The sequence below is a fragment of the Schistocerca serialis genome, chromosome 2, assembly GCF_023864345.2.
Source record: "Schistocerca serialis cubense isolate TAMUIC-IGC-003099 chromosome 2, iqSchSeri2.2, whole genome shotgun sequence".
In the NCBI taxonomy this organism is placed as follows: Eukaryota; Metazoa; Arthropoda; class Insecta; order Orthoptera; family Acrididae; genus Schistocerca; species Schistocerca serialis.
Window position 1 is genome coordinate 658,623,159 of NC_064639.1, and position 72,089 is coordinate 658,695,247.

Sequence of the window (72,089 nt, forward strand, 5' to 3'; positions counted from 1 at the left end):
ATTAAGCACTCTACTTATTTTCAAACGGTACGAAAAGTAAGGAAATTTCCTTTCGGTATTTGATTTTGTTGTTGAAGTGTGCCCTGCAAAACGTTGAGTCTGTGGGTCCCCGCATATTTCTTGGAGAATAGCCACAATTTTTAATGACAACTCTGCCCTACGCTCCGTTGTCGTGATGCAGTTTTCTTCGAAGTCTCCGGTTATGTGATCTAGTTCCATCAGCCTGATAACTTATTTTAGCTCCTGTAGCTCCGAGGTAGATAACTACCAGTCTGGTTAACGATACTACAACTGCACTGAGAACTATGAAACTACTATCGCCTGTGTGGATCTACAAAACGGTTTTGTAACAAAAAATTTGCAAAGTCGACCGTACTTATAGTCCCGTTCTAAGTAGTGGCTTCACATTTAGGGCGTACGAGGACGCTGATAATGTGGGTCACTGTCTTACAGAATGTTGTTGTTGTGGTCTTCAGTCCTGAGACTGGTTTGATGCAGCTCTCCATGCTACTCTATCCTGTGCAAGCTTCTTCATCTCCCAGTACCTACTGCAACCTACATCCTTCTGAATCTGCTTAGTGTATTCATCTCTTGGTCTCCCTCTACGATTTTTACCCTCCACGCTGCCCTCCAGTACTAAATTGGTGATCCCTTAATGCCTCAGAACATGTCCTACCAACCGATCCCTTCTTCTGGTCAAGCTGTGCCACAAACGTCTCTTCTCCCCAATCCTATTCAGTACTTCCTGATTAGTTATGTGATCTACCCATCTAATCTTCAGCATACTTCTGTAGCACTACATTTCGAAAGCTTCTATTCTCACCTTGTCCAAACTATTTATCGTCCATGTTTCACTTCCATACATGGCTACACTCCATACAAATACTGTCAGAAACGACTTCCTGACACTTAAATCTATACTCGATGTTAATAAATTTCTCTCCTTCAGAAACGCTTTCCTTACCATTGCCAGTCTACATTTTATATCCTCTCTACTTCGACCATCATCAGTTATTTTGCTCCCCAAATAGCAATACTGCTTTACTACTTTAAGCGTATCATTTCCTAATCTAATTCCCTCAGCATCACCCGACTTAATTCGACTACATTCCATTATCCTCGTTTTGCTTTTGTTGATGTTCATCTTATATCCTCCTTTCAAGACACTGTTTATTCCATTCAACTGCTCTTCCAAGACCTTTGCTGTCTCTGACAGAATTACAATGTCATCGGCGAACCTCAAAGTTTTTATTTCTTCTCCATGGATTTTAATACCTACTCCGAATTTTTCTTTTGTTTCCTTTACTGCTTGCTCAATATACAGATTGAACAACATCGGGAGAGGCTACAACCCTGTCTTACTCCCTTCCCTACCACTGCTTCCCTTTCATGTCCCTCGACTCTTATAACTGCCATCTGGTTTCTGTACAAATTGTAAATAGACTTTCGCTCCCTGTATTTTACCCCTGCCACCTTCATAATTTGAAAGAGAGTATTCCAGTCAACATTGTCAAAAGCTTTCTCTAAGTCTACAAATGCTAGAAACGTAGGTTTGCCTTTCCGTAATTTTTCTTCTAAGATAAGTCGTAAGGTCAGTATTGCTTCACGTGTTCCAGTGTTTCTGCGGAATCCAAACTGATCTTCCCCGAGGTTGGCTTCTACTAGTTTTTCCATTCGTCTGTAAAGAATTCGTGTTATTATTTTGCAGCTGTGACTTATTAAACTGATAGTTGGGTAATTTTCACATCTGTCAACACCTGCTTTCTTTGGGATTGGAATTATTATATTCTTCTTGAAGTCTGAGGGTATTTCGCCTGTTTCATACATCTTGCTCACCAGATGATAGAGTTTTGTCAGGACTGGCTCTCCCAAGGCCGTCAATAGTTCAAATGGAATGTTGTCTACTCCGGGGGCCTTGTTTCGACTCAGGTCTTTCAATGCTCTGTCAAACTTTTCACGCAGTGACAAACGGCTTATTGGCTTCTGTCTCGGGTTCTTCGGCCGACGTTCATCTAATGATTTTTCTGACGTTTCGTCAGCACGAGTGGCTGGCATTGTCAAAGCTTCACCCTCCATTGCCGGTGGTGAACTGGAGGCGAGCTCGCGGCCGCAGACTATATGTACCTGGCGCGCCAACGGCCGAGGGCTTCTTCGCGGTCATTTCCGGTGCGGTTCTCCTCTTGCTACCTGCGACGGTCGTTCGCTGCAGTACGGGCAGCCAGGATCCTTTTACCTTAAGGCTTTTCTCTTTCTTATTGAAACTGTTCGCGTGTTTTTGGATTTCTACAGCTTCTCTGAACAAGCGCGTGTGATAGTGCTTCTCTACAGCCAGAACTTCCGTGTCGGCGAATTTTATTACGTGGTCGGTCTCATTCAGTGCATGCTCTGCCACGGCCGATTTCTCCACCTTCCCCAACCTGCAATGTCGTTTATGCTCTTTGATCCTGGTGTTAATTGATCGTCCAGTCATTCTGACATAAACTTATCCGCATGTGCATGGTATACGGTATATTCCCGACATTGCATGTGGGTCTCTTTTCTCCTTCGCCCATCTAAGACACTCTTTGATCTTCCTTGTCGGTATGAAAATCGTCTTTACGCCGTGTTTGCGCAATATACGGCCGATTCTGTCCGTCGCTCTGGGAATGTATGGCAGAAAGGCCGTACCCGACATTTCTTTTTCTGGTTCCTTACTTCGCCTAGTGTTTGGCTCTGTTACACTTCTAATGTAATTTGTGGAGTACCCATTGCTCCGCAGAACAGTTTCCAGGTGTTGCATTTCTCGTTTGAGGGGTTGAGGCTCACATATTCGGCCTGCTCTCGTTACGAGCGTACTAATCATGCCTCTTTTCTGGCTCGGGTGGTGGTTTGACAGATTGTGCAGGTATCGGTCCGTGTGTTTCGGTTTCCGATACACGCTGTGTCCCACGTTTTGGCCGTCCCTTGTGACCAGCACATCTAGAAATGGCAGTTTCTTGTCCTTTTCTACTTCCATAGTAAATGTTATGTTGGCATGGAGGCTGTTCAAGTGTCTCAGGAATTTCACGCAGTATCGTATCTCCCATTTCATCTTCATCTACATCCTCTTCCATTTACATAATATTGTCCTCAAGTACTCTATATACTACTTCCTCCTTTCTGCTTTCCCTTCTTTGCTTACAACAGGGTTTCGATCTGAGCTCTTGATATTCATACAAGTCATTCTCTTATCTCCAAAGGTCTCCTTAATTTTCCTGTAGGCAGTATCTATCTTACCCCTAGTGAGATAAGCCTCTACATCCTTACATTTGTCCTCTAGCCATCCCTGCTTAGCCATTTTGCACTTCCTGTCGATCTCATTTTTGAGACGTTTGTATTCCTTTTTCCCTGCTTCATTTACTGCATTTTTATATTTTCTCCTTTCATCAATTAAATTCAATATTTCTTCTGTTACCCAAGGATTTCTACTAGCCCTCGTCTTTTTACCTACTTGATCCTCTGCTGCCTTCAGTATTTCATCCCTCAAAGCTACCCATTCTTCTTCTACTGTATTTCTTTCCCCCATTTCTGTCAATTGTTCCCTTATGCTCTCCCTGAAACTCTGTACAACCTCTGGTTCTTTCAGTTTATCCAGGTCCCATCTCCTTAAATTCCCACCTTTTTGCAATTTCTTCAGTTTTAATCTACAGGTCATAACCAATAGTATGTGGTCAGAGTCCACATCTGCCCCTGGAAATGTCTTACAATTTAAAACCTGGTTCCTAAATCTCTGTCTTACCATTATATAATCTATCTGATACCTTTTAATATCTCCAGGGTTCTTCCATGTATACAACCTTCTTTCATGATTCTTAAACCAAGTGTTAGCTATGATTATGTTGTGCTCTGTGCAAAATTCTACCAGATGGCTTCCTCTTTCATTTCCTAGCCCCAATCCATGTTCACCTACTATGTTTCCTTCTCTCCCTTTTCCTACACTCGAATTCCAGTCACCCATGACTATTAAATTTTCGTCTCCCTTCACAATCTGAATAATTTCTTTGATTTCATCATACATTTCTTCAATTTCTTCGTCATCTGCAGAGCTAGTTGGCATATAAACTTGTGCTACTGTAGTAGGTGTGGGCTTCGTATCTATCTTGGCCGCAATAATGCGTTCACTATGCTGTTTGTACTAGCTTACCCGCATTCCTATTCTCCTATTCATTATTAAACCTACTCCTCCTTTACCCCTATTTGATTTTGTGTTTATAACCCTGTAGTCACCTGACCAGAAGTCTTGTTCCTCCTGTCACAGAACTTCACTAATTCCCACTATATCTAACTTTAACCTATCCATTTCCCTTTTTAAATTTTCTAACCTACCTGCCCGATTAAGGGATCTGACATTCCACGCTTACAGAATATCCTACTGAAACGGGACCAATTACGTGGCCGTTTACTTTGATTTTGAGAGTAGCTTTGGATAAAAGACGTTTCATTATTTGGATAAATTGTTCTGTTTATCCCATCTTTGTCATGGTGCTGGATAAAAATTTTAAACCGATAGGAAGTTTCAAATCATTTTACATGTGGCTGTAGAGTGATTTGCTTTTATTTTCAGCATTTTAGTGTTCTCATGGCAAATTAAAATTGCTACACCACGAAGATGGCGTGCTACAGACGCGAAATTTTAAAAAACAGGAAGAAGATGCTGTGATATGCAAATGATTAGCTTTTCAGAGCATTCACACAAGGTTGGCGCCGGTGGCGACACCTAACAAACTGTTGACATGAGGAAAGTTTCCAACCGATTTCTCATACAGAAACAGCAGTTGACCGGCGTTGCCTGTTGAAACGTTGTTGTGATGCCTGGTGTAAGGAGGAGAAATGCGTACCATCACGTTTCCGACTTTTATAAAGGTCGGATTGTAGCCTACCGCGATCGCGGTTTATCGTATCGCGACATTGCTGCTCGCGTTGATCGAGATCCAATGACTGTTAGCAAAATATGGAATCGGTGGATTCAGGAGGGTAACACGGAACGCCGTGCTGGATCCCAACGGCCTCGTATCACTAGCAGTCGAGATGACAGTCATCTTATCCGCATGGCTGTAACGGATCGTGTAGCCATGTCTGGATCCCTGAGTCGACAGATGGGGACGTTTGCAAGACAAGAACCATCTGCAGAAACAGTTCGACCACGTTTGCAGCAGCATGGACTATCAGCTCGGACACCATGGCTGGGGTTACCCTTGACTCTGCATCACTGACAGAAGCTCCTGCGATGGTGTACTCAACTACGAACCTGGGTGCACGAATGGCAAAACGTCATTTCTTCGGATGAATCCAGGTTCTGTTTACAGCATCATTAAGTTTGGCGACATCGCGATGAAAGCACATTGGAAGCGTGTATTCGTCATCGCCATACTGGCGCATCACCCGGCGTGATGGTATTGGATGACAGAACTTTGAACAGTGGACGTTACATTTCAGATGTGTTACGACCCCTGGCTATACCCTTCATTCGATCCCTGCGAAACCCTACATTTCAGCAGGATAGTGCACGACCGCATGTTGCAGGTCCTGTACGGCCCTTTCTGCATACAGAAAATGTTCGACTGCTGCCCTGGCCAGCACATTCTCCAGATCTCTCACCAATTGAAAACGTCTAGTCAATGGTGGCCGAGCAACTGGCTCGCCACAATACGCCAGTCGCTACTCTTCACGAACTGTGGTATGGTGTTGAAGCTGCATGGGCAGCTGAACCTGTTCACGCCATCCAAGCTCTGTTTGACTCAATGCCCAGGCGTTAATACGGCCGTTATTACGGCCAGAGGTGGTTGTTCTGGGTACTGATTTCTCAGGATCCATGAAACCAAATTGCGTGAAAATGTAATCACATGTCAGTTCTAGTAAAATATATTTTTCGAATGAATGCCCGTTTATCATCTGCATTTCTTCTGCGTGTAGCAGTTTTAATGGCCAGTAGTGTATTTGCGGCAAGCACCGTCGTACAGTAAATCGTTTTTGTTTTTGATGGTAGTTTAGGAACTCTGGCTCAGTACGAAATATGTATCGGTGTCTTGGAAGACTCCCTTTTGATAGTTGTTATCCTGTTATTTATATGTGAATGACTACTCAGGTTTAGTTTAGTTTAAACAGCCTACAAGGCCTGTTTAAATCTTTTACAGTTATTATCTGAGTCTGTTCTACGTTTGTACTGCTTCCGTTGTTTTGCGTTGCAGTGGTCACTCTTGCTTCAATTCTGAGCATGCATCCAGAAAAGCAACGGAAATCCATTTCAGCTGCGCGTCCACAGTGCATTTCCATCACCTCTCCAGTTCGTCCGCCGTGTGGCCTTTCTTAGAGGGCTTTATAAATTCACGAGGTGAAGTTCTGCTCGTCTGTGGGCGAGGAGCTGAAGTTGACGCGTATCTCCCCGACAGCGTCTTGCCTAGGGAAGCGGGCGACGCGTGGGCAGGTGGCACAACAGAGCTGGTGCCATTAAACTTAATCGCGAGGCCGCGGTCGCTGATGGCTGGCGGAATGAGAGGGCGCGCCAGACAAAGGCCGCGCCGGGCGCCGCGGCCACCTGGTCTCCAGCAGGACTCCCTCTGAGGCTGGTGGCGGGTCTGCGAGCAGCCGTGAAAAGGCAGCACCGAGGAAGGCGTACGGTGCACCTGCAACTCCTTCTAGGCAGTTAATATTCCTGCAGACTTGTTAGAAAACTTTCATTCCGAGTGTTGCAGGAAGCACGATGTAATTAAATTCCTCCTGGCAGCAAAATACTTCAGGGTGCGACATTTTTCTGTGAGAATAAGATATGCGATGCAACATGCTGCAATAGAAAGCGCGCGATGCAATGAATGTATGCGAGACACTCGAGTTCCCACAGCAGAGATCCGACAAGCAACAAGGCAGCAACAGCGTCCTGTGTAGAGCTTCGCTGCCAGCTTCCAAATTTGTCATGTATTTCCTAATGAATGTCAAAGACATACTACTTGTGATGCACAGTTCTGTATGATCTACAATGCACCAAAGATAAACTAGCCAGTGACAAGACTTCTTTCTGCAAACTTTCTTCAAGTACACTATGTTTCACCTCGACGTATCACAATAACTATGAGCACTAACGAACAGAAAAAGCTTTCGTTGTAACTACATCAGACTATAACATGCTAAAAATTACTTTTTTTTTACCGAATAGTACATGGCAGAAAACACTCACAAATCCAAGAACTGTGGAATTTGACCTCTTACACAAAATACGGAAAAGCTTATAGTCACGTATGTACAGACTTCAAAAAAAGTTTTGCATCATCTCGGTTCCGAGAGTTCCGGAACCTGGACAGAAAATTGGAATACATATCAACGTAAGCATCATTTCCGCCCTTTTTATTACTTATGAAAACCACACAATGCATGTCTTACCACCATACAGTGAGACCTTCATAGGTGGTGGTCCAGATTGCTGTACACACCGGTACCTCTAACACTCAGTAGCACTTCCTCTTGCTTTTGATGCATGCTTGTATTCGTCGTGGCCTACTATACACAAGTTCATCAACGAACTGTTGGTCCAGATCGTCCCACTCCTCAAAGGCGTTTCGGCGTAGATCCCTTAGAGTATTTGGTGGGTCACGTCGTCCGTAAGCAGGCCTTTTCAATCTAACCAAGACATGTTCGATACGGTTCATGTCTGGAGAACGTGCTGGCCACCCTAGTAGACCGATGTCGTTATTCTGAAGGAAGTCATTCACTAGATGGGCCCGATGGGGGTGCGAATTGTCGTCCATGAAGACGAATGCCTTACCAACTGCTGCCCTTACGGTTCCACTATCGGTCGGAGGATGGCATTCAAGTATCGTTCCATGAACACCAGCGGCGTACGTCGGCCCTACATAATGCCACTCCAAAACAGCATGGAACCGTCACCTTGCTGCACTCACTAGACAGTGTGTCTAGGCGTTCAGCTTCACCGGGTTGCCTCCGAACACGTCTCCGAAGACTGTCTGGTTGAAGACATATGCGACACTAATCGGTGAAGAGAACTTGATGCCAATCCTGAGCGGTCGATTCGCCATGTTATTGGGCCCATCTGTGCTCCGCTGCAAGGTGTCGTGGTTACAAAGACAGACCTTGTCATAGACGTCGGGAGTGAAGTTGCGCATAATGCAGCCTACTGCGCACAGTTTGAGTCGTAACACGACGTTCTATGGCTGTACGAAAAGCATCATGCAACATGGTAGCGTTGCTGTCAGGGTTCCTCCGAGCCATACTCTTTAGGTAGCGGTCATCCACTGCAATGGTAGCCTTTGGGTGGCCTGAGTGAGGCATGTCATCGACAGTTCCTGTGTCTCTCAGTATCCTCTCCATGTCCAAACATCATCGCTTTGGTTCACTCCGAGACACCTGGACACCACCCTTGTTGAGAGCCCTTCCTGGCACAAAGTAACAACGTGGACGCGATCGAACCTCGGTATTGACTGTCCAGGCATGGTTTAACTACAGACAACATTAGCCATGTACCTCCTTCCTGGTGGAATGACTGGACCTGATAGACTGTCGGACTCTCCCTCCATCTAATAGGCGCTGCTCGTGCATGGTTATTTACATCTTTGAGTGGGTATAGTGACATGTCTGAACAGTCAAAGGGACTGTGTCTTTGATACAATATCCATCGTCAACGTCTATCTTCAGGAGTTCTGGGAACTGCGATGATGCAAATCTTTGGGCATATCAGACGATTTGAAATCTACCACCTGGTGTCACATTCGAAACGGTTCCAAGTAACGGGTAAGGCGAACTCTAGATTGCGGTTTATTAGTAGAATCCTGAAGCGATGCAGTCCTTCAACAAAGGTAATAGCTTGCAGTCTTAGAGTATTGTTCATCTGTATGGGAGCCTTACCAGTTGGGTGTGATTCACGAGATTTAGAGTGTCCAAAGAAGAGCGGCAAGATTCGTGACTGGTACATTTAGCCATCGCGAGAGCTTTACAAATCACGTAGAAAGTTTGGAGTGGGACACACTTGCAGATAGACGGCGCACTAAACGAAGGGGCTGCTCTCTTCCCTCACGTGATCCACGAGTGGAACAAAGTGGGGGAACACGACTTTAGCGCGAATTGTGTACTCCGCCACGCACCGCTTGGTAGCTAGCGGAGAATATATGTAGATGTAGATGAAGGAGCAACCAGCACCCTGTAATCCACCGAATGTACGACAGACAGCCACAGTAGATATGTAAGACCAGTTCTTGCACAGTGTTGTCACTGGTGATGTCATTCATGAGTCATGGGAATCCTTACCGCCCCCTCCCCCATCCCAACCTCTATCAGTCTATCTGATAAAGATTAACTCTCATATGAAAAAAATGGCGGGACAATCAAATTTTGGCGGTAAATACAAATCTTTGGTGGGAAATTAAAAAAATTTTCTCTCCACCCCTGTGGTAGTAGTGCTGTGGTCCTAAGTATAATTTAGTAGGGAATCTAAGCTGACACTCTGTCGTACTGGTTGACTTGGAATCGTGGAAGAGCTCTTTGGCATCACAATCAAAGACCCGAATACTGGCACAAGCTCTATGATTGTCAGAACCTAAGATGGCTGACCTGCAAACAAGATGGCGATTAAACATGGCGACCGGGGTATACTAGCTCTATAAAGTAATAATACAAGATTTGGAATACTGACACTGGTTCTATGACATCACAGTCCCGCTCAGCCCTGTTGGGTTATTTACAACGGTGTAGAATTCTGCCACACTGGCGCACACTTTAGTCAGTGCGACAAATACTTTACTGTCATCACCCAAGTTCCGGAATATTGGCACTATGTTTTCTGAGACAAAAGATATTTGTATGAATGAGACCTCCTGCTGACCTACTTGACACGTTTCATCCCTCCCCCTATGTGCTATTCACTCAGATGTGTATGGTAATTGCATACTACTTCTCCTAAGTTTGAATCTGTCCACATGTTTATTTAAATAAACATTGTGAGCGTCATAGCTTTCCCCATACCGCTGGCCTCACTTATTCTTCTCAATCCAAACTGTATTCTGCGTAGTAGAAACATTTACAACTTTATTTAAGCAAATACGCTGCCTTACAGTGTTTCATATTCCGCAGTTGCAAAGTTCATGACCACGAGACCGGTCTAAAAGTCCACCACCTCATTTCCATTACCCCCACTATCTCCCTGGAGTCGGGCCAACATGCACCAGGGACAGCTCCGAACCGATAGAAACCATCCACATATTACCAGTTCAATAGCCCTATGTGAAATCGAATACAGAAGGTCCCATTTCCAACGCCAGTATGCTGTTGTGACAACAGTATAGACACAGCCCGACATGGCTTAAGGTAAAATGAAGCAAAAATATAGGTACCACGTTTCTGCTTTAATTCAAATGACAGAGTGTCAAAAATCTGAAAAGCTGAAGAATCTTATAACAACGTGTATATGCAGTATGGAAATTCAAAAATCTAGAGATGCTCATTCGTCATTCTGGCAATGAGCAATTGTGCATTGACTCTGAAGAAGAAGATGAAGAAGAAGAAGAAGAAGAAGATGGCTCTGAGCAATATGGGACTTAACTTCCGAGGTCATCAGTCCCCTAGAACTTAGAACTACGTAAACCTAACTAAACTAAGGACATCACACACACTCATGCCCGAGGCAGGATTCGAACCAGCGACCGTAGCGGTCGCGCGGTTCCAGGCTGTAGCGCCTAGAACGAATGCCGGCCATTTACGGACAGAATCATAACCAGCAATCACACAGTTGTCAAACACTTGCATGTAGCACCAACATTTGAGAATGAAACATATTCTACTTCTTTACAAGTGAACTAATACTCATCAAGAAGAATTGGCAAACACACATGACGGGCAAGTATGATATATTCTACGACGATAGTGGCCAGTATCATACTTGTACACAAACTTGAAGATGGATGGCAGACAGAACACAACACAGCGCAGACCATTACTTCCATATGGTGAAGAGCATGGGAACACTATACCTCGAGAGCTAGAGACGCAGAGGGAAATAACGCGAGGAAGTGTATTCATCAAAACACTATGATTCATGTGACTGGCAGCTCAGAACAGCAATCCCAGGGATGTGGACAGCTTTCTACTCACTGCGGATAACAGACACAGTGGGAAAGCGCTTGCAGTACAGAACAGCTCCCCACCTCACGTTAATGTGCAGAACAGCGCCCGCCTCAACTCCAGTCGGGAAGATATAGAAAAATTTTGAAACTGTCGAATATAGTACCGAAATTAACGAACGTTACGATGAAATCGATGACTAGACCACAAATTAATCAAATTTCCGCCAAAATCGGTGTTTCCACATTATCAAGCGTGTCCATAACATGTGTAAATTGGGGTAGGCGACATATACCAAAAATCAATTAAGTTTCGATCTACCTAAGTTTAAACCCCTTTCCAGATGCAGTTTTGTGTTTCTAAAATGAATATTTTACCGACATGAACTTTGCCATGATGGTCCACCTCTCTTCGAGTTACACTGTCGCGATTCTGTGTTTCATGAATTGAACAAGCTGTTGATAGGTTGGAAAGGATACAATACATGTTGTTATTGCGTCTCCAGAAAGGGCATAGGGCGTCTTACAAAACTGAGCAGCCAACTAATGATATAGACATTTGGTTGTGTGCATCAACTCGATGTTACTTCACACAACACATTTTACATTTCTACTATAACTCTGAACTCGCAGAACAGGTACATGTCTGATGTCTGATGTATGGTAGTACCATCCACGGAACTTTCACGTAAAGGTATTTGAATCCCTGCCACAGACCCAAAACCCCCCACACCTTGGATGCTGAATGTTCGATACACATTTCTAACGAGCAGTGCAGTTTTTGAACAGATATTTTTTCCGTTTTGTTTGTGAATCAGACGTATGCACATAAGGTAGAATAGAACAGACATAATGCGAACATCCTGATGGTGACTTAACTCTATCTAGATGTATTTAAACATAGATCCAGCTAGCAAGTTCCACACGCTATGGTCACGAACTTCGTGAGGATGAAATTTCTAGCTAGGACACCAAAGGGGACATTGATTCTGTTTGACACAAGCCATTTATAGGTTTATGCAGATGGATAACGTCAACGTTTTGCGAAATTCACTTGCGATTACGTTTCAGAAATTATGGTATGTTCAAATCATCCCTGCAAAATGATAGTCAACGACAGTACGTAACGAACAGGGATATCTTAAGGTAGTGATAGTCTATTACCTTTAAAACCACAACATTTCAGTATGAAAAACAGCCGCTAGTGTCACACATCGGACTGCACCAACCAGAAATCTGAATCTTTCTGTTCCAATACACACTTGACAACATAGTCGAAGAGCAGTTAAGATACGTCCACCATAGATTGAGTCTCTCCATGGCAATCCATACCGCAGAGTGCAAGTCGCACAGCTTCACCACACTTGAACGCTTAAAGTTACTTCACGGAGACACATATTCGTTCCCCCCACTGCTCTATATGCAAGTGGAATAGCAAAATGGATCAACTAACGGCAATATTCTCCACTATGTATTGTATGGAGGTTTGCAGAGAATACATAATTGTCTTTCTAAGGTTTAAGGCTTAGCAGAAGCAGCATTAAAGCCTTTAACACCACACACACATCGGAAAATGACGACCACCCCTCGCGTTTCTGATGAATTGTAAGGGTGCTTGTTCTCGACAATGTGCTGCAATAGTTCGTAGAGATGTGTGGGTCCCTTTGGCTCAGTTGGTATTCTACTAGCAGTTGTAGTAGCAGTTGCGGATTCATTAGATTCAGACAGGAGGAATTCGAATTGAATAGGTTTCCAAGTAACTGTAGGATTGTAAGCCAGCTGTACCGTAAGGACTCACAGGCTGCTTTTATAGGTGACAGTAAAAATTTTTAAGTAACACCATTTTTCGCCGTAGGCGCGTCTTGACGTGATGGATATTTTGTGTCGATGTAGACGAACTTATGTGAGCACAAAATATGCTTGCAAATTAACCACAGAGTAACGACAGTCTTCTCTTAGGGAGCGAACATTAATTTTTTTGATACTTTTATTGCATGACAATTCATTAATAGGAACTGACAACTTCAAAAACACAGTTTTTCTAGTAGACACATACAAAGTAAAGGAAATAACTTTAGTTGATAACGACTACTTTTGAAATCAACTGTATCCGTCTTGTTCGCTCTTCCGCCATAACATGCTCTTATAACCATTGTGGTAAATTAAAATTCACCATCACTGATACTCAACAATCTTGACGACAGTTATTGAAATGGCGGTCGTAGGGACAGGTCACAAGGGTCAGCAGGCAAGGCAGTGTACTGGGACGATTGGCCCAGCAACAGCAGCATCAATCACAGTTTGCGTAATGACAGTTTATTTGAACAACCTTAACCAATGAGTGCTTGGAGACAACTAAGCAAACTTCTTCGTGTACGTAATACTCGAATAAAATGCTCATTACACAGTAAACAATTTGTAGTTAACAAAATACGTCAAAACACTCAGTAAAGCAGATGTTCGCAAGAAATTGAATAAATTTTAGATTTAATAAAATATGTACCTTAATCACATTAAGCTGTCAGTAACAGTTTTTCTTTTTCAGAACATTTTGAATAATACACTACTGGCCATTAAAATTGCTACGCCAAGAAGAAATTGAGATGATAAACGGATATTCATTGGGCAAACATATTATACTAGAACTGACATGGGATTACATTTTCACGCAATTTGGGTGCATAGATCACGAGAAATCAGTACCCAGAACAACCACATCTGGCCGTAATAACGGCCTTGATACGCCTGGGAATAGAGTCAAACTGAGCTTGGGTGGCGTGTACAGATACAGCTGCTGATGCAGCTTCAACACGATACCACACTTCATCGAGAGTATGGACTTGCGTATTGTGACGAGCCAGTTGCTCGGCCACCACTGACCAGACGTTTTGAGTTGATGAGAGATCTGGAGAATGTGCTGGCCCGGGCAGCAGTCGAACTTTTTCTGTATCCAGAAAGGCCCGTACAGGACCTGCAACATACGGTCGTGCATTATCCTGCTGAAATGTACCGTTACGCAGGGATCGAATGAAGGGTAGAGCTACGGGTAGTAACACATCTGAAATGTAACGTCCATTGTCCAAAGTGCCGTCAATGCGAACAAGAGGTGACCGAAACGTGTAACCAATGGCACCCCATACCATCACGCCCGGAGATACGCCAGTATGGAGATGACGAATACACGCTTCCGACGTGCGTTCACTACGATGTTGCCAAACACGAATGCGACCATCATGATGCTGTAAACAGAACCTGGATTCATCCGAAGAAATGACGTTTGCCATTCGTGCACCCAGGTTCACTCGTTGAGTACACCATCGCAGGCGCTCCTGTCTGTGATGCAGCGTCAATAGTAACCGCAGCCATGTTCTCCGAGCTGATAGTCCATGCTGCTGTAAACGTCGTCGAACTGTTCGTGCAAATGGTTATTGTCTTGCAAACGTCCCCATCTGTTGACTCAGGGATCGAGATGTGGTCGCACGATCCGTTACAGCCATGTGGATAAGAGGCCTGTCATCTCGACTGCTACGAGGTCGTTGGAATCAGTATTACCCTCCTGAACCCACCGATCCAATATTCTGCTAACAGTCATTGGATCTCGAGCAGCAATGACGCGATACGATACACCGCAATCGTGATAGGCTACAATCCGACCTTTATCAAAGTCGGAAACGTGATGGTACGCATTTCTCCTCCTTACACGAGGCATCACAACAACGTTTCACCAGGCAACGCCGGTCAACTGCTGTTTGTGTATGAGAAATCGGCTGGAAACTTTCCTCATTTTAGCACGTTTTAGGTGTCGCCACCGGCGCCAACCTTGTGCGAATGCTCTGAAAAGCTGATCATTTGCATATCACAGCATCTTATTCCTGTCGGTTAAATTTCTTGTCTGTAGCACGTCATTTTCGTGGTGTAGCGATTTCAATGTCCTGTAGTGTGTTTGCAATTATAGAAAAATGTGTGCCTATCACATATCAATCTCTGTTAATATCTTCCAGTTAACAATTGCTCGTCACAAACATGTGCCACTGCACTAAGTCTTTAACTGACAGCAGTTCATGTTAAGATCAAAGTTATGATCAAAACGCTCAACAGATGATTAATTAAATATCAACACGTCATTACGAAGTAAACTTCGGACTTAGAGTTAACAGACATCAGAATGAAGCCAGATGCGTTTAAGAAAGTAAGATACATACAATAAAGTTATTATTGTTTTACAGCTTCGTCCTCGAACCTCAGAAAACCGACAAGAGACGGCTCGGCCATTTCTAACACCGGCGTCCGCAGCTCGTGGTCTACTGACTAGCGTCGTTGCCTTTGGATCACGGTGTCCCGGGTTCAATTCCCGGTAGGATTGGGGATTATCTCTGCTTGGGGCTGGGTGTTTCTGTTGCCATCATCATTTCATCATCATTCGTGAAAGGGACGAGGCTGGGCTGTGTAAATATTGGGAATTATTATGGGCGCTGATAACAGCGCAGTTGAACGCCCCACAAACCAAGCATCATCATTTAACACCAGCACGTCGGTCTGTTGGTCGGTTGGTCGGTCGGTCGCTAAGAGGGCGATGCCAGACTCATGGCCGACTAGGGCACCGGAAACCTGCCCTTAGCTCTCGTCCGCTAACTGACGAGAGGACACCGGCCCATAAATGGACTGAACAACAACATACTAAAATTCTAAATCAACTAATTATCAAAGGAAGAACATTTACCAAAGGGGAACAAACAAATTCCACTTTACGGTTCAAATGGCTCTGAGCACTATGGGACTCAACTGCTGAGGTCATTAGTCCCCTAGAACTTAGAACTAGTTAAACCTAAGGACATCACAAACAGCCATGCCCGAGGCAGGATTCGAACCTGCGACCGTAGCGGTCTTGCGGTTCCAGACTGCAGCGCCTTTAACCGCACGGCCACTTCGGCCGGCCCACTTTACGGAAGTGAGAGTGACGGCCCTACATTGGTCTTCACGAACAGTGTCAATATACATTAGCCATGGTTTTGAATCGAGGCTACAAGAAATTGGTAACTCGATTACAAATGAGATAATTACTGTTGTTCCAGGAACATCAATAACGGCCGCCAATCTGAAGGTAGAATATTCGCCTTATAAGGCCACAGCGATCTGTCTAACAGTCACGACTATATAACATTTTCACTTATACTGCTTCGCAACATTGGCTGTCGTAAGTGGCTGATTATTACACCTCAGCAAATGGTATAATTTTCGTCCGTAGGCTCCACCAGAACTTGGAAACAGCGCAGGACGTTGTCTCTTAGATTTAAGAGTGCGCTTATCAGACGAAATGTCTCGTCAGCTTCAGAAACTGAAAGTAGCCACACGGGTTGCCGAGAAGACCTGATTAGAAATCGCCACCTGACGGTTGTTGATCCTTCCAACAATCTTGTCGGCGTCCAAACAACACACACGGCAACGTGAAAGCAGCAACCTCGCCGACCAGATGACGATCCTCCTCCTCAGCTCCGCATAAGCCCCTTCCACGTCCACCCGGAGTTCCTAACAACCTTTCCTTTCACAGCGCGGCACCCCTCTATATCCCACAGCGTCACTCGTTGCGGATGTACTATTGGCGACCTCTCTGACTCTCCTCATACCAACAGGCAACCAATTCTGCATGTAAGGATGACGAACCAGCCTACTAGCAATATCTCGATTCTAGCGCTGTGGCTCCTCCTCCCCAACCAAAAACTCAACACTGCCAGAACTAGTCAAACACGGAACGGAAAACTTACCTCCCTCTCTTGACCTTCGAGAAATGGTATGTAGAAATAGTATGAATAGGGTTAAGAATCTGAATAACAACGTCTTGTAAAGCAGGGTGCCAATTTATCAGAAATTGTGGCCTTGCCTTGACCCCTGGCAGCTAGGTTTCGGTCGAAAACCAAAGCACCCAACCTGTACCTTATACTCGCTTAGCCACTGATTGTAACGGCGCGTCTGCCTCTGATGTGCGATACAATATTTCGTTGTGCTTGTCTCCAGTTCTCCTGAATCATTCCAGGTGTCACTTTCTCAGGGAGCAGGACATTAAGTCAGAACAGGTTGGCCAATGGGAAATGACGATGACCAAACATCAAGGAATCGAATGTAGTTTTAAGGGCTTCATGGTAGGCTGAATTAAAGCCAAATTAAGTTGTTGCATTGGTACTGTGTCGTGAATGAGAATAGAAAATAATTATGTCTTCCTTTGAATTGTGCTTCACTGTCTTTGCAAATGAAGGTTGCAGATAGTATAGTACAGTCGTGTACTGAGTTATAGGGTTCTCGAAGCAGAAAATTTGTAACCGTCGTGAGAGGAATGCAGGAGCTTTGTCGCTGTCTGTAGTACGTGGACGGCTGTATATGGGAAAAATCCCCGACAAATGACGAATAGTTAACCCAGTCGTCACCCCACTACTGGGTACTAACCACACAGATCTGGAGAAGGCATAAACCACGACGAGGATGCACCGGTTGCCTTTGCGAGTACACGGCAGGGGGCCGACATAATCGACAGAGAGCTTATGTGAAAGTCCCCTACGAGAATTAAAGTTATTTTTAGCGATTTTAGATTGATGGCACTCTCCCACCAAACGCCATGTGTCGTTATACAAGGTAGGCCAGGTAAGAAATTCCCGAACATTGCTAAGGATTCGACAGCTTCTACGTGCCCTGTAACCACATACTTACGACAGCAATGTAAAATGGCGGGAACCAAGTCTCCCTGAAATCAAATCTTTGCCCGATTAACCCGCTTGCCCAGATAGCACAAGACTCCCTTTTACAAATTACATGCCTCTACGGATTTGCCGCTTAATAAATCTTGCATAATCTTACACAAAAGAACATAATTTTATTGTTGTGCCAGGAATTATTAATTAACTTGGGAACCTCAGGTTAACACCCCAGAAACCCAACTAGTTCCTCTATTTCCTGTTCCTCACAGTGGTGACTACCTTTCTGGTCGAACATTCCACTGAATGCGTCCTTTTTGAGTCATGAAACCTCTGACTTCTTCGATGCGGCCCGCCTCGAATTCCTCTCCTGTGCCAACATTTTCATCTTGGAACAGCACATGCAATCTACGTTCTCAATTATTCGATGGATGTATCCAATCTCTTTCTTCCTCTATAGTTGTACCATCTACATCTCCCTCTAGTACCACGGAAGTTATTCCATGATGTCTTAACAGACGCCTTATCACACTGTCCCACCTTCTTGTCAGTATTTTCCACACATTACCTTCATCTCCGATTCTGTGCAGAATCTCCTCATTACTTATCTTACCAGACCAACTAATTTTCAACATCCGTCTGTAGTACCTTATCTCAAATGCTTCGATCCTCTTCTGATTCAGATTTACCACAGTCTTTCCACCTACACGCCCTCTCCTCTGCATTTAATCGCGGAAATCCCGTTGCACTCTTAATGTAACCACTCTTGCTTTTAATTTCAACGAAGGTTGTTTTGACTTTCTTTTATGATGAATCAGTCCTTCTGACAATCATTTCTTTTCCGATTTCTTCATATTTTTCTTGCAGTCATATTCGCTTAGCTTCTCTGCACTTCCTACGTATTTCGTTACTTAGCGACATGTATTTCTGTATTCCTGAATTTCGCTGAACATTTCTGTGCTTCCTTCTTTCATCAATAGAGTGAAGTATTTCTTTTAAGCCGACCGTTGTGACCGTGCGGTTCTAGGCACTTCAGTCCGGAACAGCGCCACTCCTACGGTCGCAGGTTCGAATCCTGCCTCGGGCATAGATGTGTGTGATGTCGTTAGGTTAGTTAGGTTTAAGTAGTTCCAAGTTCTAGGGGACTGATGACCTCAGATGTTAAGTCCCATAATGCTCAGAGCCATTGGAACCATTCCTTTGGTTACCTATAGCTTCTTCGCTGTTACCTTCTTTGTAACTGTGTTTTTCTTTCCAACCTCTGTGATTGCACTTATTAGAAATGCTCATTCTTCCTCAACTGTACTGCCTACGGAACTATTTCCAGTTGCAGTATCCATGGCTTTATAGAATGTCAAGAGTATCTTTACATTCCTCAGTACTCCTGTATCCAACTTCTTTGTGTACTGATTCTTCCTGAGTAATCTCTTAAACTTCAGCCTACTCTTCATCCCTACCAGATTGTGTTCTGAGTCTATATCTGGTTCTGGGTACGCCTTACAATCCGGTATCTGATTTCGGAATCGCTGTCTGATCCCTATCTCCCGGCATTTTCCAAGCATACCTTCTACTCTTGTTATTCTTGAACAGAGTATTCGCTATTACTAAGTGAAATTTATTACAGCACTTAGTCTTTCACCACTTTCATTCCTAGCACCAAGCTCATATTCTCTCACAACCCTTTCCTCTACTCCTTCCCCTACAACCGGATTCCAGTCCCTCAAGTGTACAAGATCTTCATTCCTTTCACGTGGTGCATTATCCGTTCACCATAATCATGTAGTTTGCCAATCCCTTCATCTTCAGCTTGCGACTACGCCAGCTGCAGATGATTGTCGATGTGGTTCGCTGTCGATTCTGATGAGAACATCCCTATTACTGAACTGCCCTACCTTCTTATACACAACGAATCCTTCTCCCGTTATACCACTTTCTGCTGCTGTTGATATTACCCTAAACTCATCTGACTTGAGATTTTGTTTTTTTCTCCGTTTCACTTCATTGATCTGCAATATATCTAGATTTAGCCTTTGCATTTCTCTGTTCAGTTTTTCTAGCTATCCTATCATGTTTAAGCTTCCAACACTCCTCGCCCCGATTCGTAGAAAGTTATCCTTTCGTTGGATGTTCAATCTTTTTCCCATCGTCCACTACCTCATCACCCGAGAAATCGAAATTGTGGACTATTCCGGAATCTTTTGCTGATGGAGTGACAATCATGACACCTATACAATTTCAGGCCACATATGCTGTGAATACACATTATATGTCTTTAATGCAGTGATTCCATTGCAAATTGTGAACTACTCCGGAATCTTTTGCTGATTGAGTGACAATCACGACACCTTTACAATTTCAGGCCACATATGCTGTGGATACACATTATATGTCTTTAATGCAGTGTATCCATTGCCTTCTGCATCCTCATGTCATTGATCAATGCCGATTTTTGTGCCTTTATGGGCAGTTTTCCACCCCTAGGGAAAGAGAGTGCCCTGAACGTTTGTGTGCTCCTCCACCCTCTTTGACAAGACCGTTGGCAGAATGTGGTTGACATACTATACCGGACGTCCTCGGCCATCAATGCTCATTGTCGTCCAGAATTTAAGCGGTGGCTGAGTTCGAGCCCGTGACCGATGACTTTTTGACTACCAACTCAAGACGTTAACACTGGACCACGAGTGAATTCCTTTAACGGCATCAAATGAAGGGCTTATTTTAATAGTGGTGCAAGTCCATTACCTCCACTTTTTTGAATATAATGCTTCTGAAATTAATAATCCAAACAATCAGAAAGAAAGGTTCATCTCTAGCAAGAAGCCATATGCTTGAATATTTCTGGTGTCTCAACTGCCGATTTCTCAACGCTCTCTGTATCTAAAATTGAAAAAAAGGGACTTGTACCACTATTTAAATAAGCCCTTGAAATGAGGACTGCTCTGATTCTCCCACTGAAATGTGTGATTATTCTGACATTAGAGAGGGCCGTTATCAGGGCAAAATTAGGGACGAACTTCCGAAACGTACTCCAGACGAATGAACCAGGCCACACATTTCTTGGCCTTAGGAGAGGGATATTTATGTAAGTCCGTGCTTCTCTAAGTCTCATGCCTCTAATTACTTCGATCCCGCCAGCAGGAACCAAATGACCAATGAAAGAAATCTCCAGCCCAGGTAATTTCACTTTGGAAGGCTTCACAGTGAGGCCAGTAGTACGAGACTGTCTTAAGACCTCCTCCAGATATTGCAAATGATTTTCGAAGTTAGCAGAAGGAACTACCAAACCACCTAAGTAATTATAAACTGATTTAAATTTTATGCCTCTCAAAAAATTATTCATAACATTTGGAGAGAACAGCAGCCTCATTTGATAAGTCAAATGGTAATGCTTAAATTCGTATAAATTCCTGTCCATATAAGAATCCGTCACCTGTGCAGTATCTTTTGCCATTGAGATCTGGTGGTAAGCCTTATTAAGATCGAAAATAGAAAAAAGAACTAGTACGATACCTGGATAACAAACCCTTCAGAACTAAAAACATTGGAGAGGCATAGAGAGAAGTAGTTTGCCTAGTAACTCCTGCATGGAGCTTTCCCTCTACCATCTGTCTCATATTTTTCATTTTGGGTGGTGACAACCTGTATATGGGCTGACGCATCCTCAGTAAGGCTGATCCCATATTGTATACTTAGTACTTGGATACTGATAAGAAATATACACTAGCTATATTTGAATCCAATGTCGTTTGTTCTTTTTAAAACAAAGTACTAGTTTAGGCGCAAATTCAGGCCCCATGCGTAACCTGCCATCTATTACTGTTTTCATGTGCAATGAACAGAATAGTATGCATCGGGCCAAAACTAAGATGTCTGATTGTCCTCCATTTCCCTTAGAGTCCCAGTTGTCATCCAGGCATGTCAGGCTTGTTATTGTCACAGAAGGTATGGAATCCAGTTAATTTGATCAACTGCATACGATTCTGTCACCGCACATGAAAACGGTTGTGAATGGCAGGTTGCACTTGGTGCCTGAAGATGACACCATATGGTGTCGGAACTGGTAGCATGTTTTAAAGAGAATAATAGATGTTTTATTCAAATGCAGCTGCTGGTTTCATTAGCATTGTTCAAGTACTTCGTGTCTGGTTGCAGTCCCAATTTACATGATGCATTACCAGAGGCTAGATCGTATCCTATTGGTAAGAACTAATTTTTCGGTTAACATATCCGGAAAGCGCAGCATCGCTTGAGCCTCAGAATCACCAAGATGACCTATCTTAAATTAAAAAACTCATAATTAAAGATCAAACCAGTACGTTGGATCCTATCGCAACCCAAAAGAACCGCAACGCAAAGATGCTTGACAACAGCGTACTGAACGGCCCAAGAAAACCCTTGCAAAAAATACTCGCCTTACAACGACCAACCAGAGGCAGCACCTGCCCATTGATAGTAAGACATCCCAACAACGCCAGCTGTAGTCTAGGAAACTTACAAATGCTGCCACCGTGAATATACCAGTCATAATCAACCAATGTAAGGTTATTGTCTCAATCAGATAAGGCACACAAGGGTTAATGATTTACTGCAGCACGAAGAAGGGCTAAAATGGATTAACGGAAGGCCTTATGCGATTAGTGTTTAATAAGAAATTTAAATTTGAACATACTCGACACTTCTGGCGTCAGCAGGCCGGACGCGCATTACGCGGCTCAGGACGCCGATTCACCTAATGTCCAGGATCACCAGAACGAAAACATCACTTCGTCTTAACCAATTCTCCGCCCCTTGCCTAACAATCGTTTGTTCTGAAAAATCCAGCTTATTATCGGCAAAACGAATACAATCGATCGAAAGCTCTAATCGGTCTAGTTCCGCAAAAGTTAGTGGCTTCGGGCTTAACCCCTTTCAGAACATTTTCTATCATCTCCTCCTCACTCACATCAAGCTGTAAAGCCATAATAGCGACAAGTACCCCTTCCATACATTCCTGCATAGATAGTACTGGTCAGTCAATTTATTTTTGATATGGACAGACATTTTATCATTAGTAATGCCCTTCCGAAAATTCTGCAATATCCTTTGATCCTATAATACCTCCGCAAGATTAAAACTTAACCGTCCTTTTAAATTACAGTGAAATTCAGACCATTAGCTGCTTACAAGCGTTGATAAATTTCAATGGGGACAGTTGAAAATGTGTGCCCCACCGGGACTCGAACCCGGGATCTCCTACTTTCATGTCACACGCTCTATCCAACTGAGCCATCGAGGACATAGAATATAGTGCGACTTCACTGGAACGCTCCCTGTGAGACCCACATTTACAGCTTACTGTCCACACGCTACATTTGTAGTGTCCCTGCTTACTATACTCATTACTTGCGGCAGTCAGTCTACCTATTCCCGTAAGAATAGAGTTCGGGCAATGTGAGTGCATCCGCACTGAAGAAGGTTATAGGCTGGGAAGCCTTATCTATATGAAAATGTATCTGTTCTTTCACACATGTCCATAACAAATGGGCAACAAGCAAATTCCACTTAAGGGAAGTGAGAGTGACATTCCTACATTGGCCTGTACAAGCAGTGACTACACCCATTAGCCACGGCCGTGAATTTAAGCTAAAAAGCTGGGAACTCAACCAAAAGTCAGGCAATTAATACCGTTCGTCGCACAAAGTCACAGGGATCTGTCTAAAAGTCACCAAAATATAACATTTTTTCTACCAATGTTATACTGCTTCGGAACATTGGCTGTCTTAAGTGGTGGCTTATTACGCCTTAAAAACAGAAGAATTTTTGTCCATAAGCTCCACTAGAGCTTCAAGCAAGCGCAGGACGTTGTTTCTTACATGTAAACATGCACTTATTAGACGAAATGTCTCACCAGAAACAGGAACTGGCTTGCTGAGAAGCCACAGACATAAGTCAGCAACTGAAGGTTGTCGTTCCTCACAGCGGTGTTCTTTGCGTCCAAGCACCTCACACGCAGATATGCCCATTGACCAGGGCACAGTCCCTGCCCAAGCGCCCATACTCGCCACTCTCTCATCCAGCCGAAGTTCGTAACTGCCTCTCCTTTAACAGCACGGCGCCTCCTCTATATCCTGCAGTGTCACTCGTTGCCGACGTACTACTCGCGCCCTTTGTCGGACTTTCCGTTTACCACCAGTCAGCAAATCCAACGATTGCGAACCAGCCCACTAGCGATACATGAAATCGAGTGCCACAACTCAGCGATATTTCGCAAACCTTCAGGTAAACCAGTCCATTCTCTCCATGTTTTGTGCTCATGGTCTTGTGCTCATTGTTAGGTGCCACTATTACATTAGGGACACCAACAGTCTATCAGTGAGTTTTTCACTCCCACTCTCACCCATACACAAGTTCTGCAATATGCAGGCTCTGTCCTCGAGCGCCATGCGCTCTGCCGCACCTTCCGTATACACCTCCCATCTCCCACGTGGGTCCTCTATGACCCGATTCCTTTCTCCCATCTGCTCCTTTTTCTCGAATATATCCGTGTCCTCTACACCTCCCGCCGCCTTGATCCCCCTTATTCCCTGGTTGCTCCTCTCCTCTCCAACCCCAGCCTTCTGCCGCGCCTTCACCGTTGTGTCCTCCCTGCCCTCCATATGTACACCCTTCATCTCCTTTCCCAAGGTGGCTTCCGTCGGCTCCCCAGCCGGATGATGCCCTCTCTACCTCCATTGATCCTTCCTATCAACTCCCTCCCTTCCTCTGTCCTTTTCCCAATCTCCCTCTCTCCCCCCCTTCTATCCTGTTTTTTCTTCCTGTCTACCCTCTCTCTGCCTCCGTTCTCTCCCCTGAGTTCTTTTGCATTCCCCTCATCTGCCTTTCGCCACTCCCTCTCGCGTCTGCCCTGCCCCCCTTATGAGTCCACTCCCTCTCTTGGCTTCCCCCCCCCCCCAACTTCGTTTTTTCTCTCCTCCCCCCTTTTTTCCCCTCATCTATCCAGGTTCCCCGATCTGCCCTTGGCTGTGGTGTGACATCTCCATGCCAACTTTTCAGTGCAGTGTTTTAAGTGAGTTTTCAGTGTCGTGCATCTTTTCTGAACTGTTGCGTACAGAAATCATACTGTAGCTGGGTGTGATTTTCATGTCTCTTGCGAATAGAAACCAGACTGTCACCGTTTTTTTTAAATGTCAGTGTGCTATTTTACTTGTGTGCTTCCTGTGTATTTTATTAGCATGACCCCTTTGTTTTATGTTTTACCTTCCACATTTTTCCGCCATTTTACAATTTAAGTCACCATTTTTATCGCCTGCTTTTATTGTTTATTTTATTTTTTAAAAATTCTGAAGAGTGGTATACTAAGCTGCTGCCAGCCCACCCTCTTTGGGGGGAATCGAAACTCAATAAAGGAAAAAAAAAGATTCAGATCCCTATTTTCTTGAACTATGAGTAATTGTCATGCAAAAGATAAATTTCATTAATTGAAATAGTAGTAATGCATGCAAGACTTAGATTTTGTGCCCAAAAGAAGAGAGTGTTGAACGATGACAACGACGATGACGTTCATGACGACGGCATGTATGAGGTCTGGCAACGATAGAAAGCTACTTTCATTGGAACGTCTCCTTTCGTAACACATCAGCTGTACATGATTGCTATCAGCGGTGGTCATGAGAGTGTTTGGTCGCAAGAATATCGGGGTCTGTACTGCTACGTGGCACAACGAAGAGAGAAGACCAATGAGTTCTGCGTATGGCTCTCGGGAATTGTATAGCATCTGCAGCAGCAATCTGAGAAGCACTTGGCACAAAATGACAAAACGAACTTTTACAGATCGGTTATTTAAAGGGAAGTTCCGAGTGAGACGACATGTAGGATATATTCCACTGGTTTAAACCACAGCCTCTTGCGATTTCAGTGATGTCAAGCGAGACCTTACTGGAGGACAGGGTGGAGGTTTGTTGTCTTTTCTGATGACATCTCGTTCTGTTGGGGCCAGTGATGGCTATGTGATGGAAGCAGGCCAATTGAGTTACTGCAGGCAACCTGTCCTGGGTTCTAGACACACAGGACCTACACCTGGAGCTATGGTCTGGATGCTATTTCGTATGACAGCAGAAACACTCTCGTGGTTATCCTACGTACACTGACTGCAAATTTGTACATCAGTCTGATGATTCGATTTGTTGTGCTGCCATTCACAAACAGCATTTTCGGGGGTGTTTTACAGGATGATAACCCTCGCCCACGTACCGCTGCTGTAACCCAACATGCTCTATAGTGTTGAAAAAATGCCTTGGCCAGCTCAATCACAATATGTGCGAGAATTCAGCAGGCGACAACTCCAGTGTCATATACAACCAGCATTTACCATCCCTGTACTGAACGCACAAGTGCAACAGGCATGGAACTCCATCCTACAAACTGTCGTTCAGCACCTGTACAACACAATGTATGCATGTTTGCATTCTGGCGTTCGATACTCTAGTAGCTACACCGGTTTTTAATAAACCAACATTTCTCATTTGCAATGGCTTATCTCGTACTTACCTGTGATCGTGCAATGTTAATCACTTAGATATGTTAGCTAGCCAAATGTATTCCAGAACTTTCATTACTGTACATTAGTTAATTTTTGCTGTTACTATTTTTGCCGTCAGTATATTTCATTGCCATGTTTCAAGGAACATTACCTATAAGGTATGTGTGCTTCCAGATATACACAATGAAGGAAACTATAATGCAATCTTTGATGAAAACGCTGTGGAAACACAGACGCAAGTTTTACTTATCTCAGCTCTGTGCTATATGGTTACGTTCATTGCCAGTACCACAATTTTTTGCAGAGAGAAAAATTTATTACATCTGTTTAACACAGACGTGGTAAGTCAAATTGCACACAGCCCTGCGGGACAGGGACAAAAATAGCTGTAACTCTAGATTGGCAGAGCACTGCTAGCCAAATGCCACTGGGCACCACATACTTCTTAACTGTGGCTATTTTTGAGAAAGAATAAATAGAATAACAATGACCATCTGTGTAACAGAAATATTGTGCAGTTTAGACAGTACGATCCAATGGGACACCCCAAATTTTTCTTTATGGTCCTATTCTCGAATAGCATTTGGGCTTCTCTGGTCATTTCGTGTATGTGGGTGGCAGAAAATTTATGACTGAATGTTTCTCAGATCTGAGTGTGTATGGGTATGTGCATATGCAAGTGTTATGGGGGCGGCGATTTGGGGCTGACGGAACTGACTTACACAGTTCAGAGGCAAATGTATTTGAAGATGGTGCCTCTTTAATGGAATTCAATCGAGCTTATATAATATAGTAGCTACTAGTGACTGTCTGCTTTATTTAAATTCTCTCTAAAATTCTAGGCTGGCTGTTTCATTATATTGACTGCTAAAATATTACTCTGGGTTTAGGTGGAATTGGAAGGTGGAGGGGGAGGGTGTACTAAGAACAAACATAGTAGTTTTGCTATATTTGATATTTAAATTTCCTGCCTCCGCCATCTTGCATTTCAAATTTCAGTCCACCAATATCTTGCATTTTTAAATTTGCCAACGGTTTCATCTTGACGTTTTTAAGTTTTCTGCCAGTGCTATCGTGAAGATATTCGGTGTCTGGCGTGTCGGCTAGCCGTGAACCCTTTAACTGTGGCTCAGCATCCCAAATGATTTACTACTCAGGGGCATTGGAGACCCAAGAAAATTTTACCGAACAGACTCTTAAACAAGGAACTTGCTGTTGTTCATTTTCTCTTCCCACTATATCCGTCGTATTTCAACTAGCGTTCCGTGTTCACTACCTTTATTCATTACAGTTTTACTTGTCTAACAATTCCATTTACGTCTATATGCCTCTATAAGGTAAGGATGACTATAGTGGCAGGGGCGTGTAATGCGACCTCCTTTGTTTTATTCTGTTGGAGATCGCTACGTCCTAGAAGCGAACATTTAAAATTATTCAAAGAGACACCCTTGGCTTGGTCAGCGAGTTTCGTGGTGATAGTTACACACGTTTCTCTACAGTAAAATTATTTTTGTTTCCTCTACGTTTGATTTAAGGCACGCTACAAACTCATCTGCTTATATAGATACACTCCTGGAAATTGAAATAAGAACACCGTGATTTCGTTGTCCCAGGAAGGGGAAACTTTATTGACACATTCCTGGGGTCAGATACATCACATGATCACACTGACAGAACCACAGGCACATAGACACAGGCAACAGAGCATGCACAATGTCGGCACTAGTACAGTGTATATCCACCTTTCGCAGCAATGCAGGCTGCTATTCTCCCATGGAGACGATCGTAGAGATGCTGGATGTAGTCCTGTGGAACGGCTTGCCATGCCATTTCCACCTGGCGCCTCAGTTGGACCAGCGTTCGTGCTGGACGTGCAGACCGCGTGAGACGACGCTTCATCCAGTCCCAAACATGCTCAATGGGGGACAGATCCGGAGATCTTGCTGGCCAGGGTAGTTGACTTACACCTTCTAGAGCACGTTGGGTGGCACGGGATACATGCGGACGTGCATTGTCCTGTTGGAACAGCAAGTTCCCTTGCCGGTCTAGGAATGGTAGAACTATGGGTTCGATGACGGTTTGGATGTACCGTGCACTATTCAGTGTCCCCTCGACGATCACCAGTGGTGTACGGCCAGTGTAGGAGATCGCTCCCCACACCATGATGCCGGGTGTTGGCCCTGTGTGCCTCGGTCGTATGCAGTCCTGATTGTGGCGCTCACCTGCACGGCGCCAAACACGCATACGACCATCATTGGCACCAAGGCAGAAGCGACTCTCATCGCTGAAGACGACACGTCTCCATTCGTCCCTCCATTCACGCCTGTCGCTACACCACTGGAGGCGGGCTGCACGATGTTGGGACGTGAGCGGAAGACGGCCTAACGGTGTGCGGGACCGTAACCCAGCTTCATGGTGACGGTTGCGAATGGTCCTCGCCGATACCCCAGGAGCAACAGTGTCCCTAATTTGCTGGGAAGTGGCGGTGCGGTCCCCTACGGCACTGCATAGGATCCTACGGTCTTGGCATGCATCCGTGCGTCGCTGCGGTCCGGTCCCAGGTCGACGGGCACGTGCACCTTCCGCCGACCACTGGCGACAACATCGATGTACTGTGGAGACCTCACGCCCCACGTGTTGAGCAATTCGGCGGTACGTCCACCCGGCCTCCCGCATGCCCACTATACGCCCTCGCTCAAAGTCCGTCAACTGCACATACGGTTCACGTCCACGCTGTCGCGGCATGCTACCAGTGTTAAAGACTGCGATGGAGCTCCGTATGCCACGGCATACTGGCTGACACTGACGGCGGCGGTGCACAAATGCTGTACAGCTAGCGCCATTCGACGGCCAACACCTTCCTGGTGTGTCCGCTGTGCCGTGCGTGTGATCATTGCTTGTACAGCCCTCTCGCAGTGTCCGGAGCAAGTATGGTGGGTCTGACACACCGGTGTCAATGTGTTCTTTTTTCCATTTCCAGGAGTGTGTGTATATATATATATATATATATATATATATATATATATATATATATATATATATATACCGTGGAAGTTAATTGATACTGTGCTGGTAAAACCTTATATATATTAGTCTTCGAAACCACGTGTTTATGAATTATCTAGCTTAAACAGGTTCGTATTAAGATAACGCTTAACACAAAGGCGTACAGTCGAGCACAGTGGTCAGCCGTCTGAGAGGACACATAGTCACATTTCCCGATCATGTATTTTCTAGTATACTTACCTTGTTTTAAGACAACTGAATTGATAGTAAGACACGAATGTTTCATAAAATAAATATGCTAAGGCATTATTGTCTTAACAGCTTCCAGAAAAGATATGGATTTTTTTTTTTTACGTGTGTGTGTTAAGACGCCATCAACTTTTTTGGAACATCACTACAGCAGTCATAGGATTCCCGAGGTCTGGAATACGGACTAGATTCTGTAACGAGAGAAAATATGCCATTTACTACAGCATCCATAATATACAGTGTCTCAAGAAACACCCATAAAAGATGAGTTCTTGAAAAAACAATGATGGTACTTGAGCCGTGACGCCATATTTTGCTTCGGTTGTGTCTTGTCTGGCGCCACTGGCTTGAGTTTGCTATCGATTCACTGTTTTTTCAGTAAGCATCTTTGGTCGAAGTCGGCCGCGGAGGAAGTGTGGTGTGTCTCTGAGTGGGAAGAAAGGTGGTCTGAGACAGCGGAGTTGCATGTGAGACCCGAGTTGTTAGTGACACCGCGTTCCTCATGTGAGAGCTGAGTTGTGCTGTTTGAGCCAAGTTGGTCTGCGAAAGCCCCATCCGTCTGACAAAGGAAACTGGCTATTGGAAGAGTGGTGTGCGGGGCGTGGCGGTCAGTTGGTGGGGTTTGCAATCGTCGAGTTCGAGAACGTGCCTCAGGCTGCGGAAAGGGCAACTACCTGGCCGTCCGATCGCTTGTTAGTGACACTACAATTCATCCGATTGTATGGACTGCAGCTTCACATTGCTCGGAGCCTGGTTCGTCTGCTTCACCCGGTACCGATCATGCCGGATGCGCTATCCGACTGTCTGTTTAAAAATTACCATCTCAAGGCACCTCTTGCATCCATGCAGCGCCGACGTCTTACACAATATGAGTATTAAGTGTGGCTTCGTTTTACTACAGTAGCCTGAAAAGAGTGTTCTTGTAGTCATATTTCTCCAAACTGTGGCCTTTAAGATTGAAACTGCAATTTCACCTGAACTTTTACTTCTTCTTCGCATTATTATTATTAAAGCATGTTATAATTCTTTTAAAATCTGGCCTTAAGATTTAAACTGCAGTAATTATTTCTTTCACTTTAAGTTAAATTTCAATATATCAATAAATTGTTATTTGCACGAAATATCAACCAGTTGATTTGTGGGCCCGGTCCTTCCCGTTTCCTTTAACTCCCGATTATCCAGTTTAGTACTGGAGACAATACTCATGGAAATTGCAGATATGTATTCCACGAATGATAAAAGAAAGGTGTGTTTAATCATATTTTTAACACAAAACGAAGATTTATGGCAAATTAGTAAATGATATACGCCAATTGGCGTTTAAGCTTGGTGAGCGAAATAACTACATCCATTCAGCAAAGACAAAAATATTGCGGGCAATGATTGGGTGACACGGTTTCGGTTGATTCATCGAAGCATAAGTCTCAGAAAACAACAGTACACTGCATCTGAGACTTACGTTTCCTTTTCTCTGCATGTGGGCACTTTACCCAACCTATCAGGAAAAGTGACAATTTTGCAGACATCATCTTAAGTTCATTTTTCTACTACGAAAGGGGCTTTAAATAATACGATATTTGTTTTATAGTGACAGAATGTATACAGTTTCTACGGATATATTTCATATTCTCATCTATGACGCAACTTGCGCGAACAGTAGAAAACGTTTTTTCGTGGTGGCTGCTATAGCCAGTTTTCCTTTGTGTGAAGTAACTGTAGGAATCACGGAGCGTTTTTCTCTACAAAACTGCCCCTTATTAAATAAGGTTGTGGCCGCTTTGTACCACAAAGGTCGGTCTTTTGGGGTACAGTTCACCAGCGGATCTCGACTGTAGATATTTTATAAATGGAAAATGTCACCTGGCTAGTTTCAGGACAACTGCAATGCCAACATTCAAAGTTCGTAGCGTCCCACTACCATTGATAGACGCACATTCGAATGTTTTCCTCACACAATTGTTCCTAGAGCTTCTTTATTTCGGGATAGTGGCTGAGCCGCAGCTCATAAACGGGTTGGCCTGAGAAAACGGAGAACAGTGCGTGGGTGGTGTCTGCTCGGGCGCGTCCTAATGCTCGCCCACTTTCGGTCACAGCGAATGCCGGCGGTGGAGTTCTCCGGGTTGCCTGACCGCAGGCGCCAGCGGCTCCTATGTGCCGGCAGCGGCGCATCCAGGCGGTACCCGGAATCCCTACAAAGCCAGCGGAAGGCACGGAAGTGGAGGAACAGGCGGCGGTGCATGCACACAATGGAACGCAGGAATTTTCGAATCACTGGCCTACGGATCTCGTCGCGCAATACGACATCAGCCTCTAGAGATTGAAATACAGCGAGGCAGAAATTTAGATGTTGTTATATACGAAAATTAAGGTTGAGTGGCGATTGTGAACCTTTTGTTTTAGGTAAAATAGTAGCTCTATTTTCAGCAGACGCCTATTATGAATGTAATAAAATTCTGGTAGTGAGTTAGAACATTTAAAGCGGAACTTAAATAGCGGCAACTATTTATTCACAAACGATACAAAAGAGTTACATGTTTTCACCTGTTACTGACCTTCAAAGTAGTCACCAGCGCTGTGTAGAACCCGTCGCCAGCGATGTGGAAGGCGTAGTATTCTATTAGCAGAGCCTGTTCTGTTAATGGTTTGAATGGAGCGGTATACCGCCTAACGAGTCTCTGGAACAGGTCTGAAGCCAATGCTACGAAGTGGTTCCTTCGACTTAGGAATCAAATCAAAGTCACAAGAACTTAAATCCGGGGAGTTTGGTGGATGGTACAGTACTTCCCAATCCCATCGACCGAACAAAGCAGCCACAGCTTGCGCTGTATGCGCCCGCGCATTGCCGTGCGAAATGACGGGTCGGTTGCGCAGAAAGTGTCGCCGCTTCTTTCACAAAGCTGGTCGCAGGTGATCCTCCAAAAACGAACCGTAATACTGTGCATTGACGGTCTGCCGTGGAGAAACGTAGTGTGTTAGGACAACAACACCACAGTCGTACACGAGAATCACCATAACCTTAGACCGTTCCATTCGCGCCATCAACAGAACAGGCTCTGCTAACGGTATACTACGCCTTCAGAATCGCTGAAAACGGGTTCCTCACAACGCTGGTAACTACTTTGAAGGACAGTATCAGGTGAAACCATGTAACACTTACGCAGCGCTTGCGAATAAATAGTTACCACTATTTAAGTTCCAACCCTCATATACTTGGAGACTGCCCTTTTGACCTCTCTCACTACACTAGACTACAGAACCAATACAACATGCACTTATGGATGCGGAAGTTGTTGTACCGTGAAGCATTCGTCCGAAATTTATCAAATATTGTGGAGATTTTAATCACGTAATAGTTACTGAATGATGAAATGTTCATCTCATTCTTTTCCGTCATCGGCATCAATATGATTTATTCACAGGCAGTGTTGTGTTCGTTGTGACATGGCAATAAACAGCTTCTGAATGGCATCATGAGGAATTTCTTTCACATAGGGCGAGTATGATATTGCAGTGCCTGTGCAAACATGTCCGTAGGAACAGATACTGCGGCCACTACAGCCGTTATGAAACTTCCATATGTCGTCAACCACGTGTCCACGCCTGCACAAGTACAACCTTTATCGATATTCCTCTACAGGGGAAACATTTTAATTGAAAGTCACTTGGCCGATGTCGGCGTATAAGTACCATACTGCACTACCTGTTGTTCAGAAATACTATCCAAAGTCCTATCGGACGTACATGCCTGAAGGCATAGGTGAGGCAGGACGTCTCATTTGCCTCGCGCCAGCTTGAGCACGTGTCTTTCCTGTTTACCTCTTCCCCAGCCACAGGAAGCATATCGCGTGCGTCTTTCGAGAGCGCCATAGCACCCTCGTACCGCAAGGCCACAATTAAGATCTCTTTTCAAGCGGACCACACAAGACTTCGAGCACATGAATTGGAAGGTTTTACATCTACATCTACATATTGCACCTCAAGGGATCACTGGAATCCACTTGTCAGTTACCAGCAGCGTCGTCTATATCAATTGATAAATGAGTAGATGGGTACATATTTCGTGGACAGACACGCTCATGATCTCAAATTTTGGGCACTTTGACGGCAATATGGATACTGTCACGATATATCACTCGGTATTTGGCTTCCATACTTTGAGGGTCATTAATCGGTGTGTGGCAGATCAAGATTAAACTGACAAGGCACTGCCATCCTACTTAGGTACTGGAAGCTGGAAAAAAAAAAAACTCTAAGCACTATGGGACTTAACATCTGACGTCATCAGTACCTTAGACTTAGAACTACTTAAACAAAACTAACCTAAGGACATCACACACATCCATACCCGAGGGAGGATTCGAACCTGCGACCCTAGCAGCAGCGCGGTTCCGAACTGAAGCGCCTAGAACAACTCGGCCACCACAGCGACAGTTCACCATATACGATACATAGCCGCGTACTTGTGTCAATTGCGGCCAGAAAGGCAGTGTACAGGGTTATTACAAATGATTGAAGCGATTTCACAGCTCCACAGTAACTTTATTATTTGAGATATTTTCACAATGCTTTGCACACAGATACAAAAACTCAAAAAGTTTTTTTAGGCATTCACAAATGTTCGATATGTGACCCGTTAGTGATTCGGCAGACATTAGGCCGATAATCAAGTTCCTCCCACACTCGGCGCGGCATGTCCCCATCAATGAATTCGAAAGCATCGTTGATGCGAGCTCGCAGTTCTGGCACGTTTCTTGTTAGAGGAGGTTTAAACACTGAATCTTTCACATAACCGCACAGAGAGAAATCGCATGGGGTTAAGTCGGGAGAGCGTGGAGGCCATGACACGAATTGCTGATCATGATCTCCACCACGACCGATCCATCGGTTTTCCAATCTCCTGTTTAAGAAATGCCGAACATCATGATGGAAGTGCGGTGGAGCACCATCCTGTTGAAAGATGAAGTCGGCGCTGTCGGACTCCAGTTGTGGCATGAGCCAATTTTCCAGCATGTCCAGATACACGTGTCCTGTAACGTTTTTTTCACAGAAGAAAAAGGGGCCGTAAACTTTAAACCGTGAGATTGCACAAAACACGTTAACTTTTGGTGAATTGCGAATTTGCTGCACGAATGCGTGAGGGTTTTCTACCGCCCAGATTCGCACATTGTGTCTGTTCACTTCGCCATTAAGAAAAAATGTTGCTTCATCACTGAAAACAAGTTTCGCACTGAACGCATCCTCTTCCATGAGCTGTTGCAACCGCGCCGAAAATTCAAAGCGTTTGACTTTGTCATCGGGTGTCAGGGCTTGTAGCAACTGTAAACGGTAAGGCTTCTGCTTTAGCCTTTTCCGTAAGATTTTCCAAACCGTCGGCTGTGGTACGTTTAGCTCCCTGCTTGCTTTATTCGTCGACTTCCGCGGGCTATGCGTGAAACTGGCCCGCACGCGTTCAACCGTTTCTTCGCTCACTGCAGGTCGACCCGTTGATTTCCCCTTACAGAGGCATCCAGAAGCTTTAAACTGCGCATACCATCGCCGAATGGAGTTAGCAGTTGGTGGATCATTGTTGAACTTCGTCCTGAAGTGTCATTGCACTGTAATGACTGACTGATGTGAGTGCATTTCAAGCACGACATACGCTTTCTCGGCTCCTGTCGCCATTTTGCCTCACTGCGCTCTCGAGCGCTCTGGCGCCAGAAACCTGAAGTGCGGCTTCAGCCGAACCAAACTTTATAAGTTTTTCTACGTATCTGTAGTGTGTCGTGACCATATGCCAATGAATGGAGCTACAGTGAATTTATGAAATCGCTTCAGTCATTTGTAATAGCCCTGTAAGTCGCCATGTATCCAATGCAGACTCCTACAGACACCGTTGATGAAATTCAGCCGTCTAGAACGAAATTAGAATTATATTAATACCTTCAGTTGCTAACGGGCGTTGATATATACCAACGGGGAGTGGTGAAAATGTGTGCCCCGACCGGGACTCGAACCCGGGTTCTCCTGCTTACATGGCAGACGCTGTATCCATCTGAGCCACCGAGGGGAGGGCACAGAGGATAAGGCGACTGCATGGACTATCTCACACACTACATTGGTAGTGTCCCACCCCAACACATTCATTACTCGTGGAAGACATTCTTACCTAGTCCCGTAAGAGTTCGGGGAATATGTGTGCATCCGCACAGAAGAAGAAGGTCCTGGCCGGTATTGCCAGAACTATATACTTATATGTATACGGTGTTTCTAATTTATGCTCAATCTATATTTTGTACTCATTAGATTGTTCATTCCATTCAGCACATCATATAATTCTTCTTCACTTTCACTCAGGATAGTGACGTCATCAGCGAACTTGTACATATTGTCAGAATTGCCTCTCGCCATTTATATTTCCCAAAGCCAACCTGATCGTCATCTAATACATCATCAGTTCTCTTTTCCATTCTTTTGTACACTATTCTTGTCAGAAACTTGGATGCATGAGCAGTTACGATAATTGTGTGATAATTATCGCGCTTGTCATCTCTTGTAGTCTCGGAATTGTGTGAATGATATTTTTCCAAAAGTGAGATGGTGTATCTCCGACTCACACATTCTAGACACCAATGTGAACAGTCGTTTTGTTACAATTTCGCCCAGCGATTTCAGATACTCTGGTGGAATGCTTTCTATCCTTTCTGTCTTATTTGACCTTAAATCATCGAAAGCTCTCTTAAATTTTTGAATCTAATAGTGGATCCACTATCTCTTCTAAGTCGACTCCTGTTTCTTCTTGTACCACATCAGGCAAATCTTCTCCCTCACAGAGGCCTCCAGTGTACTCTGTCCATCTATCCGCTGTCTCCTCTGTATTTAACAGTGGGATTCCCGTTGCACTTTAAATGTTACCACCTTTGCCTTTAATCTCACAGAACGTTGACTTTTCTTTATGCTGGATCAGCCCTTCCGAAAATCTTTTCTTTTCCGATTTCTTCACATTTTTCCTACAGCTATTTCGTCTTAGCTTCCATGCACTTTCTGTTTAATTCATTCCACAGCGACTTCTATTTCTGTATTTCTGAATTTCGCTTAACATTTTTGTACTTCCTTCTTTCATCGATCAACTGAAATATTTCTTTTGCTATCCACGGTTTCTTCACAGTTAGCTTCTTATACATATGTTTTCCTTTCTGACTTCTGTGACTGACCTTTTTGGAGATGTTCATTCCTCTTCAACTGTACTGCCTGCTGAGCTAGTTCGTAGTGCTGTAGCTCTAACCTTAGAACTTAGAGTGTATCCCGTCATATCCAGTACTTACGTATACCATGTCTTTGTGTATCGATTCTTCCTGACATCTCAAACTTCTGCCTAGTCTTCACCACTACTACATAGGTACCTGAGTCTAAATCTCCTATTTGGTACGTCTATCTGATTTCGGAATCTCTGTGTGACCATGATGTAATCTAACTGAAATCTTCCCGTATCACCCGGCCTTGGCAATGTGTACCTCCTTCTCATGTGATTCTTTAACAGAGTATTCGCCATTACTACCTGAAATTTATTGCAGATCTCAGTTAGTCGGGCCGGCCGGAGTAGCCGAGCGGTTCTAGGCGCTACAGTCTGGAACCGTGCGACCGCTACGGTCGCAGGTTCGAATCCTGCCTCGGGCATGGATGTGTGTGATGTCCTTAGGTTCGTTAGGGTTAAGTAGTTGTAAGTTCTAGGGGACTGATGACCTCAGTAGTTAAGTCCCGCAGTGCTCAGAGCCATTTGAAGACCATATACTGTCTTGCAACATTTTCTTCTACTCCTTTCCCTTTGAGTGCCCCATGACTATTATATTTTCTTCTCTTACGGAATGTTTTTCTTATGGAGAGATCATCATGACACTTCTTCAAATACAGGCCACATGTCCTGTGGATACGCGTTACGAGTTTTTAATGCATTGGTTTCCATTGCCTTCTGCATCCTCATGCCGTTGATCATTGCTGTTTCTTCGGCCTTTAGGGGCAGTTTCCCATCCCAATTACAAGAGTGTGCCCTGGGCTTCTATCCGCTCCTCCACCCTCTTTGACAAGGCCGTTGGCAGAATAAGGGTGACTTCTTATGCCGGAAGTCTTCGGCCGTCAGTGCTGATTTTTAATCAAAATTTAAGTTGTCTCAGAATGAGCTGATAACCGAAATCATCATGGGGAACTGCGATGATTAAGCAGACACCTCGACCGTACTGCAAGAGATGAAGTCATAATAATTAAACTGAAGATAATTGACGCGCCGGAAACCATTCGCACTACACTGCCAAAAACGGCAGCAGTGGCACAAAAAAGAGAAAGAAAAAAAAAAGGAAGATTTGACGCAAATCTCCAGAGAACACACGGGCTAGCTACTCACAGGGCCGTTGTTGCTACGCATATCTCTCATTCTCCTGTCTAACACGATATTGTATGGGATAGCGGAACCTCATCCCAAACAATAAAAGTGCAATCCTACGCAAATTCATTACTATTCATTTGCTTCGAAACATTATAGATTCGTTACTTGTCATCCGCGAACCTGCCCTGGTGCGGTAATCATGCGGCCTTAACGCTAATCACCACTAATGACAAAGTCATCATATTCGCAGAGACGGCGGACTTTAATTTGCCATACATCAGTCAATGAACGCTAAATATTTATAACCTGTATACACAAAACTTCCTTGTAAATAATTCAACCAGTTAGTAAAACTGTACCTAATTCTTTGCAATAGTTCCTGTGATTAGTCCAAACACAGAGTCAGAAACGAACAGGTGACTGCTATTTACATGCGGTGAAGTACGTTTCCGTTTAGTAAAATTGGCATAATATTTCAACCGCCTGCCCTAGCCGTCATCTTAAATGAAAATTTTAACGCTAACAGTCATTAGGACTAATGGCAAAGCATGTCACTGTTCTGCAGAAAACTTTATTACGGCACACGAGTTATGTGTACTTTTCTCTCCCGGCTTACTTCAGTACCGTTTCGTGTAGTTCATTACAGCTACATGGACAACGTATAAGATTCCATAACTGGTACGCAGCTTCAGAACCGCAGAGTCTTTTTCTCTTAGAACATCCAAAGCCATTCGTCACAGGCTATTTCACGAAATTAGGTTAATACTCTCAAAAGAATTTTCACTGAATTTAGAACAACGCTCTCCCTCATTTTTTCTGAAGTAGGGAACATAAACTTTAAACTGGCGTCAGGTATTAGAAAGAGGTCCTACGGAGACCAAGCAGCCGATACAAGAACATATGGTATAATTATTCTATTATGTTGTGTTGTCCCTTAATACCGATGTAAGCAATTTGCGTGTTTTTCAGGAGTATTTATCTTAGTACCTTTAACAGCGTACGTCTGCTAAGAAAAAAAAATCAATAATGTGCATATACACTACTGGCCATTAAAATTGATACACCAAGAAGAAATGTAGATGATAAATGGGTATTAATTGGACAAATATATTCAACTATAACTGACATGTGATTACATTTTCACTCAATTTGGGTGCATAGATCCTGAGAAATCAGTACCCGGAACAACCACCTCAGGCTGTAATAACTGCCTTGATGCGCCTGGGCATTGAGTCAAACAGAGCTTGGATGACATATACAGGTACGGCTGCCCATGCAGCTTCAACACGAGACCACAGTTCATCAAGAGTAGTGACTGGCGTACTGTGACGAGCCAGGTGCTCGGCCACCATTGACCAGGCGTTATCAATTGGTCAGAGATCTGGAGAATGTGCTGGCCCGGGCAGCAGTCGAACTTTTTCTTTATCCAGAAAGGCCCATACAGGACCTGCAACATGCGGTCGTGCGTTATCCCGCTGAAATGTAGGGTTTCGCAGGGATCGAATGAAGGGTACAGCCACGGGTCGTAACACATCTGAAATGTAACATCCACTGTTCAAAGCGCCGTCAATGCGAACAAGAGATGACCGAGACGTGTAACCAATGGCACCCCGTACCATCACGCCGGGTGATACGCCAGTATGGCGATGACGAATACACGCTTCCAATGTGCGTTCAGCTCTACGGTCATCAGTCACTACGTTTACACACTACTTAACCTAAATTATCCTAAGGACAAACACAAACACCCATACCCGAGGGAGAACTCGAACCTCCTCCGACACCAGCCGCACAGTCCATGACTGCAGCGCCTAAGACCGCTCGGCTAATCCCGTGCGGCGATGACCTCAGCAGTTTGGTCCCATAAGACCTTTCCACCAATTTCCAAATGAAGTGCTAAACGTCATAAGTGTCAGCGACAACGTCAACTTCGTGTCATTTGTGTGAACGCTACCTGTTTCTGTCTTAAGCGTTTACCATGTTCAAGTTTTGATGAATTGCTAATAATTTCTGTGCGTATTGTGGTATTCGCTCCACATTCCTCTGAACTAGACTTGCTACAGGACGCCACAAGGGCAAAGTCGGTTAACCCTGTACGTTGTGCGTTGTTCGCTAAACACATATCTCTGGCAGACTGTTAAGAAAATGCGGCGTCAAAACTTGCGCTCGTCTAATGGTATAATTCCGACGTTACAAAAGACAAATGTTAAAAAGAGACAACACTTTGGCTGACGTTTGGCCACTCATTTCAATTTTTAACCTAGCACCAGAAACTCACGTTAAGTAGGAGGGTTATCTAGAAAGTAAAGAACGTTTTGGTCTCTCACGGCAGTTTTAGGGGGAGGGGATGAGGGGTGGGGGGAGGGGATACAGCTGCAGTCTTGGTGCCATAACGTTCCTACACTCAGTACGCATTAACCGGAGGTAGCGCGTCACCTGTGTCTCCGCTAGTTTGCTTCCTGTGACGTGTTACAGCGTGCACTGCAACACGACATCCAGCCACTTGTAAGGCACTTGCTGTGATTTGTATTTTGTCGGCAAAAATCTGCATACCAATCTAAATTTATTGCAACCTGTGTGAAGTGTGTGAAAAGGAATTAATGAGTGTAACACGACTGAGGCTACGGTGCATCAATTTCAAAAATGTTCTTACCAATGTTCTCGATGACGATCGTAGTGGTAGGCCTAGCCTTGTGACTGACGATCGGGTGATGAAAATCAACGACATAATTCGTGAAAATCATGGTTAGGGAACTTGCGCAAAATTTTCGTTGAATTTCAAGGAGTCTGATGATTGAAGTCGTGGCGCAGAATCTTGGTTACAGCTAATGTTTTCGTAAAACCCTAAAGGAAAGCCGGCCGAAGTGGCCGTGCGGTTCTACGTGCTGCAGTCTGGAACCGCGAGACCGCTACGGTCGCAGGTTCGAATCCTGCCTCGGGCATGGATGTGTGTGATGTCCTTAGGTTAGTTAGGTTTAACTAGTTCTAAGTTCTAGGGGACTAATGACCTCAGAAGTTGAGTCCCATAGTGCTCAGAGCCTAACGGAAGACAACACAAAACGGAGACTGGTTGCAGCAGTGACCTTCGTCGAATATTACGACAAAAATGGTAACGAAGTTCAATTGCTTCAAATGGCTCTGAGCACTATGGGACTCCTGTGGCCATCAGTCCCCTAGAACTTAGAACTACTTAAACCTAACTAACCTAAGGATATCACACACATCCATGCCCTAGACAGGATTCGAACCTGCGACCGTAGCGGTCTCGCGGGGTAATGAAGTTATCTATCGTAACTGATGATGAGACTTGCACGAAGCATGTAGCGGTATTGTTAAACACTGACAAAGTTAACACAGGCGAAACAAAACAAGCATCAGGGAAAAATCAGCACGAAGGACAATTTTTTTGCTGTGTTTTGTTTTTTCACAACGACGCACATGCACAAACTGCCAGTCCTTCGCTAGAGCTCCTACGGGGTTTAGGGTGGGAGGTGTTTTATCATCTATCATACTTCCCGGGTTTGGCGCCGAAAGACTGCCACACTCATCCCAGCATTGAAGACATGGCTCGCTACTTAACGCTTTGCTAGTGACGCCACCTGTATATCAATATAAATCAGTGGTAGCAATCGCAGGCGACAGATTTCAACAGAGACAGTACTGTGCCACTATGTGATAAGTACCTCTGTTTGAACAGCAATTAAGTAGGAAAATAAGTTAAGAATGTACCTTGAAATGTATATAATAAAATCTGGTTTTTCCATAATGTTAATTTATTATTTCAAAACTTCTGTTAGTTTCTAGACAGCCCTCATAATTTCCTGAAAAAGAGTTTCCTGTTTCGATTAATTTTGTGTTATTTTCAAAATGAAAACACCATCATTAATATACTACTACGAAAGTACTTTGCGAGACTCAGTCGTCGTGGAACAAAGCTAGCATGCAGCACACGAAACCGTACCGCAGCCCATGTAGGCGGCCCATGTAGCCGCGTCAGCGATCGGCCTGTGAAATACGAGATACCCCTTTGCTCGCAGCTGGCATCCGCTTTTCGGCTCTCTAAAGGGAGCTCCCGAGCGTTCTGCTGCGACCACCAACGTGTGTTCGTCCGCTCGTCAGGCAGGCGATGCGATGACACGTCCATTGTCCGCGCGGGGGTTGTTGGTCTCATGCAGTGACGTGGAAGTGCAGACGTCACAGTGTCCGTGCGTTTCACTCTGGGGTTGCAATGTACAAACGGAAACGCAGCGTCTTACAGAATACACTTCAGTGACTTTATTGATGACTGAGGGAGGGTCGTTATTTATATGTACAGCGGGGGATATGAAACAACACTGATCTGGATGTCGAAATCAGCGTAGAACACTATACATGGTGCGCAAACGGAATCTGCCGTGGATAAAAAATCGGCGATCGTTTCTCTGTGATAATAATTAACACTGAACGTCAATAAAGGTGTGCGACTGATTTTACAGTTTGTTGACTGCGTTGGTTTCTGGGGGTGGCCACATTATCCAATTATTGCTATGTTAACTTCTTGGAAATTCATTGAAATGCAGGCAGGACAAAAGAGGTGAAATTCCTGAGTTCTCACATCGTGCGGCTGCAGTATTATTAAACTAACATTTACTATGTGAGCACTTGATTGCTGTAAATGTAGCAGCAGATTTGTCTGCGAACTAAATCAAGAATTTAGTAAGTTATGAGTTGAAGTCCATCACTTCCTACAACTCCCAAACGAGACTTCTCTAACATTTACATGAATGCGTGGTGTCTGTCCGAAAGAACAGACACCATGCGTTCATATGATTGATTCACCTCGATGGGAAATGAATCCACAATGCACAATGACGTTCAACATCCTGTGGGAATCTCAAAGTAATGAGCAAGGGGGACATGGTTGGGGGACGGCGGATAGATGGCGCTAGGTAGGAATGTAGGTCAGGCGGGAGGCATGACGGGATAGCCCGCGCAGGTGCGATCAACACTGTGTCCGGATGACGCAAAGGTTAATGCAACTGCCTATTATGCGGAAGGTCACGGGTTCTAATCCCGGTCAGGCACAGATTCCCACTCGTAGCAGAAGACTCGTCATACGTCCCGAGGCAGCTGACGTCATGAATCTCTTCCCTTTCCTTCCCTTTCTTCCATTCCCACGCCCTCTTCCTGTCATTTACATACCACTTGTAACATTACGCTGAACAACAAATTTGAGGTGAAAGCTGTATGATTTTGAGTTACGTTTATTTCTGTGTAAAATGATACAAAATCATCATCTTCATAAATATTTAGCTCTAGTTTTTTGAAAAAGTTATCCACATTTTAGTATAAATAACTCATTAACTAAATATGCATTTATGCTCCAAAATTCAGCATAAAATATTGTAAGTGAATAATTACTTGAATTATGTCATGTGTTATGCATTCATAAATTTCAGTGCCTTTCTGGAAGTACAAAAGTAAATATTAAGAAAAATATGAAGATAATACTATAAGAATAAAAATACTTTGTAAGCCTACTTTGTACCAGAACTATGTAAAGCACAAAAGAAAATATATAAATCAACTGGTTACAAATGTACATACACGATTACAAATGTTAAATGTCCATATGTATAGTATATATAATTAGATATGTTGTTCAGAGATAAATTAGAAGATGACTGTTTTCGCTTGGCTTGACATTTATAAACACACACGGTAACATCCCTATGACAGTCAAGCAGAAATTTGCTAAAATAGTAGGGCTCCACTTTCTGGCATACCTCTTCTCAAATATGGCAATATCTTGATGAAATCGCTCACCATGTTCATCACTTACTGCACCACAATCTTTGGGGAAGAAGTCGTGATGACTATGTAAGACATGCCTTTTCAATGACTCGTTACAACCAACCAATTTCTTATAAGATGACAACATGTTATCTACAATGGCTCTCGAATCTGTGGGCCTACAAAGATGCCCTCCTCTACTTTGGCATCACTTATGTAAGGGAATTCTGCTTCAAGTACTTAAATGCGTCACCATCTTTGTTCGTTCCCTTAACAAAGTTTTTCATGAGACCAAACTTGATGTGCAAGGGCAGGAGCAGAATCTTTTTAGGGTCTACTAGAGATTCACTCTTAATGTTCTTTATACCTGGTTGAAGAGATTTTCTGGTTTGCCATTCATGTTTACTGTAATGAGATGAACGAGCTCGGCTATCCCATTCACAGACAAAACAGCAATATTTAGTATACCCTAACTGAATACCTAATAGCAGTGCTACCACTTTCAAGTCATCAGAAATATGGCATTGAGAGACATTATACTTGAAGGCTTCTAGTAAAATTTTCATGTTTTGATATGACTCTTTGATATGTACACTAAGCCCTACTGGAATCCCGGGTTCGATTCCCTGTGGGGTCAGGGATTTTCTCTGCCTCGTGATGGCTGGGTGTTGTGTGATGTCCTTAGGTTAGTTAGGTTTACGTAGTTCTAAGTTCTAGGGGACTGATGACCATAGATGTTGAGTCCCATAGTGCTCAGAGCCATTTGAACCATTTGAACCGTACTGGAACAGAAGGAAGCTCATTACCAATATGTAAAAGCACTGCTTTCAGCTCAACTTTGACGAATAAGTAGAGAGTCTCCACCCATCTGGATTGTAATTAATTCAGAGAGCCTCCATTACACCATTTATCTTTACACATACCACAAGACTATTCTGCATGTTAAGTAAGACCAGGGTCAATAATATAATCCATTATTACTAGCTGTTATGACTTTGACAAACCGTTAAAATATTTGATATTTAACTTAACAAATACCTGTATATAATTATCTACCGTATTAAAACAGTGTAGAATGAAAACAAGAGCTAATTTTGAATTGTCTTCGTGATATTCGCGATCAGCACATTAGAACTGATAGGAATTGGCTATTTTCACTCGATTTAGATTTTCATTGTAGCACAGCGTAATAGTGACTGACGAGCCACACAATCTCATAGCTTGTGCCTCTGCTCACACAACCGGCTGGCAGAGGCCACTGTGGTCACTGTCCTTACATAATCCACAGTCTTCACTAAAATACTCACAAAATTCTTTTATTGTAAATATTACTCATGCAATTGTACATTTAAGCATATCATACGCCTAGTAGTTGTGACGTGTTGCATTACGTCAATTAATTGGTTTTTACATATTATGCATTCATAATGTCTTTCGTCAGTAAAATGCGGACTTTGTGGCGAATAAAAATTATATTAAATTTAACTCTAACACAGGTTTATAATAAACAGAGAAAGAGTTTCATAATATTTCAGGTGATGTGACGGATTTCAGTTTGTAAGATCAACTGCCTTGCAAGCTAAATACATCCGCCATCTCATGGATTTACGAGGGCAGTTCAATAAGTAATGCAACACATATTTTTTCTCGGCCAATTTTGGTTGAAAAAATCGGACATTTCTTGTGGAATATTTTCAAACATTCCCGCTTCGTCTCGTATAATTTCATTGACTTCCGACAGGTGGCAGGGCTGTACGGAGCTGTTAAAATGGCGTCTGTAACGGATGTGCGTTACAAACAACGGGCAGTGATCGAGTTTCTTTTGGCGGAAAACCAGGGCATCTCAGATATTCATAGGCGCTTACAGAATGTCTACGGTGATCTGGCAGTGGACAAAAGCACGGTGAGTCGTTGGGCAAAGCGTGTGTCATCATCGCCCCAAGGTCAAGCAAGACTGTCGGATCTCCCGCGTGCGGGCCGGCCGTGCAAAGCTGTGACTCCTGCAGTGGCGGAGCGTGTGAACACACTCGTTCGAGATGATCGACGGATCACCATCAAACAACTCAGTGCTCAACTTGACATCTCTGTTGGTAGTGCTGTCACAATTGTTCACCAGTTGGGATATTCAAAGGTTTGTTCCCGCTGGGTCCCTCGTTGTCTAACCGAACACCATAAAGAGCAAAGGAGAACCATCTGTGCGGAATTGCTTGCTCGTCATGTGGCTGAGGGTGACAATTTCTTGTCAAAGATTGTTACAGGCGATGAAACATGGGTTCATCACTTCGAACCTGAAACAAAACGGCAATCAATGGAGTGGTTCAAAAATGGCTCTGAGCACTATGGGACTCAACTGCTGAGATCATTAGTCCCCTAGAACTTAGAACTAGTTAAACCTAACTAACCTAAGGACATCACAAATATCCATGCCCGAGGCAGGATTCGAACCTGCGACCGTAGCGGTCTTGCGGTTCCAGACTGCAGCGCCTTGAACCGCTTGGCCACTTCGGCCGGCTCAATGGAGTGGCGCCACACCCACTCCCCTACCAAGAAAAAGTTTAAAGTCATACCCTCAGCCGGTAAAGTCATGGTTACAGTCTTCTGGGACGCTGAAGGGGTTATTCTGTTCGATGTCCTTCCCCATGGTCAAACGATCAACTCTGAAGTGTATTGTGCTACTCTTCAGAAATTGAAGAAACGACTTCAGCGTGTTCGTAGGCACAAAAATCTGAACGAACTTCTCCTTCTTCATGACAACGCAAGACCTCACACAAGTCTTCGCACCCGAGAGGAGCTCACAAAACTTCAGTGGACTGTTCTTCCTCATGCACCCTACAGCCCCGATCTCGCACCGTCGGATTTCCATATGTTTGGCCCAATGAAGGACGCAATCCGTGGGAGGCACTACGCGGATGATGAAGAAGTTATTGATGCAGTACGACGTTGGCTCCGACATCGACCAGTGGAATGGTACCGTGCAGGCATACAGGCCCTCATTTCAAGGTGGCATAAGGCCGTAGCATTGAATGGAGATTACGTTGAAAAATAGTGTTGTGTAGCTAAAAGATTGGGGAATAACCTGGTGTATTTCAATGCTGAATAAAACAACCCCTGTTTCAGAAAAAAAATGTGTTGCATTACTTATTGAACTGCCCTCGTATTTATATTTCAGTATAATAAATCGGTCACAAGTAGCATTATTCACCATGAAATACGTAAAGCTAAAAATAGCTATATATCCGTAGATATCTATTCTGTGTTCTCTATATCTGCTATACATATTATTTTCCAAATTATTTCTTAGTTTAGGACTATTTAGTCATTATTCAAATAGTACTGATGTAATAAAACGTCTCATAATTATTCTAAATAGAAGGGCCTGATGAAAAGGAATGCCTCTGAATTTTTTATGTAGAAGCTCGTACAGCTTTTTAAATGAAATAAACGTTATTAACATTCTACATATTTATTATTCATACCTGCACACTTAATTCTCAACATAGTCACGCAAGCGACGAACAAATTTCTCCCAATGAGAGAGACCAGTTTGTGGATGCCGTCACTGTAGAATGTTTGACTTCGTTGACGGAGCCACACCCTCACCTGAGGTGGCACCGCCTCATCACGGAAGTCCTTGAAGGTGTTCTTTAAGTTTTGGAAACAGATGAACATCGGATGGGGCAAAGTCGGAACTGTATGGAGGACGATCGATCACAGAGAACCCAAGAGGTCGAACTGTTACAGATGCTGCAACGCTCGTGTGTGGTCAGGCACTGTCGTGCTGAAGGAGAGGGTGCCCCATGCGTGGACGAAACCTGCGAATTCGAAATTCGATTACAGCACGCAGTTTCTCACCCACCGACAAAGTTAGGTTACAGACCACCACGTTACACACCACAATTGAAAGCTCTCTAGCAGCAGGGGGTGTAGAATGTTAGTAACGTATGTTTCATTTCAAAACCTTTAAGAGTTTTCACATAAAATAATTCAGAGGCATTTCTTTTCACCACAGCTTCATAGTTTGATTAATGTTATGATATTATTGCGAAGGCTTCCGCGGCCAGTGTCAGTCAACATAAAAGTTTTCTGGGTATGGTACCGCGTCATAATGTAAAAAACTACAGCTGCTGTAGAAAAACCAACGCTTCGGCCGCGGTTACAGCGGCCATCTTCTGGGTCTAATCATTTTTTACATTATGACGCGGTACCATACCCAGAAAACATTTATGTTAATGTTATGATCACTATCTCATGGTCACTTAAGAAATTTTGAAGTTATTATTTTTTTAAAAAAGTTGTACATCTACATCTTTTAACGTTTTTAGCTAATGTAGTACTGCACAATGAGGGAGGTTGTGTAAACGTGTTTCCGTGCCTCGTTTCTTCTACTTCATATGTGCCACTGCGTATTATACACTCCTGGAAATGGAAAAAAGAACACATTGACACCGGTGTGTCAGACCCACCATACTTGCTCCGGACACTGCGAGAGGGCTGTACAAGCAATGATCACACGCACGGCACAGCGGACACACCAGGAACCGCGGTGTTGGCAGTCGAATGGCGCTAGCTGCGCAGCATTTGTGCACCGCCGCCGTCAGTGTCAGCCAGTTTGCCGTGGCATACGGAGCTCCATCGCAGTCTTTAACACTGGTAGCATGCCGCGACAGCGTGGACGTGAACCGTATGTGCAGTTGACGGACTTTGAGCGAGGGCGTATAGTGGGCATGCGGGAGGCCGGGTGGACGTACCGCCGAATTGCTCAACACGTGGGGCGTGAGGTCTCCACAGTACATCGATGTTGTCTCCAGTGGTCGGCGGAAGGTGCACGTGCCCGTCGACCTGGGACCGGACCGCAGCGACGCACGGATGCACGCCAAGACCGTAGGATCCTACGCAGTGCCGTAGGGGACCGCACCGCCACTTCCCAGCAAATTAGGGACACCCCAGGGGTATCGGCGAGGACCATTCGCAACCGTCTCCATGAAGCTGGGCTACGGTCCCGCACACCGTTAGGCCGTCTTCCGCTCACGCCCCAACATCGTGCAGCCCGCCTCCAGTGGTGTCGCGACAGGCGTGAATGGAGGGACGAATGGAGACGTGTCGTCTTCAGCGATGAGAGTCGCTTCTGCCTTGGTGCCAATGATGGTCGTATGCGTGTTTGCCGCCGTGCAGGTGAGGGCCACAATCAGGACTGCATACGACCGAGGCACACAGGGCCAACACCCGGCATCACGGTGTGGGGAGCGATCTCCTACACTGGCCGTACACCACTGGTGATCGTCGAGGGGACACTGAATAGTGCACGGTACATCCAAACCGTCATCGAACCCATCGTTCTACCATTCCTAGACCGGCAAGGGAACTTGCTGTTCCAACAGGACAATGCACGTCCGCATGTATCCCGTGCCACCCAACGTGCTCTAGAAGGTGTAAGTCAACTACCCTGGCCAGCAAGATCTCCGGATCTGTCCCCCATTGAGCATGTTTGGGACTGGATGAAGCGTCGTCTCACGCGGTCTGCACATCCAGCACGAACGCTGGTCCAACTGAGGCGCCAGGTGGAAATGGCATGGCAAGCCGTTCCACAGGACTACATCCAGCATCTCTACGATCGTCTCCATGGGAGAATAGCAGCCTGCATTGCTGCGAAAGGTGGATATACACTGTACTAGTGCCGACATTGTGCATGCTCTGTTGCCTGTGTCTATGTGCCTGTGGTTCTGTCAGTGTGATCATGTGATGTATCTGACCCCAGGAATGTGTCAATAAAGTTTCCCCATCCTGGGACAATGAATTCACGGTGTTCTTATTTCAATTTCCAGGAGTGTACAATTGCATTAAGATATGTTTTACTCAAGCGGTGGCTGTGTAAACATTCGCGGTGTTCTTAGTGTCCGCTATTCTGCATTCTTGACACACAGCGTCTCGCACTCAGAACGTCCACATTCCAGGAAAAACCACGAACAGGGACCTCTTTGATTACTTGTTGACCCCCTTGCTGTCGCGGCTTATTTGATGGTCGGTACATTTCGCAAATTGCACAGGCTCGGTTGTAGATCTCACTGAAGTCTGCCATCTCAAGAATGCTGCAGCCTCGCCAACTGTGCCGAATCTATATTCAATGTTCTATTGCACAGCGTATAGATAACAGTGTAGAATTGAGTGTTTTGTTTTGTCTGTTGCAGTATAAAATGAGTGCAAGAAATCTGAAGCGTCACGAGGCATTCTTCCTTGTAGATTATTCAAAGGGGCCCAAGCTTTCACTTGCAGCTGCTACTAAAATTCTTAGAAAGTCAAAAACATTCGTTGTGAAGTGGGCCAAACGATATTTAGAGGTTGGCAATGGTGGATTATTTACCGGAGAGAGGGCTAAAATGCCAAGCTACAGTAGATAATGTCGGCGACTGGATTAACTATTAGGTAATAGTGCAATTAGTAATAACATGTATTTTCATGTAAACATATATTTATAACAGTGTCTTTTATTTCATACAGATAACGGAGTATACTTTCTAGTGGAACTGACTTTATATATCTATCAGAATACTACTAAAATATTTAACTTTCAGTTTGCGAAACACATCTAAGTTACAAGACTATTTTCATCTGACTCGTGCTGTTCATCATAAGCAGTTCACTGAAAGAACATAAAATATCAATTAACCGAATACTTAACAAAAAGTACACAAATTTTTCCTGCTCCTTTATCAATTCAGGCAGTTTGTATGAAACACATTTTTACCGTATTTGTTTATCAGAAATAAGCTACCCGTTTACAATGTTGGCTCTTCATTATTCACTTTCCATTTACATTGTTATTGCATCATTCGGCTGCAGATCAATATGCACTGTATTCCTTTGATGATCCTTCCATCTTACAGAACGTCGCATGCATTTCATAGAATATCTTTTTAAAACGTACAACGGTAGGAAACGTGGATGATTTACCGTACAGAGGGCTTATCATTCAAATTCTAAAACTTATATAGGGTGAGTCACTAACTATTGCCCCCTACAATAACTCGAAAAGTGATAGTAGCTGAAACGTCTGTGGGACAAATGTCGCATGGGACAACGGGGGCCATAATATGACATTGGTTTTCGTTGCTAGGTGGGATCGTCAGAGATATGAAGATAAACTTTGTTTTTTCAAATGGGATGCTGTGGTTTGCTACTTATTTTCTGATAGCGACTATCGAGACAAACCCTATGATGTGTAACAGTAAGGTCTTTGAAGGTCTACTAAGGCCAGAAAGGTGGCATGAACGTCCATTTACAGAAGGTGTTCGAAGTGATGACCATCGGTATCAGTGCACTGCTGCAGTCTTCTTATCATGGATTGAGTGGTATTCCTCATCACTTCGGCACTTACGAAGCACATGCTCTGACAATTCTCTCTGGTCTATCGTGCAAATAGTAAATATTCGCCGAATACGGCGTATCTATCTAACATGCCATTGACATGTAACCACCATTCGACGGTTTCGCAATACTCCACTAATAGGAACGGTAAGACTAGTATCGTCGAATCAAGCGAATGTGAATGATGTATTCCTTCGAAGAACAAGTCGATATGCTTCTCATTTACGGAGAATGCAAACGAACTTCTGTTCAGAGCTAGAGACTTATACGCTGAAAGATAGCCTCAACGTACACACCCTACACATCGTACATTTAAATATGTGTCCATGAACCATGGACCTTGCCGCTGGTGGGGAGGCTTGCGTGCCTCAGCGATACAGATAGCCGTACCGTAGGTGCAACCACAACGGAGGGGTATCTGTTGAGAGGCCAGACAAACATGTGGTTCCTGAAGAGGGGCAGCAGCCTTTTCAGTAGTTGCAAGGGCAACAGTCTGGATGATTGACTGATCTGGCTTTGCAACACTAACCAAAACGGCCTTGCTGTGCTGGTACTGCGGACGGCTTAAAGCAAGGGGAAACTACAGCCGTAATTTTTCCCGAGGGCATGCCGCTTTACTGTATGGTTAAATGATGATGGCGTCCTCTTGGGTAAAATAATCCGGAGGTAAAATAGTCCCCCATTCGGATCTCCGGGCGGGGACTACTCAAGAGGACGTCGTTATCAGGAGAAAGAAAACTGGCGTTCTACGGATCGGAGCGTGGAATGTCAGATCCCTTAATCGGGCAGGTAGGTTAGAAAATTTAAAAAGGGAAATGGATAGGTTGAAGTTAGATATAGTGGGAATTAGTGAAGTTCGGTGGCAGGAGGAACAAGACTTCTGGTCAGGTGACTACAGGGTTATAAACACAAAATCAAATAGTGGTAATGCAGGAGTAGGTTTAATAATGAATAGGAAAATAAGAGTGCGGGTAAGCTACTACAAACAGCATAGTGAACGCATTATTGTGGCCAAGATAGATACGAAGCCCACACCTACTACAGTAGTACAAGTTTATATGCCAACTAGCTCTGCAGATGACGAAGAAATTGAAGAAATGTATGATGAAATAAAAGAAATTATTCAGATTGTGAAGGGAGACGAAAATTTAATAGTCATGGGTGACTGGAATTCGAGTGTAGGAAAAGGAAGAGAAGGAAACATAGTAGGTGAGTATGGAATGGGGCTAAGAAATGAAAGAGGAAGCCGCCTGGTAGAATTTTGCACAGAGCACAACATAATCATAACTAACACTTGGTTTAAGAATCATGAAAGAAGGTTGTATACATGGAAGAAAACTGGAGATACTAAAAGGTATCATATAGATTATATTATGGTAAGACAGAGATTTAGGAACCAGGTTTTAAATTGTAAGACATTTCCAGATATAATGGTAAGACAGAGATTTAGGAACCAGGTTTTAAATTGTAGGACATTTCCAGGGGCAGATGTGGACTCTGACCACAATCTATTGGTTATGACCTGTAGATTAAAACTGAAGAAACTGCAAAAAGGTGGGAATTTAAGGAGATGGGACCTGGATAAACTAAAAGAACCAGAGGTTGTACAGAGATTCAGGGAGAGCATAAGGGAACAATTGAAAGGAATGGGGGAAAGAAATACAGCAGAAGAAGAATGGGTAGCTCTGAGGGATGAAGTAGTGAAGGCAGCAGACGATCAAGTAGGTAAAAAGACGAGGGTTAGTAGAATTCCTTGGGTAACAGAAGAAATATTGAATTTAATTGATGATAGGAGAAAATATAAAAATGCAGTAAGTGAAGCAGGCAAAAAGGAATACAAACGTCTCAAAAATGAAATCACAAGGAAGTGCAAAATGGCTAAGCAGGGATGGCTAGAGGACAAATGTAAGGATGTAAAGGCCTATCTCACTAGGGGTTAGATAGATACTGCCAACAGGAAAATTAAAGAGACCTTTGGAGATAAGAGAACGACTTGTATGAATATCAAGAGCTCAGATGGAAACCCAGTTCTAAGCAAAGAAGGGAAAGCAGAAAGGTGGAAGGAGTATATAGAGGGTCTATACAAGGGCGATGTACTTGAGGACAATATTATGGAAATGGAAGAGGATGTAGATGAAGATGAAATGGGAGATATGATACTGCGAGAAGAGTTCGACAGAGCACTGAAAGACCTGAGTCGAAACAAAGCCCCCGGAGTAGACAATATTCCATTGGAACTACTGACGGCCTTGGGAGAGCCAGTCCTGACAAAACTCTACCATCTAGTGAGCAAGATGTATGACACAGGCGAAATACCCTCAGACTTCAAGAAGAATATAATAATTCCAATCACAAAGAAAGCAGGTGTTGACAGATGTGAAAATTACCGAACTGTCAGTTTAATAACTCACAGCTGCAAAATACTAACACGAATTCTTTACAGACGAATAGAAAAACTAGTAGAAGCCAACCTCGGGGAAGATCAGTTTGGATTCCGTAGAAACACTGGAACACGTGAGGCAATACTGACCTTACGACTTATCTTAGAAGAAAGATTAAGGAAAGGCAAACCTACGTTTCTAGCATTTGTAGACTTAGAGAAAGCTTTTGACAATGTTGACTGGAATACTCTCTTTCAAATTCTAAAGGTGGCAGGGGTAAAATATAGGGAGCGAAAGGCTATTTACAATTTGTACAGAAACCAGATGGCAGTTATAAGAGTCGAGGGACATGAAAGGGAAGCAGTGGTTGGGAAAGGAGTAAGACAGGGTTGTAGCCTCTCCCCGATGTCGTTCAATCTGTATATTGAGCAAGCAGTAAAGGAAACAAAAGAAAAATTCGGAGTAGGTATTAAAATTCATGGAGAAGAAATAAAAACTTTGAGGTTCGCCGATGACATTGTAATTCTGTCAGAGACAGCAAAGGACTTGGAAGAGCAGTTGAATGGAATGGACAGTGTCTTGAAAGGAGGACATAAGATGAACATCAACAAAAGCAAAACAAGGATAATGGAATGTAGTCTAATTAAGTCGGGTGATGCTGAGGGAATTAGATTAGGAAATGTGGCACTTAAAGTAGTAAAGGAGTTTTGCTATTTGGGGAGCAAAGTAGAGAGGATATAAAATGTAGACTGGCAATGGCAAGGAAAGCGTTTCTGAAGAAAAGAAATTTGTTAACATCCAGTATTGATTTAAGTATCAGGAAGTCATTTCTGAAAGTATTCGCATGGAGTGTAGCTATGTATGTAAGTGAAACATGGACGATAAATAGTTTGGACAAGAAGAGAATAGAAGCTTTCTAAATGTGGTGCTACAGAAGAATGCTGAAGATTAGATCACTTAACTAATGAAGAAGTATTGAATAGGGTTGGGGAGAAGAGAAGTTTGTGGCACAACTTGACCGCAAGAAGGGATCGGTTGGTAGGACATGTTCTGAGGCATCAAGGGATCACCAATTCAGTATTGGAGGGCAGCGTGGAGGGTAAAAATCGTAGAGGGAGACCATGAGATGAATACACTAAGCAGATTCAGAAGGATGTAGGTTGCAGTAGGTACTGCGAGATGTAAAAGCTTGCACAGGATAGAGTCGCATGGAGAGCTGCATCAAACCAGTCTCAGGACTGAAGACCACAACAACAACAACAACAACATGATAAATTGAGAACAACTGGATCTTTAATGTATCTGAAACATATCCGGCAAAGGAAAGTTACTAAAGAGGAAACGGAAACTGGTACTCTTGCCACTGTGGTTCGAAATCCCTGTGTTAGTTCGCGTCAAGTCGCAAGCGAATCTGGCATGAGCCACAGTAGTGTTGTTCATGTTATGCATCACCATAAATATCGTCCTTACCATTTCAGCCTCCACTAAGAATTAAGTTGTACGGATTGTATGCGTCGCACTGAATTCCGCCGATGGGCTCAACTGCAGATTCAAAGGGATGACATATCGATTAATTTGATTTTATTTACTGACGAGGCTATATTCACCAACCGTGGAAATGTTAATTTGCATAACATGTATTATAGGGCAACTGAAAATCCATGTTGGCTGCGGAAAATTGCACACCAAAAAGCCGTGGTCGGTGAACGTATGGTGTGGAATTCTGAAGGACAAAATTATAGGCTCCTATTTCATCGAAGGAAATCCTAATGGTAGGAAGTACACCATATTCCTGCACAGAAACATTAGGTCTGTCATTGGAAGACATACCTTTAGGAACAATGAACAGAATGTGGTATCAACACGATCGGTTTCCTGCACATTTTTCGCTTATGCGAGAGAGAATTGTCAGAGTATGTGCTTCGATAAGTGCCGATCTGATAAGCAACACCACTCAGTCCTTGATAAGAAGATTGCAGCACTGCATTGATACCAATGGTCATCACTTCGGACACCGTCTGTAAACGGACGTTTATGCCACCTTTGTGACCTTCGTTGATCATCAAAGACCTTACTGTTACACATCATCGGATTAGTCTCGATAGCAGCTATCAGAAAACGACCACCTAACTATAGCATCCCTTTAAAAAAAAAAAAGAAAAAAAAAAGCTGACCGTCATACCTCTGAAGTGACCCCACCTAGCAACAAAATACCAACGTCATATTATGGCCGCCGTTGTCCCATGCAACTTTTGTCCCACAAACATTTCAGCTCCTATCATACTTTCGGAGTTATTCTAGGTGGCAATAGTTAGTTACTCAATCTGTGTTTTTCCATTAGTAAGATTATGATGGTCATTCATCCTAACAGTTTCAATTATACTTACAATAACAATATTTACAAGAATACACAGCACTTTAGTCACGTTTTCAGATGACGATACATCTTATTCTTTACTGTGGACATATGATTTTAAGTCCACTGTTCTTCGAACACATAATGGTTTCTTTGATTTTGGAAGTATGCTTTAATGTGAGCAGTTCCTTTGCACTTCGAACAGATAGTTATAAAAAGTGGCCTGATTTCATCCCAGAGGATGCACTTCAACTGTCTTTGGGGTTTCTTTGGTTTAGGGATCTCAAAGCCCTGTGAAATCTGAACCTCATATGGGAAGTGTATACGTATTGAATGTACTTCATCTGACGCTGCATAAAATTATTTCGTTACACATTCATCTAATTCAATTGACTCACCATGTTCTTAACCGGGACAACCTTCTGAAGCTGACCATACGAGGCTACTTTTTGGTTATAACAAAAACGCTTTTCTGAGTATTGAGGTAATTTTTTATCCGAATTTATGTCATAATTTGAACTTTAATGGTCGCTGTATTCTCGTAATGTTAATAAGTCCTTCTCTACCACAGCAGGCCCTTCACCCGAGGTGTATTCTTGATCGACTCTATAAGGTGTATTTCCAGTTTGTGTTTCGTGTGATTATCATGTTCTTCAATAATTTTATGCTGCCGTCTGCATCCACTGCATCTTTCCTACTGATGAGGGTTTACTCTACTGACATTTTTGCTGTCCGATATACATTGTTCCTGCTTTTTACGACTGTATTCGTCTCCCTGTACTATTTTCAATTTGGATTGCAGATCGCGAACTTTGTGCGGTGTATTTTATCTGAGTACCTGTCACCTCTTCAGCATATTCTGCACGCGGACTCTGTGCATCCCTATTTATTTTAACATTTTTCCTTCTGTCAGGCAACTCCTACTTTCGACGCCCTTTTTCTCCCTGAAGCTACTATCTGACTCTCAGGTCGCATAATCCCTCTTGAAATCTTACGATTCCCATTGCTTTAGTCCCTTGTATAGCTCATCTTTCTTCTTCTAAGAATTACTCCTAATTGTTCCTGTTAAATTATTTTCACAAGAATGCTTAACATCATTAGCATTTAAATTACTTCCCCCATGTCTTATTTCATCTAAACACGTATTATCATTCTCTCTTCTACAGTGTCATTAGCTACTGAAGCTAACTGATTGATCCGTACTGTGACGTCTCTAACCAGTTCCGTTGTCGGGGCTACAGCGCTCACACGGACAGCTACCGGTTGGTAGCTTCTGCCTTGTGCACGGAATTCGTAATGTTTATTGCGATGCTGTTTCCTGTGCCCCGGCAGTGAAAATTTTTGTGTGCTAGTTTGGTACGTAGAATTCACAACCCTCAGTTTCTCGCACCACTACTGTCATGGTAATTTCGTGGCGCAAAAACTCTACCGTGAGCGGTTGGATTGTACCAGTATTCTTCCCCTTTGTACCATATTAACGCAATGTCTTTCACTGCAGTTGCAATTACCTCGAATGCTATTGCTATTCTGGCGGTATTTAAATTTCCTTTCCAAGGTCTTCACCTTCTACTTTTTTCAAAAATGTAGAAATATATTTGTGAATACTACCTACGCATCTTTTCGAATCCTCTGGGAGGTTTTTCCATAGTTTCCATACAACCTTAGATTCAGATCGCCTACTTCTGGAATGCGCGGCATAGTATTAACGCTCTACATCCACATCTACATTTATACTCCGCAAGCCACCCAACGGTGTGTGGCGGAGGGCACTTTATGTACCACTGTCATTACCTCCCTTTTCTGTTCCAGTCGCGTGCCGGAAAGCCTCCGTGCGCGCTCGAATCTCTCTGATTTTACGTTCGTGATCTCCTCGGGAGGTATAAGTAGGGGGAAGCAATATATTCAATACCTCATCCAGAAACGCACCCTCTCGAAACCTGGACAGCAAGCTACGCCGCGATGCAGAACGCCTCTCTTGCAGAGTCTGCCACTTGAGTTTGTTAAACATCTCCGTAACGCTGTCACACTTACCAAATAACCCTGTGACGAAACGCGCCGCTCTTCTTTGAATCACCGAGCGAGGTGGCGCAGTGATTAGCACACTGGACTTGCATTCGGGAGGACGACGGTTCAATCCCGTCTCCGGCCATCCTGATTTAGGTTTTCCGTGATATCCCTAAATCGCTACAGGCAAATGCCGGGATGGTTCCTTTGAAAGGGCACGGCCGATTTCCTTCCACATCCTTTCCTCACCCGAGCTTGCGCTCCGTCTCTAATGACCTCGTTGTCGACGGGACGTTAAACACTAATCTCCTCCTCCTCCTCCTCCTTCTTTGAATCTTCTCTATCTCCTCCGTCAACCCGATCTGGTACGGATCCCACACTGATGAGCAATACTCAAGTATAGTTCGAACGAGTGTTTTGTGAGCCATCTCCTTTGTTGATGTGCTACATTTTCTAAGGACTCTCCCAACGAATCTCAACCTGGTACCCGCCTTACCAACAACTAATTTTATATGATGATTCCACTTCAAATCGTTCCGCACGCATACTCCCAGAAATTTTACAGAAGTAACTGCTACCAGTGCTTGTTCCGCTATCATATAATCTTACAATAAAGGATCCTTCTTTCTATGTATTCGCAATACATTACATTTGTCTATGTTAAGGGTCAGTTGCCACCCCCTGCACCAAGTGCCTATCCGCTGCAGAACTTCCTGCATTTCGCTACAATTTTCTAATGCTGCAACTTCTCGGTATACTACAGCATCATCCGCGAAAAGCCGCATGGAACTTCCGACAGTATCTACTAGGTCATTTATATATATTGTGTAAAGCAATGGTCGCATAACACTCCCCTGTGGCACGCTGAGGTAACTTTAACGTCTGTAGACGTATCGCCATCGAGAGCAACATGCTGTGTTCTGTTTCCTAAGAACTCTTCAATCCAGCCACACAGCTGGTCTGATATTCCATAGGCTCTTACTTTGTTTATCAGGCGACAGTGCGGAACTGTATCGAACGCCTTCCGGAAGTCAAGGAAAATAGCATCTACCTGGGAGTCTGTATCTAATATTTTCTGAGTCTCATGAACAAATAAAGCGAGTTGGGTCTCACACGATAGCTGTTTCCGGAATCCATGTTGATTCCCACAGAGTAGATTCTGGGTTTCCAGAAACGACATGATACGCGAGCAAAAAACGTTCTAAAATTCCACAACAGATCGACGTCAGAGATATAGGTCTATAGTTTTGCACATCTGCTCGACGACCCTTCTTGACATATTTTAAATATTTTACTATTCTGCAGTTTCTGTGTTTTACGGCTTAGTGTACGACGTTCTTCAGACATGCAAAAACGTTTCTAGGACACAACTTAGTGCACCGTGAAATACAGACACCGCATAATGGTACATATTACTATTCTGTAGTTTCTGCGTTTTAAGGTGTAGTGTACAATGCCCTTCAGACATGCATAAATGTTTCCAGGATATAACTTAGTTCACCGTGAAGTACAGTCACCGCATAATGGTATTGCATGGCTAGACAGGCCGTGACAGTAACACGTAAGTCTCTCCCCTTCCAGGATTCACAGAAGCTGTGCGAGTGCAGAACATGGACATAGGGTAACATAGGGGTTTTTGCAGCCAAGGTGCCATGCTCAGATATCCAAAGTGATTAATGTGATTGCTCGAATAAAGCGGGAAATCCGTATTCCAGTCCGGCTCCAGCACTCATTTTCGTAATAGAATGATAAATTGTGCAGCTGAATTCTGTTCATAGCTGTATACATTTCTTGTATGTTATAACGGTAACTGCAATAGCCCTAGCCTAGTGCAGTTACGATTAGGTCAGTCAAGAATGGGTACAGTGCAGCGAATGAATGTCAGGAAGTGGGATTTTTATTGATGTTACTTAAAAAATCGTCAGCTGGTCGGTTGTGTAATGTCTCTTGTTCCTTGGAAATTGATCGGTGCCTCCAACGCGTCAACATTACGTTTCCAAGGTATTCCATTCCGCAGAATGCAACGATACGTGACATCTCGGGTGTTCATCACACGCAACGCGTTTTCACAAAATTATTGTAAAAAGTATATTTCTCCACTAATCGCCCTTGTCTTATCACCCAGTAACACTGTCTGATTCATTATTCTCTCTTTTACGATTTGTAATTAATATTTGCACGTGAGCTGAAAAAAAAAACATGAAACCGGACCTTTGCAAGAATAATAACGGACTACATGTGACACAGGTGAATAGCGATGAAAGCTGATAACGTTCTCGTTGTACCGGATGCCAGTTTAAGTTGCACTGAAGTGTTGCACAGCAAAACGCGGAATCAGGCGGTGCCACTGCGGCTGCATGGCTTTGCAATTAAACCCAGTAGCTGCGTGGGCCCGCGTTCCGTGTTTACACTTGTCCAGCAAGTTCTGCGGCAAGGCACGCCGCGGCGGTCAGGCAATTTAACGGCCGCTTACTCTGCAGTAGTGCGCTATTAGGCGCAACCGAAGCCCAGATAAGGTCCGCCACCTTCCAATGTACGTACTGCGTATTGGAAGCAAGCCAACGCCATTCTGCACTAACACTACAAAAGGTGACATCACATCCTCTTTAAATGTACAAAAATTAGAGGCAATCAGACAATCGTTCTTGCATGAATTATGTCGTCTGACAGTAGAGTTACTGACAAGAGCTGCCGTTCAACTTTATTTGAGTAATCCTTCATATCACCAAGAGATTTGTATGTTTTTAGAAGCTGACAAAGTATATCTGTAGTAATAATGCAGCACTCAAAGCTTATGTTAACAATCATTTCATATTAATACGTTCTTTGTATGTGCGCCGTTCGGGGTGGCCGAGCGGTTCTAGGCGCTACAGTCTGGAACCGCGAGACCGATACGGTCGCAGGTTCGAATCCTGTCTCGGGCATGGATGTGTGTGATGTCCTTAGGTTAGTTAGGTTTAAGTAGTTCTAAGTTCTTGGGGTCCTAAAAGATGGAAGTAATCAGAAAGAACAAAGGCCCGTGCAAGAAAGCACAATAACGAGCGCACAAGACACCCCAGTAGTAAGGCTACCGCCAGTAGACCCGGTTCGGGTATACAGAAATATAGAATTCACGATGCAACTGGCGAGGTTGGAGCAGACGGCTACCCTGACCACTGCCTTACGACATGTGATTCGTGTGGGACACGAAAACGGCAGAAAAGTTAACTTCTCGGGAATGGATGCTGTAGACAGGATACAGCTAAAGTCAGTGAACCTCCCCACCGACTTAGGAGCCCTGCGAGACTTACTAAAGAACGCTTTTGAGAGGCGATGAGAAATATTTGTCCTAGATGATATTTACGAACAATCTGTCTTGGCTAATGGACACATTACGTTTGACTGGAGTAAGACATGGCCAAACGACCGCATACACACTTACTTTCCTTAATTGACTAAAATTACCATCGGCCAACGCAACACACATAATAGTCGACTTGTGATGCAGGAGCTGCGCAAGGAAGTGGAGGAGAGGAGGCTGGATGTGCTCTGTCTACAAGAGCCGTACTCCCAATCTGGAAAAATAGCTTTTGTAGCCACGACCTGGCAGGTCATCAGCCAAGGAGATAATCCGAAAGCGGCGCTAATAATCACAAATAAAGCCCTGAGAGCAACAATAATATCACAATACACGACTAGTCACTGCAATGTCGTGGAGCTGTTGTCTCCCGGCGGGGCAATAACACTAGTTTACGTGTACTTCCAGTACGACGACAACATTGAAAGCCATCTTGACCATCTAGCCACAGTAACCACGGCATTGCAAGGACGGAGAATGATAGTTACTGCGGATATTAATGCAAAATCCGCCGTGTGGTACAGCCGCACAAGGGACACAAACGGGGAGAAAGTCGAAGACTTCATCATGGCCTCGCAACTAGTGGTGGCTAAAAAGCCTGGTAACCCTCCAACCTATGCTGGGGGAGGAGGACCAGGCACAAACATCGATGTAACCTTAGCCACTCCTAACGCAATTAACACAATACAACAATGGAAAGTCGAAGAAAACGCCGCCACTAGCGACCACAATTTAATTAAATTCTTCATAGGAGATAGAGTGTCCCGCTGGGCCATGGGGTGGGAAACGCAATTCAATTATAAAAGGGCTGATTAGGAACGCCTAGCGAGGGAGTGCGTCATTCCAGCCTTGTCAGAATGTGACACAGACCTGGACATAGACATAAATTTCAGAGCCGAGGAACTGGTCAGTGCAAGAACTAGCGCGGTGAAAGCTGCCGTACCGACCAGGAGGAAGGCCATGGCAGCCTCTCCATCACCATGGTCGCCTGAACTAGAGGACATGCGCCGGTATGTCAGAAGGTTGAGGAGGCACTACCAGTGCAGTGTCGTCTGGCCAGAACGGCAAAGATGGTTGCTGCAGTATCGGGAGGCTATACTCAGATTCCAGAAGGAACTCCAAGCTGTCAGAACACGAAGCTGGTAAAACTTCGTCGAGAGCCAATTGGCGTTGGACCCCTGGGACACACCATATAAATTAGTCAGAGAGAAGATCCGCTCTCCTCTGGAATTATCAACAGTCAGGCACGGGGACAGGATGACGGAATCCTGGCAGGAGACTGCCGAGGTCCTCCTCCGGTCCCTGCTGCCTGATGATAGCGCGGATGGGGAATCTGAACAACAGCAACAACTAAGACTTGATAGTCTTAAAGAATACAATAACAACATTGCAGTTTACCCTTTCTCAGACAAAGAGATAGCTGCCCACATAAAGTAACTTACGAGGGGTAAAGCTCCCAGGGCAGACGGCACTGTAGCTGAGGTGGTGCAGTTTCTAGCTCCCCACCTAACTGCACCACTCACTCACCTGTACATTGAGTGTCTTAGACAACGAAAATTTCCAAAGGTAGGGAATACAGCGAACGTAGTTATTATCCGAAATGGACCAGATAAAGACCCAACAAACACGAAATCTTATAGACCAATTTGCTTGCGCAATATACTCGAGAAAATACTAGAAAAGCTACTAGCTGACAGACTGGTCACACACCGAGTGCTGTGTGGGATGAGCGACAGGCAGTTCGGCTTCAGGCCTGGGCGATCGGCATCTGATGCAATCGCCCTGGCGGCTGTGGCTCTACCCCGCACAAGTACGTGGTGGGCATCATGGTTGACATCATTGGCGCCTTCGACAACCTGTGGTGGCATTCGCTCTTCTCCTGCTTGCGGGAGAAGGAGTGTCCATAGCCGCTATATGGCTGTCTGAGGAGCTATTCCGAGGAGCGGGAGGTCTGGCTGTCATCCCCTAGCGGGAGAATTGGAAAATCTATAACAAAGTGTGGTCCCCATGGTTCCGTGTTAGGGCCCCTGTTTTAGGACATCCACATGGAGCCATTACTAGACACCTTACAACAAAGTGAAGAAGTGCTAGAGGTGATAGCCTGTGCAGATGACCTCCTCCTTTCGGTCGGCGGCCGTAGCCGTGAAGACATAGAACCCAAAATAGATAGTACCCTAAACAAAGTACAGCTATGGTGCCAAAACAATAAAATGACAATATCACCAAGCAAGTCTACCTACCTGTTACTAAAGGGACAATTAATCAGAAACCCGACTGTACGAACCGAGCGCTCGCCGGTTCTTCGGCGACGTGACACAATGTACCTGGGAATTATCATTGATGAGAAGTGGAACTTCGGGAAACACATTGAAACCGTAACTCGGAAAGCCCTTCAAACATTAAACAACCTCACATCCATCGGACATAAAACATTTCATCTCCCCCTCATCTCATAAAACTATACCATAATAGCATATTAACATCAATAGTGGGTTACGGCTCGGGAGTCTGGGCACACAGGCTGACGAGGGTTGTGCCCACCATGACAGTGAGAATGGTTCAAAGAACATGATACTCAGATCTGTGGGGGCTTACAGAACATCACCAGGGGAGCACTATTAGTCATAATGGGGCTCTGCCTCTTGGACATCAAAATTAGAGAGCAGGCTGCGTGGTTCTGGGTAAAGAAAGGAAATGTTACGAAGACAGAAGAGATTTTAGCCACTGGGGCTAGGGACAAGGGTGAGATTCGGCGAAGGGGTGAACAACTATGGCAAGAACTATGGGAGACGGATGAAACAGGGCGTAGGACACATTAACTTATTCCAAACATTAGGGAACGATTAAAAATGAAATGCTTTGAACCCACCAGAGGACTAATCAATTTTCTCACTGGACATGTGCCTTACCCGACATAATTATGTCGGTTCGGGAAAACGGCCACACCCGCCTGTGAATGTGGTGAACCAGAGGGTACTCCCGGTAATTTACGAGTGCAACCACTTCAATGAAGTTGCTTCCACACTACGTGACCAGTTAGCTGACTATGACACATACCCCCTCATAAGACAACAAGACACTTTTCAAACTCTTAATAAACTAGCAGACGAGATATCACGAAAATGGCTAAAGGAATACCTGAGGGAAATAAATTAACACAAATTAAACTAAAACTGGAGATATACTAATACCAAACACGCGCCCTACTCCTATACCGCCTGCGAGTGGACAGGCCGACCTAAGTAGTCTGGAATCCGCCACGTGCGGGCTAGGGGGAGTGGGGAACAATATCACGGACTAGACAAAACACCGGAATTGACTTAGTTTAGAACTAGTTAGTAGGACTTAGATTAGGAAATTAGTATTAGGAACCTGTAGCGAATAACATCTAGGCCTGCCCAGTGTCCGGGGCATGCCCATCGGGATTAGCTCGATGGGCAAGGCAATAAAATAGGTTTATATATATATATATATCTGACACAATTGAGACGCTGCGGGCAGTAGAGTTAGTTAAGATCTTAGAAATTAAATACTAATACTTTTAAGAATTTAGCTGCCCATTGTAAGTAGAGTATAGCTGTAGCTCACAATAAACTAAACTGTAATTAGCTGCAACTGATATCTAACAAGCTTAAAAATTAGGACCCACTAATCATATAAGGAAGTGGGTTATGCTGTGTAATTATCATTGATGGTTAAATAAAGAATTCTCTTTTTAAAAAAATGTTCTAGGGGTCTGATGACCTCAGTAGTTAAGTCCCACAATGCTCAGAGCCATTTGAACCATTTGTATGTGCAGATGTTTCTGATTACGCATCGAACATCTGTACCATTATTGTTCCTATTCCTTTCTGCTTTGTTTCTTACATTTGTGGTGGCAGAATGACTATCTTCGACAAACCACCCCATAAAATTTTATATAACTTGTCAAATACCTTTGTTTAACTTGTGTCTTTCGTATTGTTTCACTATTCCTCTATCTTTTTATTTTCGTATTGACCACCGAGGATCACCTAACATCAGTTCCTCCCACATTTTCTACAATGTTGTCTCTTCCTTCGTTTTGCCCATGTTGTAGACGATTTCATATTTATTTTGCTTTTAAGGCCTATCTGAATTCGGTATTGTGTTCTTAAGAAGGATTGTTTCTGTTATTTCTGACTCTTTGATGTTGGTTCTTACTAAATCTTCTCATATTTCTGTAATCAGTGCTGTTGTCAAGGTGTTCTTCCAGAAATGCAGGAATGTTTGTTCCATGTTAACTGGTTCTTCCGTTGATTCTTGGTAGAACAACATAATAATACATCAAAAGCACTATATATTTTATGTTCAACCGAAGTAATTTATTCAAGTTAACCGATTTTCGGCTTAAAAGGCCGTTATCAGACTTTGGCTGACTTTTTTTGTGACAATAGTCAAATAAAGGCTGACTGAACTTGTAAGCCCAAAACCGGTTTACTTAAAAGAAATTACTTCTGCAGAATGTAAGCAATAAAGTGCTTTCCACTTGTTAATGTGGTTTCGTTAGCCTGTTCACTTTCATTCGGTGTATGAATCAAGGAGCCATTGATCATCACTCAGCCATTAACTTTTTTTTTTTTTTTTGTAGATCTCTTCGTATCTTCTCGTTTTTCAAATATCTGTAGTTTGTACTGCACCCACTTTTTGTAGTCACCCGTCTTTCAAATACTTCTATCTCTTCCTTTAAATTAGTATTTTGCATACATTTCAAACAACAGCAGGCTTCAAAAGCCCAATGTTAATCTGATACGTGAATATTCTCACTTCATGTCTTGTACTGTATGCCGCTTTGCCTATTAGCTGGTTAAGTAAATGAAAAAGAATAAGAAGGAATAGAAGGGAAAATGATCCGAAATCCGAAAGGCTCTCGGCCTCAAGCGCCTTTTCTGTTTCTATTGAGAATATCACCTATACACTGAAATCTACAAAAGGTTACAAGCCACACAAACCAGGGACTATTACTTATACAACTGTGTTAAGAAGTTGGTACAGAACCTGAAACGGTCTTGATATCACCTGGTTCCTCATTAGGCCATGGATGTGACATTAAATGCAGTTTATCTCTCTGTGACTGACATTGTTTGATCGACATTATTCGTTATCTGCTCTCCAAAGCTCAGGTGTTTAATTTACGTGCAGTGATAACTACGACTATGTACGTCAAGTAAATATATCATCAACTGCATTTATTGCGAAAGAACCTACTTGCACATTTGATCTTTCAAAGTGCACTATTTCTTTTAGCGATTAGTGAACAGATGGAGCTACAAATGAAGGAGTATTACATGGAACAGACATGAATAGATATCTAGTTGTAGTATAGCGATGAAAAGTAGACCAAAGAATTTAAGTTCGCTTCAATTTTTGAAGTATGGAACTGCAGTTTTGACGCGGATTGTGCAAGTGTGGACCCTCAGTCAGCTGCAATTTAATTGAAGGTAAACTTTCGCCCCACGAAACCTTAAGAGAGGACCAATGAATACATTATCAGATAATGTTAAACTATTGTACAACGATCAGCCAGAACATTATATTTACCTACCTAACAGCCGGTATGTCCATATTTGGGGCGGATAACAGCGGTGACGCGTCATGGCATGGAAGCAATGAGGCCTTACAAGGTCGCTTAAGGGAGCTGCACCACACATGCACAAACAAGTTAAGTATTTCCCGTAAGTTCCTAGGAAGGAGCAGCTGATCTCTGACGCCACGTTCAGTCACATCTCAGATGTGTTCGATCGGGTTCAGATCTGGCGAATTGGGCGACCAGCACATTAACTGGAACTCACCACCATCACACTCCTAACCTAGTGACATGGCGCATTATTTTTTCGAAAAATGCCATTGCCACTGTTAAACATGACAGTCATGAAGAGGTGTACGTGATCTGCAAGCAGTGTACAATACTCCTTGACCATTATGGTGCTTTGCACGCGCTCCACTGGACTGTGGATGCCCACTTAAACGTTCCCCAGAGCGTAATGCATCCACCGTCAGCTTGTCTCTGTCCCGCAGTACACGAGTCAAGGAGCTGATCCCCTGGAAGACGACAGATTCGCGCCCTCCCATTGGCATTATGAAGGAGGCATCATGATTCATCAGACTACGCAACGCTCTGCTACTGCGGCAACGTCCAGTGCCGTCGGCCATGTGCCCATTTCAGTCTTAGTTGCCGATGTCGTGGTGTTAACATTGGCACATGCAAGCGTCGTCGACTGCGTAGGGGCCCATCGTTAGAAATATTCGGTGCCCTATGTATTCAGACAAATTTGTACTCTGTCCAGCATTAAAGTCTGATGTTAGTTCCGTCACAGCTCGCCGCCTGTCCTATTTTACCGGTCGTCTCAGCCTGTGACATCCGAAATTTATAATGAGGGGTGGCCGCCCAATTCCATAAATTCTGGACGTAATTTCACCTTCGTTTCGCCACGTGTTGAAAATACTCACGACAACACTCTTCGAACACCCGACAAGTCGTGCAGTTTCCGAAACGCTCACGCCGAGCCTCCAGGTAATCACGATCTGACCTCGGCCATACTCGGATAGATCGCGCGCCTTGCCCGTTCTACACACGGTCAGTACCCTAACTGATACAACAAGCACCGTGCGCGTGTCTGACTAGCAGTCAGTCCTTGCCAGGTGACGCTGCTATCACCTGGACGAGTTTATATCGATAGTAGGTCGGTGGTCGTAATTTTCTGGCTGGTAACGTGCAGACGAAGAGTGGAAATGAAAAACGTTCAAGGACCAAATTTAACATTAATTAGGAGAAATAAAAAAAGCAATGTATCTCTGTCTGTAAGTAACTGAAATGTGTAAATAAATTGAGAAGGTATCCTGATACCACAGAATTATGCTCCTCATCGCATCACCGTAAAAAAGTGTTAGACAAATTAGACAACAAATAGTCTATTAAGAAAGTTTCAGGTGCAATGGTACAGAAACACTAGTTCCAACCATAAAGAAGAAATTCCTCACAAAATGATTCTTGTACAGAAGTAAATAGTAACCAGACTGTTAATAACGCTTTTTTTCACAAATATCGCGACTACCGGCTTAGAATCGACATGTTCATCTTTAGACAAATCTTCACATTTACATAATGTTTGCTGCTGTTCAAATGGTTCAAATGGCTCTGCGCATTATGGGACTTAACTTCTGAGGTCATCAATCTCCTAGAACTTAGAACTACTTAAACCTAAGTAACCTAAGGACATCACACACATCCATGCCCGAGGCAGGATTCGAACCTGCGACCGTAGCCATCGCGTGGTTCCAGATTGTAGCGCCTAGAACCGCTCGGCCACACCGCTCGGCATTTGCTGTTGTTTACATCAGGTGTTACCTATTATTTTCACAAATAAAGTAAACATTGGCAAATGCAATATAAATGTGAATAGCCGTCTGAAGATGACCCTGTGTTTCGAAACCGTTTACTTGTGGAAGCATCCAGAAAGTGTTTTTGTACGTACGCATTATTAACAGTAGAAGGTTGCTGTCTTCTTCTTTGTATCAATCAGCTTATATTTTCAAACGCCTATGGCCTCTGAAATTAAAGTTATTATTTAGACATTAATACTGAACCACTTCGACGTATTTCTGATAATACAAGTACAGAAATAAAGCGTTAGGTTTTTACCTCGTGCAACTGTATTCAACAATATCGCTTCTCATATTGTGGTGTCACCGCCAGACACCACACTTGCTAGGTGGTAGCTTAAATCGGCCGCGGTCCATTTAGTACATGTCGGACCCGCGTGTCGCCACTGTGTGATCGCAGACCTAGCGCCACCACAAGGCAGGTCTCGAGAGACGATATAGCACTCGCCCCAGTTGTACGAGGAGATTGCTAGCGACCATACGGACGAAGCCTTCCTCTCATTTGCCGAGAGCCAGTTAGAATAGCCTTCTGCTAAGTCCATGGCTACGACCTAGCAAGGCGCCATTAGCCTTACCTACTTTGAGAGTTATAGTATAAATGTCTCAAGAAGAATGCTGTAGTCATCAAATAATAAAGTTAAGTATAAAGCAGCTACGTACTTTTCTTGCTACCATTCTATAGTTATCCTGTTCCAGAATTGACGCCCGTCGGCGTGAGTGTGTACGCGTGCCTTTCTATCGGCTACCCGTCACTGTAGACTGGCTGCCTTGTCAGTCCACTTCACATATCTTTCAAATTTTGGAATTCCAGAGAAAAGCACCGGTATTCCGGCGTGCAAATCCGTTTGGCTGTATGGTAAGACTTTTAATGACACCTCTGTTTTGTTATCATCGTTTATCAGGGTTCTTATGTAAATATATATCCGTTTGCGTTACTTTTTGAAAAATCTTGTGTTCTAAACATCCATCGGTCTGTCTCATAATTAAAGCACCCAAGAAATGTCTTTTGTTATCATCTTCTACTGACATGGTGAACTGGATTTTTGGATTTGTATTTTTTAGAAAACCAAAGAATTCGTCCGAAACTTCCTTACCATGTGGCCAGACAACAAATGTGTCAATCACAAACCGATGAGAGCGAGATGGTTTCTTATTTGCTTTTTCTAAAGATGACTGAATTTGTCCATATAGAAATTAGTTATAATAGGACCTAATGGGTTACCCACTGCTACATCATCATGTTGTTCATAATGTTCATCATCCCATTGCAACTGACCGGAAATAAGGCAACGTTTGAAGAAAATATCCGTTACAAGTATCATAATTTGGACGCTGAACTAAAACATCTAAATCAGGCTTCGAGAAAAATGGCTACTCGTGGAAGGAAGTAAACGGAATTCTACGACCAAATAACGGAAGGCTGAAGCACAAGCATGAAAAACAACAATGGAAGAATAGTTGCACTATCTTTTATAGATAATGTAACGGATCAGATCGGAAAGATTTTACAGAAACATGACATTAGACCGACTATTAGACCAACAAATAAAATACGTCAAGCACTCCGATCAGTGAAGGATAAACGCTCTCCTCTGTCAGCGAGTGACGTATATAAAACTCCATGTAGGTGTGGTAAAGATTGTATTGTAACAACCAAGAGAAACGGGAATAAACAGCTAAAGTACGAAAGTCTCTGCTGACTAGGGTACATAGACAAATCGGATATGGATGGTATGATCTTCAACGAGAACGTCACGAAGTAACGTTTCCTGAAACAATAATTTTATCTACGAGGACGAGCTATTATCCATCGCTGTGTAGAGAAGCTATTGAAATTTGTAAACATAGGGATAATTTTAATAAGAAAGAAGAGACCATGAAACTAAGCGACATATGTACAGTATCTCTGCAGAATCGCTAAACAGCTCTTATATCCTTGACAAGACGACAAACGATAGTTAAATTTTATATTTGACGAGGATCATCTTTGATTATCACGAGAAACTTCAGCCAAGCCCCTTTTTCAACAGAATACATGTCTCCCTCAGACGTCTGACCTGTCAGTCAGCAAGATTTAACGAATGAGCAACGCTTCTGAAGCTGTTCAGCGCAGTTCCGAACGGAAATTAGGAACAGAAGAGTTTCGTGGACTACCATCTTACACCCTGAAAAGTGAGGCAGTCTTTACATCAGTCCGCATTTTTTTCCGAACAGCCAGCTACGCGGCTCATCAGGGCATCAACGTGCATTGATGAAGCGTCAGGAAAGTAGCAAGTTGCATGAGCCGTGCTGCGGCTCGTGTTGGTACGATTTGTAGGTTTCTGCCCTCTATTGGAGGCTAGATGGTATTTTTTAGTTGGCATGGTTGTGGTTGTTTGTCTTCTTCTCGTGTTTACTGACGCCACTCGGTTTCTCAAGCGTTGCCTGTCCGCTAGTGGCAGCAGCGGCGGTTATCGATATGTAGAAATTGTGGCCCTATCTTTGGAGCGACGTCGTTGTTTATCCGGGTCGGGTGAGTGGGCCTGTTCGGTTGGTAACTCAGGAGGAGCTAGTGCAAGAACAAGCCGGGACCGCTGGCGGCACTCCTGGGGCCAATTGGCGATTCTTCTACTCTGGTGGTAGTGATTCCCTTCTACTTCTGGTCTCTCTAAACACAGTATTCTGGGGACGTTGTGCAGACCGCCGGTTCCGGCTTTGGCGTATTGTTCCATCGTTGCACTTGGTTTGTCGGACGGCAAGTAGCTTCAGCAAGATGATTATCATTAGTAATTCGTTAGACTGCCACTAGTCTGTTACCATCTTGTGAAGTGAATGCAACTCTTGGCTGTCTATCTCATCGCTCGCGAAAGTGTTTGCTGCCGGACCTTCTCAGAGATCGATTCCTGGAACACCGTCTGTGGTCCCTTGGTTCTTGTGAGACATGTATGTTCTAAAAGGAGGTCTAATGGCAAGTAGTTCAGTGTAACGCTCCTTCAGTCCACGCCTTCTGCGGGTATAACCTGCCTCAGTACCCTTCAGGAAACCTATGTACTGGCCCTTGCCTTTTATTACTCTATTATTTATTACAATACCCTGTAATGCCTACATGAAGGGTTATATATGTCTAGTTAATAGTTGTGGTCGCCTTCTGGGATAAATGTAGCAGTGTAGTGTTCAGTGGATGTTGAGGGTTGTGTTACAAAGTTAACCATTATCTTATTTCACCCGTTTGGTGACAGTTGCCTGTTTCTTTCTTTTTTTTAAATAACCTTTGCTATTGTATTTGCTGTTTTACAGCAGGTTTCTAAATTTTTTGTATTACTGCCGTTCCTGGCATGTAAGGTCTTCAGCTGTGATTGTGGCCATTTGCCTTAAAATTCTAATTTAGTATTTGTACTTCAGAAGTAAGCCTTAAAACCTTATTTACTGCCATTCCTTGCGTCTGATGCCTTCTGCTGTGTTTGTGGCGGCGTACCTTAATATTTAAAGACCTGTAAGTTTTAAATTGGAGCGAGTTCTTAAACAATTCTTAATTTATTGCCATTCTTGGCGCGTAAGGCCTCCAGTCTTGATTGTGGTCGCTTGCCTTAAAATTCTAATTTGGTAT